The sequence below is a fragment of the Mustela nigripes genome, chromosome 5 (genome assembly GCF_022355385.1).
Source record: "Mustela nigripes isolate SB6536 chromosome 5, MUSNIG.SB6536, whole genome shotgun sequence".
Lineage (NCBI taxonomy): Eukaryota > Metazoa > Chordata > Mammalia > Carnivora > Mustelidae > Mustela > Mustela nigripes.
The window spans coordinates 83,411,909-83,483,997 of record NC_081561.1 but is presented as its reverse complement, the minus strand read 5'-3'; the positions used below and the strand labels follow the sequence as shown (position 1 = coordinate 83,483,997).

The following is a 72,089-nucleotide window of genomic DNA, read 5'->3' as shown; positions in this document are numbered from 1 at the left end:
ATTTCTAGCTGTCCTAAATATGTCCTCTTCTCATCTCCCATTGCTATTGACTTGGTCATCCGTTCAACTATTAGTAACCGAGCACCTACTCTGTGGTAGGCAAGGGATACAACCATGTCTGTGTTGAGATTTCAATTTATGGTAGCTCAGGCCCTTATCATTGCTCTCCTGTATTATAACTGCCTACTAGTTCTTTGTGTCTTCAGTCTTCAGTGCTTTCCAAATAATCCTTCACATTGCTAACTAAAATTAAGTCAATCATATCAGTCTGTGCTTCAAGCTCTGTCACTTCTAAAATAAGGTTAACCTTCACATTGTCAGAAACAACCTATTCCAAAACGTGTCGAAGTCTTTGCTCTACTTCGTATTACTCTCTCCACGTAGGACTTTTGCTCCAAAAACACTAAAAAATGTATAAGCCTCTCTCCCACACTATAACTGTGTCAAATGCACATATATTTAGCTTTTTCTCTTTCCAGATGTGTGTGCAGAATTTTTTGTGAGATATGAGAGCATTGCTCAGTCTTGCCCGGTAAGAGAATTTCCTGCTTCATGCCTCAGTGTCTGTCCTAGCATTGTTCTTTCTTGCAACTTCTACAATCCTCCTTTCCCTCTCACCCTAGCGCCCTTGTTATTAGCTTATCTTATTCATCCTTCAAGATTCATCCTTCCCAGTCAATCTCTACATCCTCATGCCTGGCCTAAGTTACCTTCCTGCGGTATTTAAAAGAATCCGAAGCATCGTGTTCACTGTGTTGGACTGTAATCTACTTGTGTGCTTGTCTTTCTAACCAGACTGATAACTCCTTGAGAGTATAAAGCCCGATCATCCTTGAATTCCTGGCAGCCCAGGGTCAAGGCAACCATAGAAACAGAGGCACCCTCCCAGCCTGAGCCTTTGCTCTTCTTACTCCTTAGTTCCCTCTTTCTTAATGAAAGCACATTCAAAATCTCTCCAAAATCCAGCCTCCTCTCTTTGGTCTGAAAACAGTTACTCCTTGGCTGTCCCTTGGACCTAAGAGCTGACATTCCAGACATGCTATCCAGACTTTGGAGAGTAGTAGAACTCAGAGAGTCTGCACCACCCCTAGAAGAAGGCTCAGGTCATCAGGACAGAGAATTCCAGGTCCCAAGTGACAGAAGCATGGTCTGGTTTGGGGATGGGACTTCAGTAGACATGTTCCCTTTACCTGATGGAGAGGGATGAGACTGAAGGAGAGGGATCTCCCCAAGCACAGGGTTCTGGGGAGCAACTCTGACGATATAGGTCTAAAGGCAGAACTGATCCTATGCTGAATATAGACCAATGGCTGGTGCACAACAGGTGCTCAACACATGTAGTCAAAAACAGAACCTTGAATCTGACATTCTTTTCCAACCCGCCAACCCCAATGTCATGACACACTTGCCTGTCGCCATCAATTATGAGTTAAAATGTACCAAGAAAATTTTGGATTTTGTTTTCATAAGCAAATTATCACAAATTCAGAGCTGTCACTCTATTGATATCACTCCTCACTGCAACTGGCATGGCTTTATGGTAGGAGAGAAAGTGGTGATGGTAGTGGTGGTTTGGGGAGGGTTGAGAGCTCCTGGGCCATATGCACAGCTATATAGCCTCAGCAGGAGGACTCAGGAGTGGATTTCAGTTTATATTTGTACAGATTATAAATTATACTTTTATTTTTCCATAATTTTATTTTGGTGGGAGGTTTATCCGAAATTTAGTTTTCACATAAACTAGATTGCCTGAAAAATAAAAGTGTATAAAAAATACCAATGTTTTAAAGTTGCAAATACTCCATGAAGAGAGATGAATTTCTCTTAATTGGAGAGGTACATAGTGAAATGTCATGGACACTGAAGTTTCAGTTGTGCATTCCAGTTCCAACTCTACCATGTGTAGGCTGTGTTTTGTCGAAAAAGTAGATTTGGTCTTTCTGAGATTTAGTCTTTCCATAAAACAGTGGACTACTTCTCAGGTCTATGGTGAGGTACAAAAGACCTAATATAGATGATTGCCTAGGTTCTGCCTAACATGGACTGTATATAAGAGGTGACATGTTACAGACTTTTGTTTTCATCTATCTGGTCAAGGGATGAAGAAGAAATAAAAGCAGAACACAGAACTAGTTGGAAAAATAGAAAGTTGACCTGCAACTATGTCCTGTTAGAGACATTCTTTTGGCATTCCAGATAGATAAACAAAAAAGGAAACCAAAACAAAAACTAAACTATTTTTCGATCTGCCTTTTCCAGAATTCTTTAGTGAATCAAAGATTAGAAAGAGACAGAGAACCTGCACTCTGGTGAAGGGGACAGCCACATGGGAAAGGAGCCACTCTCCGAGGACACAACCTCTGCATATACAGCCAGGCCGGACGGCTCAGGTAAGCAGGTGTCACAGCATAGTGACAGGCCCTTTGGAAGCCCAGTCACAAAGGCTGTTTAAGAACAGTACTGGGTCTCAGGGAGGGGGAGGGCTCACCTGGAACTTGGAAAGATTAACTCATAGTGGGCCCAATCCAGAGGTAGGAGATCTGCTGCAAAGGGGCCCAGGGTTAGAAGTGTCTGAGGTCCGGCCAGTCTGGCAGAAAGGAGAACTGAGGCTGCAGATAAGAGCTTAAATTCTCTTTCTAGGTCTCAAGGAGTCATTAAATACTAAGACCTAAGAGTGTAAGTGGAACTGAAGAGTTTCCTGGGAGCCTGGGGTGGTAGAGAAGCAAAGAAGTGAAGCAAAAGGCAGCTGGTAGCTGATGTGCATGAATACTGATGTATATCAGTTTGCTGAATCATTTACCCTTCTTAGCTGTTACTAAACTCAGCCTTCTCCATCTCTTATGAAGTTAGTTTTCCTAAATTCACTTTTCTGCTGTTCTCCCAGAATCTTTTGGACTATGACAAGTAAAAATATCTGTCATCTCCCAGACACTTTCTTCCTGCCCTTACAAAATGGCATCCAAACAGAAATGATTTTGATTCCAGGGGATAAATATCGGACCAGAAGAGAGGTTAAAGACCATCTTGTCCACTGATCTAGAAACTTCTTTTAGCCATGGGCAAACACAGTTTATACAGAGGCACCATATTTGAAAAGATACAAGGGGAGCTGCTTTGGGTACAGGAAGGGAATATTTGTCGGGCACAGGAGCAGAGACCGGGGAGCTCTGCCAGACTGCTTGTCTCCCTCATAGTACCCATGTCCTGCTCAGAGAGCAGAGTTTGAAAAATGCCAATCTAGTCCAGCTCCCAATTCCTTATCTTCTTCTTTAAAATCCATGTCACATAGTTGCCCACGTGCAGGGAAAAAAAATCCCTCACTCTCTAAAGCAGCATGTTCTATCTTTGGCTAGTTCTTCCTTTTTTTGTACCACCACGCTTTGTTTTTGTGAAATGTCCACACATCAGCACTCTTTGGTACCATACTAAGACATTTTATCCTGAGATCCCTTGACTTAAATCAAGGATTTCACAAAACTCCTAATTTATATCTTTGGAGTTTATCTGTGTTTCCTTTTTATTGCAAACATTATACTGAAAACAGAAAAAGGAATATTATTTTTGGAAAAGGGAGGGTCTGCTAGGAAGTAATCTCAACAGGGTGTGGGAAATAAGTAGCATATAAATTAACCCCATATATATAAACAAAAGCATAGTCCCTAAGATGAAATATCTAATCAATGTTGTAATGTCAAAATAAAAACAACTGAGTAACAAAATTCCTCAGTAGTAAAGTCTTCTCAATTAAAGGGGGAAAAAAGCAAAACAAATTTATGTCACAAAAATGTATCGAAAGTGTATTTATATAAAAGTAGGAATGCATTGTTGACCTACAAAGAAATAGTGTATATAGCAGGCATCGTTTTAACTTAAGAAGTTGAGATAGTATGTATCCCTTAACATCAAAAACAACTATTAAAGTGAAGAATCCTCTAAATATCATGACTTATATGTGCCACAGTTTCTCTTTGCAGTATCTGTCAATATTTAACAGGTTATATCAGGTGGCATTAAGCTACCATGAGTTTCATTGTCATAAGGATATGAACTCTGTGGTGGTGGGGGACCAGCATGCGAATGTAGCCACCAAAAAGGTTAATATGATTTTAAACTGTAAATAGAAACATTGCTCTGGGCAGCAAAATCTAAGTTTGATATTTAAGACAGAGTGTTGGAGTTGTAATCTGGCTCAGACAGCTAGGCTATCTCAAAGTGTTGTGCATTCTGTGTGGACAGAATGGAAACTCCATCATTCAAGGAACAAAGAAAAGTGGGCATAACTGAACTGGAGAAGAGAAGACTCCTGAGGAATTTGATGGTCATTTCCAGGATCTGGAAGGCTGTTTTAGAGATAGCAGAGACATAGACCTACCTCTACACACAGAAATGTTCAGAAATAAAATAGACTTTAACAGAAGAATTCAGACACCAGTCATAGGGGTCATAAAAAAAAAAAGCCAGGGGCCTTTTGCTGGAGATGTTTAAGTAAATATTTTTCAAATATGGTTCCAGACCTATGTGAAAGTCATAAAATGAAACAAACTTAGTGGATTATTACAGTTTTTTGTCCCTTAAAGAGAATAAAATAGGAAATATTCATATTCTGGGCCTGCGGAAAACGTGTATAAAGGCATATATTATTTTGCTATTATTTCATGAAACTTCTGTTATACACACATGAGTTGTGTTCAAGGTCTCAGTATGAAATAAGTCCCTTCTTTCAAGGAAGCTCTATGGCCAATGTGGGGCTTGAATTCTTAACTATGAGATCAAGAGTGGCATGTTCCATGGACAAAGTCAGTTAGGCGTCCCCTAAAATGCCTATCTTCTTGTGAACTGCAGTCAAGAAAAGTATAAAATTCACTGTTTTAGTTATCATCTTACTTCCCGGGAGAAAATCAGGAGCCAGACACATCTGGGCTAGCATCTCAGCTAGAAAACTTTTATTTAACCTGTGGTTAACTTCCCCATTTAAAAATGGAGGAAACAATCACAGTTACCTCTGAAATTTACACATATATATATATATTACATGTTAAAAAGAGATACATAAATGCTTTTTATAGGTTATGTAAATCATCATTTCTGCCTTTAACTTCTTTAGAATTACTTTACAGAAAGTAAGAGGGTTTTTTGTTTTCTTCATGCGCTGGCCCCAACATACACCAATACAGGTAGCCTTGAGAAGAGAAATCAATAGGCCAACGTTCTTGGGAGAAGGTTGTGGTGACAGGGAAGGTAGCAGAGTATGTGCCCAACTCCTTAATACAATAACGCGATTCATTCCCAGACACCCAGATGTAGCTCTTTTGCATTCCGCCATGGCTTTGGAGGGAAAGGAAGCCTTTCCATTTTTCTTCAATGGCTCTTTTGCAACTGTTAACTTTGGCTGTTGGTGTCTCCCCAGCTGGGACTGAACATTCATGTTATCAGAGAACTGAACATCTTGGCCCCTCGTGTGTGAGCCCCATTGTCTGACAAGGGCTGTGGTACAGGGTGCTGTACCAATGGTGTTTATTGCTGTTTGGGTAACAGGAAGAAACCTGGTACTTTTGTACTGTTCAAACACTCATCCTATTCATGGCCACTGTTTATGCCAGAGGAAAATGTTCTCACAGAGAGACCAATAATTTAGTAAATATTTGAGCGGGAGGTTGAATAGTTTCTATTGGTGTCTTTATTAATGATCTCTATTTCTGAATACAATGCAACTCTGTTGTAAAAGTGTTCTCTACTATGGATTTGGTTTATTGCAAGCCAACTCTTGTTCCCCATGTACAGAGTAAAATCTTCATCACCACAAGACAAAAAGCCTGTAATATGTGTGGAGTTCTTGCTCCTGACTTCTGGGATGATAGGATGAACTGCAATTATATCTATATGTCTGCATCTATATTTATATGTGCATGTAAACATACAGTACTCTTTTCAGGAGAGAACAAACTAAATAGAATAAAAATGAGATGTCATTGTAGGTATTTTCGAAAGTGTATAAAGGCTACCATTCATTACATTAAACATACAAAGTTTTCCAAATTGGAGCAGTGAATTGGGTAGATGGGAGGGATTTCTAGACTTGGAGAAATATCTGGAGGTTTACAAGCTACTGACACATCTTTCCAACTTTTGATTAGAATAAACCAGCACAACTGAAAAAACTCAATTTTCTGAAATGTTACTTGCGCACATAGTGGGTTAAAAGTCTTCAAAGGCAGGTTTGTAGAAATAAATTTATTTGTCTATAAATTGACTTAAGGTTTATTTCTAACCTGCATTCTTCTTGGTTGTGCATATCTGGAAGGGCATAGCCCTGGCCAACGCTTCAAGAGCACAGTGGCATCTGGTCCTCAGATCATCTTGTCACGCAGGTATCCCCTGAAATATCCTTGGTCCTGCTAACCATTCATCTTTGTTCCATGCAGATCCATGCTTGGTTGTCCTGTGTCCCCAAATGCAAAGCCACGGGGCAGTAGGTAATCACTTGGATCCTACCAAATCCCTCTAGGGGGCACAGGAGTCATTCGACTGCTGCTGGATCATGTTGAGCAATGGAGAGCCCCCTAAACCTGGCCAAGTTCAGCCCACCTCAATGCCCACCTTCATATGCAGAGGAGACCTTTTCAGTCACAGACTACTTGGGGATATTAAAGGACTATGAGTCTCCCTAAGGCCTGAACTCTTCTTAGTTTCTGTTGCTCCACCCACACTAGACCGAGGATGCCTGGAGGTCTATGGCTTTCTCTTCCTACGCACACCACACCCGTGGATCTGTATCTGTATCTTCTCTGTTTTTGCTTCTGCCCTGAGGGTAGGCCAAAGAAGAAAGCACAGGTCCCTCTAATCTCAGAAAGCACATCTTGGGCCTTGTTTTCATTCTTCCCAAAGTTTGACCTTTGGTAGGAGACAAGACATAGAATTCATCTTTCTCAGGAATGTATCTTCAGGGTCCTCCTCTTCTTCTCCTAGTCAGAGTTCTTGTCCAGAGCCCTAAGAATTGGGAAAACTTTGTTCTTATGCACTAAATATTCAAAATTATGCACTAAATATTCAAAAAATTAGACATTTTTGAAACCTCAAAGCCAAGAACTGACTCATTTGCTCTCTGCTTTCTGTTGTGTTATCAAGAGAGAAGGTCTAACTGACTAAAAGGGAAAAGGTCAGGGGTTACAGGAAATAGGGAGAAAAAAACCCCAAAACTTTCTCTTTTAAACAATTTCTTTTCACAGTAGTAACTGTCTTCATTGGTTTTGTTGGCTTAGCTGTCATTGTTTGAGGAACTGAAGGGCACTCAGAACTATGAGAATGATGTATGGATTGCAGTAGCCTTGTTTTTTTCTTCCATTGAAGAATACTTGGGCAAAGCATAGTGAAAAACTTGGATCATTAGACCAGATAGAGGTATTTTAAAAATATTGTCTTGGGCGAACAACCTATTTACCTTAGTAGTCACTTTTAACAGGGGTACCCAGGATCCTATTATAAATACAGTTTCTTTCCACGACCTCAAAAAATAAAATGAGAGGGTTTTTTCATCTCTAACATCCTTCATAATTTATCATTAAACTCATTCATGAATTTATTGTTTTCTTTTGAAACTAATTTTTATGTCTTATTTATCTATTATTCTATGCTAACATATTCCAAATTCTTATTGTAATACAAAGTTGAATTTTATTTCCATTTTTACAAGCTTCAAAAGTTACTTTTAGTATAAATGAATTAGGGAAATAATCCTCTCATTTCATATCTGTAGGAACTGATCATCTCCTTGTCTATTTTTGTGGTTTGGATCTTATAATGTTTTGTTAGGTTTTTCTTGAAGTATGGGGAGAAGAATTTTACATAGTAAAATTCTAGATGTGGATGAAATATGATTTCATAATGAGTAGACTTTTCAGTACCCTTTCAAATAAAGCCAAAGCCAAAATGGATAGACCATTTTGTTTCTAGGAGGGTAAAGGACTATATACACACACACATGGGTTGTGTTGATTCTAAAATACCTTCCTAGACATGGCCTGAATCTATGTGTCATGAGAACCACTTGGGCAATTTTTGTGACAATCTTGAGTTGGGAGTTTAAAGAACATCTGTGGCTTTTCTATTCATTCCCATAACTCTGAGATAAGGCAGGGCATTGTAGAAAGATGGTGGGATTTGGAGCCAGGGGCATGAGTTCTAATAAGCTCTCCATCCTTATTATCTGTGTAATCTGGGAAAGTATTTCACTTCTCTGAGTCCTAATTTCTGAGGTATAAAAAAACAATAATACTTAGCTCTCAGGTTTGGTGGTAAAGAATTCTGTGCTGAGTAAAATGTAAACATTAATTGGTGGTGTTATCTATATTAGATTGACATTTTGGGGTAGCCATGGAAAACCAATCCCTTCATCCCTGCTCTAAACAAAGAGTTTCTTTCCACCTAGGTAATATCAGATTGGGTTGGGTATAATGACATATGTTAGTGACACAGAACAGGATCCTCAATTGCAGAGATCAGGCCACATAGTTGGAAGATTTTCAAAAGAACCCCTGTATGGCTACTGGACTCAACAGGAGTTGCACTAATTCATCCACTCACTTATGCATTTATTGAGAACCAACTATGTATCAAGCATTGCACTAAGCACTGAGGAATAAATCTGAATAAGGTATGATCCTTGCCTTCACGGTCTAGTTGGAAGTGAAGGTGAAAGAAATATAAATAGATAATTATAATATAAAAATATAAGTTCCTCATTAGATGTATGGCTGAAGAACAAAGCATAGAGAAAGGAACTACGAATTCTGCCTGGGGCAGTGAGGGCAAGTTTCATAGTCATCGCTGCTCTTTCGACCAAAGAAGATTAAAAAATGGCATGGGTATGGGTGTATGTATGTATATGTGACAAGGCTTCAATGTATACTAATTTGTAAAAATAAAACTGACCACGTATGATCCCATTTCTATAAAATACAATGAGTGCCTCTGACCTCCTAAATCCTTTAGACCTTCCCTTTTCCAGAAGATGTGTTTTTTTTTTTTTTTAAATGGGCTATATACTCTTAGAAGGGATTCATCAAGTGTAATGGAAATATTATGGAAAGGCTATTTAATACGTTCAGAGGAATAATATGTCAGCAACTTCAATTCTGTTTTTGACATGAATTAACCATTTTCTCCCTTGGGGTCTTCTCCGACATAGTTCAGTTCTCTCTGCTCATTTTGGTAAAGGTTTTACACCAGTGGTTATCTGAGACTAGAGCAGATTATCTCTGAGGTAGTTTGTCTCTTCAAAATGTCTAAAGGGAACTCAAAAGTTCAGGAAGCAAGAAGCACATATTCTCATGTGAAAGATGTGAGAAGAAGAACAAACTGGGATGAGCTGATAACTTAAACGTCTCCTTGCTGAGCTGAACAATTAGTGGTTACCCAATGGCTTCTGGACCGGTCTTGAATTGGTTTCCCATCTCAATTTCCCAACATTCTCTGTAACAAAAACTACCAAAGCAGATTTCTTAGCAGTTAACTCTTTCGGGAATCTATATGAAACACCAAAAGATGGGTTCTAAGAAGTGTATCAGGAATCAAATAAAGACATCTAAATCCACAAATATATTTTTATAAGAATTTTAATTTAATACTCATCTTTCAAAACTGCAGGAGGATGTAGTAAGCTAAGAATTGCATCCATCCTGTATGCCACAGGCAAGTTTATTTTTTAAGAGTATAAAAAAAGAAGATACAGATATTCAGAAACAGATGAACAAAAAAAAAAAAAAAAAAAAAAAAGCCTAATGACTCAACATTAACTTAACAGTGGGTTGACTTGGTTTTAGTTCCAGGCACGGGCAAAGGTTCAAGTTGGATCTCGTTTTATTCAAACTGGTTTTCCCACCAACTTTAGTTACATCGTGACAGAACTCCCACTACTATGCCTCAAATACCAAACACTTTGCCAATACTTTTATTGGATTAAAGAAAAGAGATCTCAAGTAAACATGTTTTGATACCCCCAAAGAGCATGAATCTCTATTTTGCTAGTGCCCCTTGTTTCTTATTTTTTTTTCTAGATTCTTTCACCACACCTCTTTGCTGCCAGCTATTTTTGTAGAGAAGGAATCTGTAATGGAGAAATGTACTTTTTTCATTGCCCAGTCAACCTCCAGTGAGACCTAAACCTGTTTAGCTGCAAATACAGTATCATTATTTTGCACAAAACTTCACGCCACTGTCATTTAAAGTGGATTGCAGTTCTTGAAATTTGCATAACCCAAGGAATGCCTCAATGTATTTGTCATAAAAAGAAAGAAAAATGGCTTCATCTCATCTAAGAGCCCAAAGATATTTTATAAAGACTACTGGATTGAGCAGGCAGTATTGCTGATATATTAAAGCCATGAACTGCTCTCATCCCCACATTAATGCTATGTATGACATCTCACAAGGTTTAGCAAACTGCATAAAGCAAACTGCATTTGTTCCCATATTCTTAGGCCTATGGGCTCAGTTTCTGATTAGCAAAAGTCCACTTTGGGAGGAAAATGCAAAATGTGCCTATTACCAAAATACTTCAAAAATATTAATTTTTGCCTCAAGAATGCCTCAAAGCCACCTCCATTCCCACCTCTGTCAACTACTTCAGTGCTCAGTGTGAACCATTTCTTTAAAATGGAAGGACTTAGATCCTCTTTTCCATTCCATAACATCAATTGACCTGAACAAATCGTGTTTTTTTCCTCTCTCAAAGGTAGTTTACCTCCCCCAGAATGCCTTCAAACAGTTACTTAAAAGATTTTCATGGTCGGATTGGTCTCAGGCTAGAATAACTTAAGAGTCAATGGTAAAGGGCACAGAAATAAAGAGAACCCTGGGCACCTGGTACACTTGATTGAAAAGGAGTCCTACTTTGGGCCAGAAATTACTGTTTATGCTTGGGATACAATAGGCACTACAGTAAGTTATTAGAAATGTGTCTTATTTAAGACCAAAGACCAGATCATAATCACAAAAACGTGCAGAGATTTTTAAAAAGAACATGGAATACTTTAGATTTTTCTGATGGTTTATCACCAAGTACTCTACTGAATAAAGTGAATCCAGTAAAGAAAACATGAGACATCAGATTCAATCAATGGTTGGTTATAATTGTGTTCTGTGTGTGGCCTTGGAAGGCAAAGAGTAAGATTTTGCCAGTAGCATGTCATTTCCTGCCCATTTATGCCCAGAAGCCCAAATGGGTTTGTATGTTGGTGGAAGAATACAAAAGTTTAATCTAATAATAAGCTTTAGTTTAAGAATGGGGACCAATTACATAAAGCAGTTTCCTTCTAAATAAGCATTCTGAAGATAATTACATTACTTAAAAGTGAAGTACTGCAATGTGTTAGTTTCACATTGATGGATTCTGCCCGAAGCTGGAAGGTTGCACAGCGCTCCTTCAGGGCTGTCTATGACCTCTAGCTGGTCAATTTCAGTTCTTAGCTGTATCACAGCCACAATGACACATGGATATTAGTTGTCTCCATATACAATATATAGGGTTATACCTTTGTTAAATTAAAAAACCAGAAAGATATCATGGAAAGGTTATATGGTGGGTATGGGTAGGAGGCAGAGAGGTGGAAAGTAGGCAGTGTTCCCTAGTAAAGCCAATTTACACCTTAAGTACATAAGAAAACCATCTAAAAAATATTCTGACCATTGCTTTAACTAGTTGATTCAAGAGTTTTTGTCTTTAAGAAATGTGGATGTGCGTACATGACAATCAGAATGACAGAAACATCATTACGTCTACCAATCACATTACCTTACAATATGACCTTTGTTAATCAAATTGTTAAAAGTAGCATTCAGAGAGGTGATTCAGAAATTGTTCTTATCTATCTCATAAAGGCAACTATAACCAAAATGCTACAATGCCAGTGAATCTTCAAGGAAATATTGGAGCCTGTTCTATTGATGTTTTCATTAAGGAAACAAAAGCAGACTATATTGTAGTTGAATAGAAGAAAGGTATTCTAATAGGAATGCCAATGAATATAAAGAAATGACATTTCTAGTAAGAAATTAGAAAAGACATTTTTAATAAGAAATAAAATCAAGGAATACAATAAACAAAGAAGCAGTGTAATTTTTAAATGAGATAAATTCATAAAGTAATACAGAAAGCAATTATTTAAATAATTTAATAAATAAAATCTATTTGAAAGATTTGAAATTAATTTTATCATAGCACATAAGAATGTTGGAAAGGAAGGCACCTGGGTGGCTCAGTGGGTTAAAGCCTCTGCCTTCAGCTCAGGTCATGATCCCAGGGTCCTTGGTTGGAGCCCCAATCAGGCTGTCTGCTCAGCAGGGAGCCTGCTTCCACCTCTCTCTCTCTTTGCCTACCTCTCTGCCTACTTGTGATCTCTGTCTGTCAGATTAATAGATAAGATCTTTTTTTTAAAAAAAAAAAGGAATGTTGGAAAGGGAAGGAGTAAATATTAGTAGTCACAAAGAATATGTGAAGAGGTTAACATAGGCATATTGCATTTTCTTTCCCAGCATGAAAGAATCAAAATAAATGTAATTATTTACCGACAATACAGAGCTTTGAAATTCAAGTTGGTAACAGATCCAGAGAAATTCTTCTATGTTATCTATATTATGAAAGGTTGAAAACTGAGTTGGTCATTTGAAATGACTTAGATATTTAACGCCAAATATCTAGCACTGAATGGTTACATAGATAAGAACTACAGTTCTGCCATTGCTGTCATAGGAAAGGTGATTCTGAGTCTCCTTCACTTATTAACATGTATATTCAGGTTTTCTTATTTCTAGATAAGTTAATGTAAAAAGAGGATTCTACTTCATATTTTTCACATAGAATTAAAAAGGAACATAGGAGTATGGACGAATAATTAGTTTTATCCTTGCCAGTTATTACCTTTCTTTTCACTCAGCCAAGTAATTTTAAATATATGGAAATTATTCAACTAACATGATCTGAAATAAAAACACCACCACACACATGGCTAGAAACTAAAGGCACAGGTGAAAAATGTATCTGTCATAAAAACATTTCAATAAAATCAAGGGCAAAGGTTAAAATGGCTAAAGGTCAAACTAACCCTCTGGAAACATGGAGACTGCTTAACTGATTTGGGAGACTATAATTGTATTTACTTGTCTTTTGTTGGAACCATTCCAAAAAATTCCAAGCCATTCTAGAAGGGTAAATTTAGCATGGTTAAGGGAAGAAACCTCAGGACTTTTTTTAGGGACCTGCTCAGATATTACTTCCTATTCTCTATAGTGGCCTATTAGAGATATTGAGCCTTCTTTATCCAAAGAGCCGTAGTGATGGTTATTGCTTCTAAGGTACTGATTGTGATCCTAGAAATGTCAGAAAAAATACCCAAAACCTCTCACCTGCCACCAAAACCTCTCTACCTGCTTTCTGGGCACAATATCTTAGCTACTGTACAGTGGGGGTAATCTTTCTAGATGGACTCTTTTTTTTTAAATTTATTTATTGGGGTACCTGGGTGGCTCAGTCAGTTAGGCATCTGTATTAAGCTCAGGTCATGATCCCAGAGTCCTGGGATCGAGTCCCACACTGGGCTCCTGGTTCAGTGGAGAGTCTACTTCTCTCTCTGTCTCTGCCCCTCCCCCCTATTTATGCTCTCTCTGTCTCTCTCTCAAATATATAAAATCTTTTATTTAAGATTTTATTTATTTGAGAGAGAAAGAGAATGTGCATGAGTGGGGGAGTGGCAGAGGGAGAGAGAGAATCTCAAGCAGACTCCCTGCTGAGAACAGAGCCCAATATAGGGCCCCATCTCACGACCCCAAGATCACTTGACCTGAGCTGAAATCAAGAGTCAAAGGCATAACTGACTGAACCACTCAGGTGCCCTGAGAGGGACTCTTTAATGCTATATTCCAGAACATGAAGTCAGGAAGTTAAAAGCCAGGTATTTTTGTTCCTTCATGAAATGGAAGGGAACACAAGCTGCGGTTGATAGATTTTCTGATGTTCCCGGTTGATTGTGAGACAGGACCACCAAAAATGAATTGGACATTTTTTCTTTAGCTCTGTGCCTGTGGTGTCCAATATGGTAGGCACTAGATACATGTAGCTATTTAAATCTAAGTTACTTAAACTTGTAAAATTAAAAATTCAGTTCCTCAGTTGTACCAGCCATATTTTAAACATACTCACTAGTCACATATGGTAGTGCCCATCATATTGAATAACAAAGCTATAGAATATTTTTATCTACATAAATGTTCTACTGGACAGTGTTGCTTTACAGTATAAATGATGATTTTTAACATCTTACATCTTACATCTGTATTGAGCAATCTCATCACCATTTGTACTTATAGGCAAAAAAAGTTGTGATTCCAAGAGGTTAAATGACTTGTCAGGGTGACACAGTGAGTGGTGATTTGCAAAAATCTGAGACTCACCTAATTTTAAGCAAGGTCAACTGACGTCTATCAAATGTACTTTCACAGAAACTTCACACTCAAAACAGATGAGTTCCCCAATAATGAAAATTCCCTACTTAAGATTTTTTTTTTTAAGATTTTGTTTATTTGACAGAAAGAAAAAGAGAGAGAGAGACAAGCAGGGAGAGCAGTAGGCAGAGGGAAATGGAGAAGCAGGCTCCCTGCTGAGCAAGGAGTCCAATGCAAGACTCCATCCCAGGACCCTGAGATCATGACTTGAGCCAAAGGCCAGATGCTTAACCAACTAAGTCACCCAGGAACCCCCCACCTGCCTTAAGATTTCTTACACAAGATTGTCAAAGGTGAAGGGAGACTATCATGTGGTTATAGAAATCCATCACTTTTTCCTTTTCCTTGCTTCTAAATTACATTGAACTTTACACCTGTGTCTTATTTCATATTTTGGATCTTTCTGATTCATGGTCACCAATCCCAAATTTTTCACTTTAATTTATCTCATTGAATATTTTACCCTGATGTTCTAGTCACTTCTCTGGATCTAATTCATATGGAAAAACTTTGAGCCACAGATCTAGCAGATTTCTCTCACTCACAGACTCTAAAGGCGGACTATGACTGTGGCTAGGGAAAACAGATGCTAATGTCCAGGAGCACCTGGCTCAGATTCTGATCTTGCAAGTACTATAGGCAATGAGCAAACTGTAAAGTTGTAAACATAGACTATGTGATAGACCACTGCGGGCTCATTTGCAGTTTTGGATTTTTGACGACCAATATGGTCACAAAAATCAACAGTGTTTAAAAAAATGGGCAACAACAAATAGTATAAATGATTTGAATATATTATCTCTATTTTGCTAACTTCTCCATGGTCACAGTTAACACCTGTATATTTAATAAGGATATTACTCAGCCTAAAAATGTACAATTTTAGATATATTTCCTCAATGACCCAAACTTCTTTATGCTTCCTGATTTTCTATCTGTTTTTATCAATTATTGAGACATTGGTGTCTAAATCTCTGGCTATACCGTAGATTTGTCTATTTCCTTTTATAGTTTTATTGGTTTTGCTTTATGTATTTTGAAGTTCTGTTATTAGTTGCATAAATGTTTGCAACTCAGTTATCAGGTGTGTCCTGATTAATTGAAACCTTGATCATAATAAAATGAATTTAATTATTCCTGGTAATATTATTTGTTCTCAATATACTTTTTTGGTATTAATATAGTCACTCAAGCTTTTTTTTGGACTAGTTTAGCAGGGCATATCTCTTTCTATCCTTCAAATTTTGACATATTTGTTTCTTTATATTAAACCAATTACTTATAGGTAGCTCGGGTCTTGCTTTTTATCCAGTATGACACTCCCTGACTTCTGGCTGATGTGTTTAGATTGTTTAGACTCAATGCTATTATTGATATAGTAGAATTTAAATATACTATTTTGTTCTTATGTTATTATCTAAACTTTTTGTTATTTCTTGCATATACTTCTCTCCATGTATTTTTTTTTTTTTTTTATCCAAAGTAACTGCTATTAAAACTCCCCTGGAACATTTGTGTGTGTGTATTTTATTCTGTGCCACATTATTACATGTGTAGATTTGTGTAACCACCACTGCAATGAAGATAAGAGTTTTATCCCAAGGATGCCTCATGCTACTCTCCTATAGCTCCAGCCACCTCTCTAAACTCTGACAAGTATTAATCTCTTCTCCATCTTCATAGTTTTGTCACTTCAAAAAAGTCACCCTACATGAAATAATACAGTATGTAACCTTTTGAGATTGTTGTTTTCACTCAGCATAATTATCTTGAGATTATTTTATTTTATTTTTTACATATCAGTAGTTCATTCCTTTCAACACTGACTAGGACTTATGGCATATATGTATCACAGTTTGTTTATCTGTTCTCCCATTGAAGGATTATTTGGGTTGTGTCCAGAAGAACAAAATCAACAACAGATTTATCTCTGTTAAAGGTGCTGCGAAGGGAATGAAAAGACAAGCTACAGACTCAGAAAATGTTTGCAAACCACTTATCCAACAAAGGACTTGCATCTAAAATATATAAAGAACTCTCGTAAGCCAACTGTAAGAAACAAACAATTAGAAAATGGGCCAAAGACATGAAGAGACATTTCACTGAAGAAGTATTCATGTGACAAATGAATATATGAAAATATATTCAGTATCACTAGTCATTAGAGAAATACAAATTAAAACCATGGTGAAATATCACTACATGCCTATCCAAATGGCTAAAATTAAAAAATGGCAATAATACTAAATGCTGGTGAGGTTGTGGAGAAACTGGACCACCCATTCATCACTGGTGGGATTTCTAAATGGTACAGCTAGTCTGGAAAATGTTATGCCAGTTATTTACAAAGAAAGACATGTGCTTACCATATGACCTAGTAATAAAAGCTTGGGCTTTTATTCTGGGGAAATAAAATTTTAAGTTCACACAAAAACCTATATGTGAATATTTATAGCTGCTTTATTCATGATAGAGAAAAATAAAAGAATTTTTTAACAGTATAAATTCAAAGGATAAAAAGCACTGGGGGATTTACTGTGAAACTTTAGGGTTACTTAAGGACCTACTCTTTGCTTGCATGGTGCCTTCCAAGGCTCTAGGAGAAACTCTAACAATGTGTTCAAGTGGTCATTTATTTTTGTGTGATTTGTAAAGGTAAGTATTTTTTACTGTAATTAGTTAAGATTGATGTGTATTTCTACTCTTCTCCTTTATCACAATGCGTCTTGCATTGAATGGTGGCTATGGTCACTTTTGGGATCTAAGTAAGGAAGTTTATTTGGGTGTACATTGAGTTTTGGTTTAAAAGAATATATTTATGTTGCATGCAATCATTTTTGTGAATAGGTGTGTTATCACAAGCCATCCTAGATTCTAGGAATATTTTTGCTATTCACTTTACCAACACTCTAGACATCACAATGCAAATATTTAAGGTCAGAGATAGTTTTGTAGTATTATTGTTCCTATGATACTAATATATCCAAGTAGTGCCAAAGTAATAATTAAAATATACAAAGCCAGAAACTAATGTCTTAAAAATTGTTCCAAATATCAGATATATAAAATTTGGTGAATAATTTGGTGTCCTTTAGACCATATTTTTTTCTGTTTTGATGAGAATTTTATAAACTGTGATTTATAAGATTTTTTGTGTTTATAGAATATAGAACAATATCGTCATATACCAACTCTATGTGTAAAGTAACATGTTTTGTGTATCTCAGCTCTCAAAGAAAAAGAAAAAAAAGTTTAACCATGTTAGAGAAAAGGTCAGAATATTGTTCTATTTTCTCTAAAGAAAGTGTTGTTACAAAATTGTTTCCATGTAAAGAGACAATCAAAGTGTATGTCATCAGAAAAATTATGGGAGAAAAATATTATAGAATTGCATCAAGCTACTAATCAATAAAAATATACTATCTTTTAAAATTTTGTGATATCTATAGTATTTTTAAAAATTTGTCACTTTTAGGTCTTATTTTCTGATTCAAAACAAATATTCACTTTCAAATCAAATTTTGTATTCATAATTTCATCCTCATTTTCTTAAAAAGTATATTCAAAACTATACAAACATTTCTGGTAAAAATTTTTTGTACAAACTTTTTTTGGTACAATTTTATCTATTAGATCTTTCTGAAGAGAAGAGAGGAGAGATGAAGAGGGGAGAAGAGGAGAGAAGAGGTAGAAGAGAAGACAATAGAATCAGGAATGAAAGTTGGAAGCTAGAAAGCAGATGGGTGAGTAAGTAGTTGCTAACTTAGCCAACCAGAAAGTGCCTATGCAAACCATAAAGGTTCCTTAAGCTGAAGCTAAATCCTAAACTGGTGATAGTAGAAGCATAGAAGCATATAGAACCCCAGAAAGGCTCGGATAACCCAAACACAGAGGAGCATATCAAGCTGAAACCAGGAAGACCAAGTAAAATCTGCTTAAGAACTAAGTGTTCGTAACATTATATAACAATTGAATATTAATTTTATGAGCAATTGTTGCATTCCCTCAATTCATTGAGAGAAAGAGGAAATTATGTATGAGGAGTGAGATAGGGGTGTAAGCAAGTTAAGTTTTCATAATCCATAGTATGCACTTAATGAAGCTATCTAAATTGGGAAAATCAAGAAAGAAAAGCATAAACATGTTATTTAAAAATATGGAGGGAAATATCAAAAAACTTATTGAAAAGGGTTTTGTCTCAGGAACAGAGTAAGAGAGAAAGAGGGAAAGACACAGAGGTAGTATTTTTTTTTTATAAGCCGTGTCCAAACATTTAAAATTTGTGAATGCACTCAGATGGGATCTTACAAAGCCCTTGGTTCTCCAGCTTGCCTTTGTATTTCATTTTTGTGCCTTGGAGTTCTGCCTATAGCAGTACATATAGGTCTATTTTTTTCTTAAAGACCAGAGAATCATCTATTTTATTGCTATAATGTAGTTTACCTAACCAAGATTATATTGATGGACACTTAATTTGGAGTCAGATTTTTTAAATTACAAAGCCTTAGGGGCAAATCTCTCATGGCATATTTTTGTTTATATACATATAGGATAAATTCCTAGCAATGTATTTTTTAAAACTATTTCAAAGAGGGTTTTGTTTTATCTTTCTTTTTTACAAAGAAAACCTTTGTAAACAAAGGTTTACAAAGTAACCTTTTTGACTAGTTTTTTTAAAAAAATGTGGATATAGTACAGAGAGTTTTCATATACTTGTTATTAATATCTTACATTAGAATGGCACATTTTACATTAGTGAACCAATATTGGTACATTTTTATTAACTAAACTGCAAGCTTTATTCAGATTTTTTCCGTTTTTAACTCATTTCCTTTTCCTAGTCTAGGATCCCACCCAGGATACTACAATAAATTTAGTCCTCATGTCTTCTTAGGCTTCTCTTGTCTGCAATAGTGTTCCAGACTTTCCTTGTTTTTGGTAACAACCGCAATCTTGAGAAATAGTGGCTAGGTATTTTGTAAAATGGCCCTCAAATGGGATATTTCTGTTGGTTAGGATGTAGTCATGTCTTTTTCAAAGGAAGACCACAAAGGGAAAGTGTCATTTTCACCACCTCATAACCACGGTGCATACAATCAACATGACTTCTCACTGTTGATACTAACCTTGAGGCTCTATTTGTCATATTACTTCATTGTAAATTTATACTTATTTTTCCACCCCTTTTCTACCCTTTTAACATTTCATGCAAGGCAGATCTGCTATCAATGAATCCTCCCAGTTTTTGCTTGTAAAAAATATTTTATTTCTTCTTGACTTTTGAAAGGTAATTTCATTGGATATAGAATTCTAAGCAGGTTTTTTGTTGTTGTCATTGTTCAACATTTTAAATATTTCAGTCTATATTTCAATCTATCTCTTGTAGTTTGTATTGGTTCTGAGGAGAAGTCCACTGTAATACTTCTTGTTCCTCTATAGATAAGGTGATTCTTTTTTTGCTCTGACTTTTCTCAAGAATTTCTCTTTGTTTTTTATTTTTCTGCAGTTTGAATATGATATTCCCAAGTGTGTGGTTTCGGTATATGTACTGCTTGGTGTTTTTTGAGCTTCCTAGATCTGTGACTTAGTGCTGATTATTAATTTTGGAAAATTCTTGGCCATTATTACTTCAAATCTTTCTTCTGATCCATTCTTTCTTTCCCTTTTTAGTATTCTAATTACATGTATGTTATACTTTCTGAAATTATCCTACAGTTCTTGGATGTTATGTTTTGTTTTCTTCTTTTGTTTGTTTGATTTTTTTTTTTTTTTGCATTTCAGTTTGGGATATTGTCTTAATGTTAATCTCATTGGTTCTTCTCTCAGACATTTTCAGTCTATTGATAAGTCTCTCAAAGACAATCTTCATTTCTACTACCATGTTTTTTTGTTTTGTTTTATTTTTGGGGGATTTTGTTTTTTAGCACCTAATATTTATTTTTTCTTAGACTTTACAATTCTCCACTTAACTACCCATCTCCTCTTACATATTTTCCCATATTCCTTCAAATATTAATCACAGTTATTTTGAATTCCCTGTCATCTATGTTGCATTCGAGTTTGTTTGCCTTGTCTTTCCAGAATGTGTTTTTCCTACATTTGGCTTGTCCCATAATTTTTTGTTGGAAGTTATACATGTTATATTGGATAATAGGAACTGAGGTAAATGGGCCTCTAGAGTGAGGTTTATGTTAATTTCTGCAGGGGGTTGATCTCTGTTTAATGTTTGAAGTAGCAAGAGGAGCCAGTGGCCTTGAATTCCTTAAGTTTCTTTGCTTTTGACTCCCCTCTTGTGTTTTGTCACCCTTAACTATTCCCCTTGGAGAGAATTTACATCTTTCATCTCTAAGTCTGCAACTCCAAGGAGTATCTCTTTCTCACACTAGACCATACTCAACCTCTGGCAATTTGTCAAAGTTGCCATCCAAGTGTTCCAACTAGTTTGGCTCCATGGGCATCTGCTTCTGGTAAGCAGATCTCAGCTTCTGACTCTCTGGATCCCAGATTTGGGGGTGCCAATTTGTCCTGTGACTTTAATTCTCTGATGAGTCCAAGAAAAGTTATTGATTATCAGTTTATTTGACTTTATGTTGTTGTAAGAATAGGAGTGACCCAGAACTGAAATTGGAAGTGTTGTAGCAGAGGAGATATTTTGATAGATATTGGCAAGTTGCCCTCCAAAAATTTTTGACCAACTCACGTTCCCATCATAATATGTGCAATGATTTCAATATACACTTATTTTTAAATATCTTGACATCCACACTTGCTAATATTTGACCTTGAGACTGAGATAAACTTAAAAGAGAATAGATATTGAAGAAAATCTTGAAGATAACTTATTTTCAAAATGCATATGCATTTTTGTTATGTATTCACATGTGATTACATTCTATTATAATGGTGGTAGCTGTCTATTTTGATTTCCAAAGGGACTTATTAGCTTGACCTAAAGAAAGAGGAAGTGGGGTTGAGGTAGATTGGGTTCTAATAAGAATTCCTCCAGTTATGTTCATTTTTTTTTAAAGACTTTATTTATTTATTTGACAGACAGAGATCACAAGTAGGCAGAGAGGCAGAGAGAGAGAGAGGAAGCAGGCTCTCTGCTCAGCAGAGATCCAGATGTGGGGCTCGATTCCATGACCCTGGGATCACGACCTGAGCCAAAGGCAGAGGCTTAACCCACTAAGCCATGCAGGTGCCCGTTATGTTCATTTTTAATTAAAAGAAATTAATGGGTGCCTGCGTGGCTCAGTGGGTTGAGTGACTGCCGTCAGCTCAGGTCATGATCCCAGAGTCCTGGGATGGAGTCCTGCACTGGTCTCCCTGCTCAGCAGGGGGTCTGCTTCTCCTTCTGACCTTCCCCCTCCCATGTTTGCTTGCTCTCATTCTCTCTCTCTCTCAAATAAATAAATAAAATCTTAAAAAAAAAAGAAATTAATAGGCAGGAATTTTTGTAAGTTAGCAATCAAAATTGAAATTTATGACCTTGTTCTGGCTTCAGGAGGGAGTAAAGCTCAGCTATTATGTGCATGAACTGACTTCTACACTAGTCCTAGATAGTTTCAAGCTCTGTCTCTTCTTTCTTTTTTAAAACAAAAATATTCTGCTAGAATTTCTCTTAATGTCCTTGACTATTGCCAGGAATGTAATGAGTGCTTTCCTCCCTATCTCTCCTTCCATGTAGAGATGATGAAGCAGAATGAGTAGATTTTTTTTCTTTTTTCCACATGAATGTTATTTTTCCATAAATGCTTTTTCTGTAACTGAAAAATACACTTCGAAATCCAGTAAATGCTTTTTTAGTCAGCAAATAGTAGAATTTTAGCAAGCCAATGATTTTTCTGTTGGACTTAAATTTTCAAGCATTATTTGATCTCACTGAAAATTTTATCCTGAAAATAATTAATTGTTGGTGTTAAGTAGAATAGATGAAAAGAAAGGTCTGATATATCAGGGCCAAAATGCAGAAAAAGGAAAAAAGAGTCAAAGAATTTTGAATGATCAAGCCATTTTAACTCAAGTTTATTCTACTCTCAAAGTAAAAGAAGTGGAGACTATTTTAAATGGGCTATTTAATTAATTATCGTGAAGAATAACAGTGTTGTTTGTTCATTCACTGATACAAATGTCTACTCATAGTAAATAAATTCTATATTCTAAGGAATGTTAAAATGCTCTCCATTCCTGTAAACAATACGTTATGTAAAGGAAATGAAATATGAAACAAAGCCAAAACTCTTACTGCAGCTTTGTTTTGTTAAGTTCTGTGTTCGTAAGATACTGTCAGCCATGATGAAATGTAGGACGTTATTAAATGTTATCATTTAACGACATGGAGTATGAAAAAATAAAAGCAAGTCACACTTGATGGTGTGGTTGGGACAAACTGAAGAAGTTATCTTCACATTTATATGACAATATTGCTATAAGCTGTGTTGAAAACTGGCAAATATTCAAGTTTTTAAAAAAATAATTCAGGTTCTACCCCTTCTGACCATAGAAGTATATGTATCTTGTAGGAAATCATCACAAAACAAAAGTTAAAGATTTCATCTGCATCCTGATCTCATTTTTTTAGACACTATATTTTACTAAAAACAGTTTTTGGACCTAAGGAATTGAAGTAAATATGAATTTTTTTAAGAGATTATGCAGCCAATAAAAGTAAATTTAATTACCAAATGAAAACTTACTATATGAACATAAGGTCTTTCACTCCCAAATCCCTCTGCTTCTGTTTTAACAGAGTTGCTGAGTGGGAGAATGTTCTGAAATCGCCCACTTTACAGCTCACTTTCTAAACCAGAAGCCTAGGATTAGAGAGGTTTTATCCGTGTACAGATAAGTAACAGTAGTTAAAATATCTTCTACATTCAGGCATCAGGAATCACCTTTGTTCTCTTGTCTTTCCTTAAGTCAGAAAGAAGTTTCTCAAATATTCTCACATTACTAAATGTTATACTTAAATATTTGTTTATCCCATTAAAACTGGCACTTAGAATGTATGTGTCTTCTCTTTTTCTTGACTTGATTAGAAAATCATTCCAGAGAAAGCTCTCAATCCTAAAAACAATTTTTTGTATCATGAGAAAAACAATGCTTGGAATAATGGTGCCATTTGCAGGTACAGTCCTACCATGTGAACTCTAACCCTAAGCTTATTAAGAGGCATATTAATGAGAATCTAGTCAATTTCATGATGAGTGGGGGGTTAATATTTAGTTGGTCAATTTATTTACTAAAGATTAACTACTTTCAATAAGTGATATATCAACTCTTTATTTGTGGGCTAATTATTTTTATTGAGAGCAGACTAGGAACAAGAATATGGAATGAGAAGAAACAGGGAAAGAGAAGTGAGAAATAGAGTTGATTTTTTACTGTTGGGAAGATAGGCAATTTATATTGGCAATCCTTTTTCAGATGCAGTAGTGAGGAGGTATTTAAGTAACAACCAACCCATGTAGCAGAAAAGTTCTGCTGCCTTCTCAAGCGTATGTGTAGTAATTACCAACTCTTTCTGGAGACCCATTGCTGTCCCTCTTTTTTCTTGGTCAGTCTGACTGCATTTTAGCTCATCCAAGGATGGGTCATTGTTCAAAACCAGTTGTTTCTTTTGCACTCTTTTTACTGATTTTAGCTTTTTGAGCTCCTATAGTGGTATACTGCAACAGTCTGAATCTAGAGAAGCCTATGCAGTTCAGCAATCTCTGTGTTGAAAATGTATTATTCCTAGCCTGTTTGTTGGTATCAAATATAACATTTTCCTGTGTAATGAAGTAGGGTTCAATGTAGAATAATGAGCTCCAAAGTAAGAAAGTATGGGGTTATGTCCCATCTCTACCACTGTATAGGTGAATGTCCTTAGCAAAGTGCATTTATTCTCTGAGTCCATATTTTCTCATTGGCAAGTGAATGTAATAATAGCACTTGCTTCATGGATTTTAAGTTATTATTACATGAGCATCTGCCTGAACAGTGCTTAGCATAGAGCATGGGGTATAACAGACACTCGGTGAATGATACCGTAGAAAAGAGGTTGAATAAATAGCATGGCAAATCTACTCTAACTAGAAGGAAATTGAGTACAGTACTCATGCCTTGTTTAAAGCCATTCCTTGGAAATGTGGTGAAGTATTTAAAATTAGTTGCCATGAATCTTAGAACTCAGGTGTCAAGTGTGTAGCTTTCTGGATTCAAGCCACAAACTGGAGGGCACAGAATAGTGGCAGACTCTGATTCTCATAGCTGATAGAGCCTAACCATAATCCATCAGGCCTAAGGCATCAGATAAACTTGTGGTCTTCTTAACATCAGTCATTATTAATTAATTTAATTATTAAAGCAGGGTATATCTCAGGGCGAATTCCTGCCACTCAAAGACAAGTCTTATGGCTCTTATCAAACAAGGTCCCAAAACAGATGATCTATTTTGTGAAGCTGTTCCTTACAAGCTGACTTAATGAAACAGAAATTTAAGAAACTTCCCTTCTAGAATTATTGAGATTTGGCTTTTTAACTATACATTATGACTCAGAAAAAGAAAGAAAGGGGGAAAAAAAAAGTTAAAGAATCAATAACTATTTTCTAGCCAATTACTCCTTGCTAATTTCTAGTGGACTTATGTTTCTATGATAAAGTATGACTTGGAATTTAAAAGATGTGTGCTAAGTAATATAAATATTGCTCTAGTTATTTGATGTAGTCGTGGAGGGTTCAAAGTAGGTTAGTCATTTTTCATTGCAATAGTTCATGCATTTTTTTTTTTTATTTGCTTATGGCTACTCAACAATGCTCTTTCCCAGTGTTTGACATTTATTCCAGCAGGTCAGCAGATAACATAAAAAGAAATTAAATACTAAGTTGTAAATTGACTCTTTGTTAAGCAGTAGGGTGGAAATTTTGATAGAAAAGCTATCAACTGTATAAACAACTGTTTAAAATAAAGTTTGTGAATGATGTATGGTTTCCAATAATCTATTCTTTCCTTTTTCTCCTGTACCACTGATTATCAAGATTCCAATAACTATAAATAAACTCTCCAGATGCAGAGGCTGAAACTGCCAATCAACATTCTCTGCCGTCTTCTGTGAGTTCCTGGATGTGTGCCTTCCTATTTTTTCCTGGTAAGGAAATGTGTTCAGCATGCCTTATGCTGGGTACTTCAATATTAACTCTTTCCTGAGGACTTTCTACTTTAACATCTACAAAGTCATAAATGTAAGCTGACATATACAAAAACGCTATATTGATACTATTGCCAAGAAATTTCTTTAAAGCCAGTCACATTCCAAGGCAGTGTTTCTCAAATTGGTCCCATTGAAATTCAAAGGAAGCAAAAGAAACACTCTTTAAATATCTCTGTAATTCCCTCGAAAAGCCCTCCAGTGTCCTAGTGTCCTTTTGTTTGTTTAAGTAAGCTCCAAGCTCTGGGCTTGAATTCAAGATCCTGAGATCAAGACCCAAGATGAGATCAAGAGTCAGATGCTTAACTAACTGAACCACCCAAGTGCCCCCAACTGCTGAGTGTCTTTTACCCCACATTGAAGAATCCAAGGGTAACCTTTAACCTCTTCCTTCTTGCACTGTCCTTTCTGTCTTGTTCCCTTGTTGGCCAGGGAGCCCTTTGAGCTTGAACTTCCCTTACCCAAAATGCAAAGTAGACAATGGACTAGCTACATGGATCATCATTACCGGATCTTTAGTGAGTGAGGTTAAAATTCGTAATAGTCATTAGGATGTTAGCTCAAATCATTTCCATTTTCATTTTTAATATAATAAAAAGTCTTTGACTCAGGCAACTAAATGATTTCTACAGTTGTGGTTCCCTGCCATTGGTTACTCTTACTGCCTTAGTTTCTATGAGGTTGAGTTATAAATTGCACTGTTATTAGTCTTATTGCCTTGTTTCTATGAGGCTGAGTTATAAACTGGAGAAAGCTTTACTAATCCCAGAAGGCTTTCTGAAATAGTTTTGTAGTTAAAATAAGAAATAATTATTGGGAAGACGCATTTGCTTTAGACAATAGTTAGGAATATTAGTCCATTGCTGCGGGGGTGCTGGCTTCATGAGCAGGTAAGTCTATAGGGGCTCACAGGAGTGATGAGGGAGCACGGGGCTGGCTGAAGACAAAGCAAAAGCTGGCGCCTTGCACCCCCCTCTCCAAACCTCCCTTCCCCTCACCTTCCCTCAACCGCAGGGTACATAACCTACCATCCCCCATCCCTCACAACCCGGGGCGGCAGCTCTTCCTGCCCACGGGTCCTGTTCCCGTGCTTTAATAAACCATCATTTTGCACCAAAGATGTCTCAAGAATTCTTTCTTGGTCATCGGCTCTGGACCTCAGCTCACTGAACCTCACCTAGGTTCTAGAACTTCATCAGGAGGACCTCAGGCTTGGTTTAGACACAGCTACTGTTGATGAGGGGGAGCAGAAGGCTAGCTGAGGATAAAGCACAAGCTGACATCCTGCAACCCCTCCACCTCCCAGATGGGACATGTGTGACATTCTTCCTGGAAGCATCCGATGATCTTTATGTTAATGTCTTGCTAGAGGGAAAAACAACCTTAACTTGACAATGGCAAGGGCTTCAATATCCTGAGAGTCCTCTTTAACACATGAAAATCCTTTTAAAACCTCCCTTTTCCTTACCTCCCCAAACTCCTGAGGATATCATCAGTCATTCCTCACAACCCCAGGGTAACCTCTTTCTGTCCAGGGGTCCTGTTCCCATGCTTTAATAAAACCACCATTCTGCACTAAAGACGTCTCAAGAATTCCTTCTTGGTCATCGGCTCTGGATTTCACTTCATCAAACCTCACCTATATTCCAAAACCACATTACTGCCATCTTAAAAGTCTTAATAATTTTATCCTTGAACTCAGGCTTTTAAGTGACATTAAATAGGGCAATGAAACATGCGTTTGAAGAGATAAGATACATATCTTATTATGGCTGTGATTCCTTGTTGCCCCATTCTCATATAATGGTCACAGTGGCCCCTGAGCACAGGACTCAGGTGGACCCATGATGCACAGGAGTTCACTGTAAGGTGGGGCAGATCAAAGCAATATATTAGGTTTATGACTGAGTGGGGGAAGGGCAGTCTGACAACCCTGAGAGGTCCCTTTCTCTTTTTGAAAGGGAATTTGCTCCATATGCAGATAGCAGATAAAGGAGTTCTAAGAAACACAAATAACTAAGGAAGTCTAGCCTATCTTTCCTTACTCCTGTTACTTCCCTGTATTAGCCAATCACATATGCTAGAAATCGTGATCCAAAGGAAAGAGAGTGATCATGGCTACCTTTCCTGTTAGTCCTTCTTTACCCATTGAAGGTAGTGTTAGAATGTGCTTGCACTGAAGGTTGAAGTAAAAACAGCTGAGTTAGTATTCTGCAGCATTTTTGCCCTTCTGGGGTAAGAATAAAATACACAGGCAATGTATGAGCTATAAAGTGTAATGTATGAGCTATAAAGTGTAAATTGTGTGATTTTGATGATTCTACATGCAAGTTAAAGGCTTTTATATTTGTATTTAAGACTAGCTTTACAATATAAAAATGAATGGTAAAATTCATGCTAATAATTAAAATTTTTACTTTTTCTTTATTTATAATGATTTAAGTAAAAATTAAAAAGACACCATGACAAGTCAAGAGAAAAGACTGGAAGAAAGGGATAAGTGTCACATTTTAATACTTCTAGGAGCATGTTATTTTCTGCTTTTTGAAAAAGAGTTCTACATTTTCATTTTCTTCTGGCCCCTGCCAATGATATAGCTGGCCCTCATTGCTCCAAAGTTGTCTGGGTTTTGCCCTATCATTAAGGGATGGAGTTTGGGACAAAGGGAAGGGGAGGTGAGATGCTAAAGGAACAACTCAAACCCCTTCACTCCTGAGGCCGTGAGGACTTTTTTCTGACCTTAAAGTAAATCTTTTGATGTCACCATAAGCTCTGTTTTGCCTTTTCAGTTTCTCTGATATCCAACCTCACGATAATTCCTTGAGTCTTAGTATCAGAAAGTGCTAAGGTGTAAATTCTGTTCTGGTTTCTTTCATCTGTGTCCTAACAGAAGGTTTAAAGTTTCTGGACAGATGAACTTCATGCCTGGCCCCCACCAACATGCCCTGCCCTTACCTGCCTTACTCTGAACAGTTCAGAAATAAAAGCTACTTGTAGTTCTTCGAAGGTGCCCTATGTCTCAGGCCTCTTTACTTGCTTCATGTGAATCTTCCTGTCTAGAATCTTCTCCCTTATCTTCTTCACCTAGATAATTACTCTTCAAGCTCTAAGTATCATCTTTGGCACTACCCCATCTAGAAGCCCTTCCTGTTCCTTCACAAGGTGAATTAAGAGGGCACCTGGGTGGCTCAGTGGGTTAAGCCGCTGCCTTCGGCTCAGGTCATGATCTCAGGGTCCTGGGATCGAGTCCCGCATCGAGCACTCTGCTCAGCAGGGAGCCTGATTCCTCCTCTCTCTCTCTCTCTCTCTGCCTGCCTCTATGCCTACTTGTGATCTCTTTCTGTCAAATAAAAAAATAAAATCTTTAAAAAAAAAAAGAGCCACAGGGTCTCTTGGCTGTCACTCTACTCCATAAATACTATATGACAGTGAAATCATCTGTTTGTGATAGTCTTCAGACCACATTGCAATATGTTTTTCATTTGCTGCAAGTTCTGTAGTCTTGGGCACACACCAGGTATTTATATATATATAATATATACATATATATATTATATATATAACTGAATTAGATGTATTATAATCTAATATGTGATATCTTTCTTTTCTGGATATTATTTATGTGGCTTTCACCCAGAGATCACCAATATATATATAGAAATTATATGCATCTGTTGGGGTACCTTGGTAGCTCCATCAGTTAAACATCTGACTCTTGATTTTAACTCAGGTCATCATCTCAGGGTTGTGAGATTGAGCCCCAAAACATGTGGCAGTCTCAGTGTGGACTCTGCTTAAGATTCTCTCTCTCCCCCTCCCTTTGCCCCTTCTTCCCTCTCCCTTATCACTGTCTCTCTTTAAAAAAAAAAAAAAAATTAATCAATCTAAATAAATAAAGAAATAGAACAACTTATATGCATTAGCATTATATTTCTAGAGTTTTTAAAGTCATAGATTCTTAAAATTAGAAGGACCCCCAGAATCTCCTACGGATGCTGGGATCCCATTTACAAAGCCTCGATCCATTTTATTTTATCATTTAATTTAATTTTACTTTTTTAACTGTAGTTGGGGGAAGAGGATGATTGAGGAAGAGAGTTTCATGGATCCTTTCTATCCAAAGCCAATCCCTAATATAAATTCTCTTTTCCAGAAGCCTATCCCAATCATAGATGAGCTACTCGTGTAAGAGGTAGGGGAAAGTCACCAGAAACTTAGGCAAATCCTTTCATAAAAATATCCAACAGAAGACACAAAATTTGCAGGTATTTGAGAGTTCTATTATTTGCTCAGCTAAGAAAATCCAATCAGAAAACACTTTTGGATCCTCTTCGTGGGGTTTAGCCAGAATTTTAATTTCTTAGGACTTTTTCAAATCTTTCCTTCCAGAGAAAAGTTAATTGCCTTCAGTTGTCATTTTCGTCCATATCCTGCATCACTTACAAGATTGACGTCTGTTCTTCTCAGACTAGAACAAGTACACTGAATTGATTCCAAGAAACAGCTTCCATGTTTTTCAAGTTCTTCAGTGTCATTATCTCCTTATACATCTGTCATACCTACCTTCACACAAACACACCGACATATATGACTTTAGGCTTCTGGGGATGAGAAAAGCCAGCCTTGCTGCTCAGATTGGAGACTGATCATCAGTCCACGTGTCTAGGGACCCAGCCTAATGAAGAGGGCTTGGGCCAGGAACTTCACAGATCTCTTCTCCTTCATGTCCTGTTGCCAGGTCTTTATGAGGTTCCAGGGTTTCCTACCTTGTAGTGTCTCTCTGCTGACACCCTCCACTGCCGAGATAGACAATGCCTTCCTAACTTTGCCAGCAGCTAATTTTGAGAGTTGAAAGAAAAAAGTATATGCAGAGTCCAAGGTGCCATATGTATTGAGAGCTCATTCTTTTATATTCCTTTGCATGGATGGTTAGTCCAGATGGGGTGGAGCAGAGAAGGAAGGGCCATGAGAGATGAAGAAAAGTTAGCCTAACGCTGGTTTACCTGTTTGACCATGTACTGATTTAGACCTCTTAATAATCGGAAGAATGTTTTTCTCTGAAAAGAAAGTGAATTGCTAAATTATAAAACAATGAGATGGAGAGACTTCTTACCCATGATTTGACTGTGGATTATTTCTTCCTCTCCATGTTTGTCCATTGAGAGTCAGAATTGCTTTGAAATTTAATAGATACAATAGATAACAGAGCCTGGCTTGCTTCTGGGCAGCTCTGGAGGGCCCCTAGCACTCAGAGCCATAGGTAAGTACCACCGTTTATGGCCTGTAGCATTGTGACCACTGGGATAAGAAAAACAATACTTCCTGCTTCTAAAGACAGCTGCACGTGCAGCAAGGGTCATCTGGGCGCCACTGTGTCCCTCCCCTAATGTAGCTGGTGCTTCATCAGTGAGTCAGGACTGGGGGAGACGCGAATTGTTTTTTATTTTATTTTTAATGTTCCCTCTAGGCCCCAGACTCACTGGAGACATCCTGACACAGAATGCTTTGCCCGGCACAATATGATGCCCTTTACCTAGTAAAAGAGGGAGTCTCATAAAGGTGCTGCCTTCCCCTCAGAACAAACAACGGAAATGCATCAGGAGAGCTCAGCTGCAGACAGAATGCCCATCGTGGAGCAGGAGCCACTCTGGGATTCCTCAGATGAAAGCCGATTTCAATGAACATTGTGCTTCCCAGGCTGCTTCCTCTTGCTCAGTAAGAGCTACAGAAGGAACATCCCACTTGCGTCTGCTGACACAAAAGAATGCTGTGGCTGGGAGATCTTATCAAGCCTTCCTGTGACACAGTAACAGAGCTCCAGTGTGTCTTATAAGAATTGCTCATTGTTTCACAGGACGACTGGCTCCTTGGGGTGGGATCTGATGGCATGTCAGGGAGTGGAGGTAGGTGGTGTGGCGGAGGGTGGGGGGGTTGGAGAGGGTGGTCAGCCAGCCACATGACCCAGATTGCTGGCTGTGGGGAAGTCAGCTGGAGGATGGAGCTGCACCCAGGTTGGCTAGGGAGCTAAATCTATAAAGTTAAAATACGCACATGCCATCTACTTACTAGTATCTTCCACAGTGTGAACTAGAAGTGATGGTCAGGGTTTCTCTGTTGTTACACATTCTTCCTTCTTTATTCATCGATTCGCTTAAGCTGTTTGATTATGGTAAAATAGAAGAGAATAAAGGAGAATTGTTCTGAAAACAGAAATGTATTCACTTAAAATCATCTCTGGACAACTTGGATGTGAAGTAAATGTTTTAGTGTGTATGCTACGAACCTCAGAAATACGTACTTGTTTTATGAGGATGAACCTCAGGTTTAACATCCTCATATTTATATTTAAGAGTACAAGTTAATAAATTGAATGAACTAAGTTTGGCCAATTTGAGATGTTTCCTTTCCTTAGAAAGTTCATGGCTTCCTAGTTTAGGTCTTTTCTTTCTTTCTGTTTTTTAAAGGTTTATTTATTTATTTATTTTACAGAGAAAGAGAGTGGGCAGTGGGCAGAGGGAGGAGAGAGGGAAATCATCTCTAGCAGATTCTCCACCGTATGTGGAGCCCAACAAGGGGCTCAATCCCAGGACCTGAGATCATGACCTGAGTTGAAACCAAGTCTGATGCCCAACTGACTGAGCCACCCAGATGCCCCTGGGTCTTTTCTAATAGAAAAAATGGATGGTTACTTGTCTAGCTATATGGAGAGTAGAATTGGGTTTAGTTCTCTTTCCTCTTTCTCTTTCTAAAGGTTTGTTACAGTAATCAGTACATACAAGATATATATAGCTGGCAGTAAGACATGCCGAGCAAAAAGGGTGACTGTGAGTTTCCCAAAGGGAGAGTGCTTGAGGTGAACGTTTATAATTTTTCCTTTTATATCTTCATGGAGTACATTCTGAAATGGCCTTTGCCCTAAATGTCCTCATAATCAATTACTTCAACAAAAAACCCCAACTATTCTCCTCTTATTCTGTGCAAGATCCTGAGGATCAAGGGAAAACCAAAACACCATCTCTGCTCTTAATATATTCATTATTAAAATTACCAAATGTTGTGGTTATGTATAGATTTGTTTTCTCTGAGTGAACTGTGAGCATCTTGAAGACAGGAGCTAGGTCATATCCCTCTTCTTGTCTCCTTTGCTAAGCACAATGTCTTAAACATATTAGTGTTCACTAGACACTTGTTGGATAGATAGATGATGGATGGATGTACTGACAGACAATAGGTGGCTGGCTGCTTAGGCTGTGGTGCCTACATTTACAAATGGGGGTTTCATTCAAGTTGTCTACGTGGTTCTCGTCATGACCACACCTGTTAATCCTCTAGGACTTCATTATTCCACTCTGAGATGCATCAAATAAAGAGATTTTTCAAGATCACATAGTCTAGCTCCTTCCATTGACAGCTAAGGAAACAAGACTCCGAGAATCTAATTTATTCACAGTCCCATCCTAATAAGTAAGTGCCAGATCTGGGTTAAAATCCAGATCTCTTGCTTTTCAGTCAAATGCCTGCTACATTATGTTGTTTTCCATGACTCATATTTGGAGACTTTAAGGGACCCTGTGGAGCAATCTGTCACTCTTGGCTTATCTGTGAGAAAAAGTGGGGCTAGAGCAAAACTAGGTGAGAGGAGCCTAAGGACTGCTGAATTCATTTGTTGATGGTACTGAAGAAAGGTAAGAACAAGAATGACTCATCTTTATTCAGGGGGATGTCATTCATGTTTTTCTCCAAAGATGCAACACTCAAAACTCAGTGGGCATTCTATTCCCTCCCTAGTCTCCTGGACAACATTTGGAGATGGTGCTGTCCAGCCCTACTCCACTGGCCAAGATTTCTGTTTGATGCAGGGTCCAGCCTTTGAAAGCCCTTTCCAAAGAAGCTCATGCTGTCTACCTAGCAGCAAGGCTGGCATGATGACACTATCTCTCCATCCTCTAGCTACTGGGACAGGCTCCCAGCATATAATCTCTGATTGCCTGGATTTCTGTTTCTCTGAATCACACTGCATCTAAATGCCAGTGATTGACCTGTTCTAACAATCCCTTCATTAAGAATTTAACTTTTTAGATTAAACTATTTTAGAACGAACATAACAACGTAGATGAATCTCGAAATAATTGTGCTGAGTACAATAGGCCAGACAAAAAAGAGCATATACTGTCTGATTCCATTTACATAAAACTCTAGAAAATGAGAACTAATCTTAAGTAAGAGAAAGCACATCAGTGGTTAGCTGGGGAGTTGGGAAAGGAGAGGTAGGAAGGGAGAGTTAGAAAGAGAAGTGAATTTTGAAGGTTATGAGTATTTTATTTACTTGAGTGTAGTAATGGTGTCATGGGTATATGTATATATTACCATTTATCAAAATGTACAATTTAAATATGTGCACTTTATTATATGTCAATTACAATCTGAATAAAAAACATCTTTTTTAAAAGAATGTAACCTTTTAAAATTTAACCTAAATATGATATTAATCAGGGTTCGATGACAGAAGCAGAAACACTAGGGTGTGTGTGTGAGTGAGTATCTGTGTGTGTGTTCATCTGTACCTGATGCACCTATCCCAGGTCCAACCAAAAATACATCACTTTTCCTCAGAAGAGGATATAAAGTTCTTTTCTGACTTGAGGTGATGTTTATTCTTAGTGTGATTCTAACAGATTCACATTTTTCCTTTGCTATCCTATAACTTATATACTGAGATTATTAAGTTAACTACTTTTAACACATGTTAGATAGTCAGGGGATGAGAAAAGACAAACATAAAAAATAACTGGTTAAATATATATGCAAAATATGTTTATATATATATACATATATATAGTCATATCACAATGAAGAAAAAACACTCAAAACTTATAATACTTATATCTGCAAATCGTCATGTGGTCATAGATGGTATTTATAACTGCTTCCTTCCAGTACTCATTCCATATTCCCTTTGTCTTTAGCAAAGACCTCAGCTAGTTGTGGATTCTTGCCTGGTGGGGTGAACCAAATCTTTATTCCTGAAGGGTCTGGGTCATTAACCGTCCTTTTTAGCTTAATACAGGATATGGGAGTACGGGGAGATAACCCAGAAGATTTTTAACATCAGAGACACACTCTCCCTTACCTCTGTGCAAGGAAGCCTGAGTGAGTTCAATCACTCCCTTCTTTGTCTGTTGATTCAGTGGCATGTGTCAAAGTGTCCAGGGACATACCAGTTCACTAGAATCATCTTTGGGTCCCCTGGTGGGAATATTCCTCCTTTTGGAACTAAGACTTCTAGACTAGCAGAGTCTAATATCTTAAGGATGGGAAACAAAAATTTAGTGGGTCACTAGTGATAACAGTGAGAGGACCCTTTCCTATAACACCCTTTGGTCCCAGACCCATGAATCTTGGACACAGGAGAAAAAGAAATATATATCAGATGATGATTTAGAGCATACTTTGCATCCTAGACATCCTAGGCCGTTCTGCCAAGCTATCAAGCCAGCATCTTTTGACTGATGGGAGTCCTGGTAAGACCAGTAAACTGCATGAGCCAATTGCTGCATTTCATTTAATATAAAGTAAGTTCCTCAGGCAGATGCACTGTGCACAAGCAAGGCGTAACTGTGTCCAGAGTAAGAACAAAGCATGTCTGTTCTGTGATGGAAGTGATCTGATCTAATGTTATCAACCTGCCAATAGATGGCTAGCTGATAGCTGGGAATGGTGCCATGTCAGGGGCTCAATATTGATTTCTGCAATTTGCAGATGGAGCACTGCATGGTGGCCGTAGCCAGGTGGACCTTGGTAAGCAGAAAAGTATGTTGCTGAGCCCATGTATAACTTCCATCTTTGCCACCATTGTCACTTTATTCATGGACCAATTGGGCAATGACAAGAGTTGCTGGAGAAGGAGGCTGACTGATGTCCAATGAATGGTGCATCCTATCCAAATATTCCTCTGCTGAGTTTAGTCTTTGGTGAACAATCACATAGAACACAAATATTATCACAGGCCATGCCCATTTAGAGAGGTCTGTCAATCTCTCTTTCCTTTAGATCTCTTTGTTACCAATTTTTCAGTGTGTTCCTTCCAAATCTCTGACCTTCTAACTAAGTATTAGCTATGACCCATGAATTAGTGTGACTTGTACTTCTGGAAACATCTCCTTCCCAGCAAAATGGACAATCAGGTGTCAGCTAAAAGTTCCATACACTGAAATACACTAGGAGTTTTGTCCTTCACCGCTGTCCTACAGGGCCATCTCAGAGTGGGGCTGTCATGCTTCACCTGAACATTTTCTTTTCAGCTGTCCACTGTTAAGTGACTTCTGGCCTCTTTTGCTGAATCATGTGCAGACTAGGCCTGAGTTTTTTCTTCCTTCATCACCTGGTCGCAGGAGCTCCCCAAGAGGTCATAAATGCAGGTTAAAAGAGAGAAGACAATCAAGAGTAGGAGTCATGGGTGGTGGGACCACTTACTCATGTAACATGCTTGTGCCTTCAGGTTCGTTCAAGCCTGATTTCGTATTTATCACCCCCCTTTGAGAATGAAGTACTTCTGCACATGCTTAACTTTATGGCTTGGTCAGTCAGAAAATACCTAGTAATAGGCAGCTTAGGTCACACACTTGGTAACTTGGTGAGCCGTCGCTAAGCACTGAATTTCTACTACGGCCCAGTAGAAAAAGAAGAGCTATTTCATAAAAAAAGAATAGTTGTCCACAGAAGATGCAGAGCTTTATTCCAAAATCCTAAGAATCTATATTGTGATCTCCCTATAGGAGTCTGAAAAAGGCTCTAAAATGCATCCCTATCTTGACATTTCAAGTACCATTGAATCTTCTGGATGATATGGTCCAAGTGGCAGAGCTGTTTGTAGAGTGGTCTGGACTTCTCATAGAGCTTTCTCTTATTCTGCACCACACTCATGATTAATAGCTTTTGGGTCGCTCAGTAAATGGGTCAGAAAGGGTACCTCAACATAACTGCAATTGGAACCTTAGACCTTTCACTGAGGTTGCAGGTCCCTGGTTTATATGGGATTTATTTCCCTTATCTCAGCCACACTATGTCTTATCATTGTGTCTAGAGCTGTTGCTACTGCCTGCTACCTGAGTGCAGGAATCTGAGAAGCTGATGGAGGATCCAGGGGAAGAAGGCTACTGCCTTACACTTGTGTGGTGAGATAAGCAACAGTGTAGGTGAGCTAAGGCATGGCTGCTGCCCCATTCTGCCCTCCCCATCTTCCATAACAATCCTTCCTACAGTCCACCTTAACCAGAAACATACTGGACCAGGAATTCTGGGAAAGGTAGTTCATCCTAGCCAAGGTGACACACTACAAAACCACCACAAATACAACGTATAGTAGATTGTTATAGTAGATCATTATAGGGTAGAGAATCCAATTAAAAAAAAAAAAAAGTTCATGGCATGATCTTCTTTTCTGAAGAATTAATCTAACAAAATAGTTCTTTTCACCTACAAGGCCTTGATTCCATGGAATATCTGTGTGCTCTCTGGTCTTGGGAGATTATCAAAAGACAGCTCTTTTCAGAAACATATATTATTTTTTAATAAATAAATGCTTAACAGTGTGAAAATATATTCACAGTTAGAAGGTATTTTTTTTTTTTTTTTATCAATTGCTTTTCCAGAGAGACTAAAGTTTGTTTTGGTTTGAGGGTTTTGTTTTTTTTTTAATGTTTCAACTTCAAAGAATTAGAATTTGCTTTTAAGTTAAAAAGTGTGCTTCAGGCCAGCGCAGTGTAATATGCTTTCACATTTTAATGAAAAGAAAGTCCCAGAATTTGCTCTCTTGGATGCCTGGAATGCTGGTCAAACTGGTGCTGGTGAATGACCATTGTGGTTCCAGAATGGGCTCTTCCTGGAGAGGAGAGAATTGACCATCTCAATTTGCGCATGTGTTTTGTACAGATAGCTTTCTTCTTCTTTTGTTTTGGAAGTCTATGGACTAAAAGACAGCTGACATCAACTTTTGTCTCTGACCATAGGAATCTATGATTTTCTCTCAGAAAATGGTAAGACAATTGCTCTATGCAAGGAAGGAATGTGTATGTGTGAGTGTGTGTGACATGGCTGGTTTGCAGGGACTTAGAGGACATAATTCATGACAGATGAGAGCTGAAGGAAGAGAAAATACAAATGAGACAAAGGGAAAGGAGGTTTTCAAATTGCCCTTCCTTATCTCAAGCCAATTCATGACTTCTTGATGAGGATATTGTTGGTGTTTTAGAAACACCAACAGCGCTGGTGTTTCTAAAAATTCCCATCACACAATAACTGTCAACACCTGTCTCTGACACAGAAGCCAGGAAAAACCAGAAGTGGGAAAGATATTTAAGTGCACAGGGGCGCCTGGGTGGCTCAGTGGGTTAAGCCGCTGCCTTCGGCTCAGGTCATGATCTCAGGGTCCTGAGATCGAGTCCCGCATCGGGCTCTCTGCTCAGCAGGAGCCTGCTTCCTTCTCTCTCTCTGCCTGCCTCTCTGCCTACTTGTGATCTGTCTCTGTAAAATAAATAAATAAAATCTTTAAAAAAAAAAAAAAAGATATTTAAGTGCACAATGTTACTGTTGTAGTGGCGGTCAAAATTGGTCATCCCAGCTAATTTGCTGAGTTGAAGGATTAAAAAAATAGCTATGTGGTGTCTTTGACATAGTATTGGCTGAAGAATTATTTAACAAATACAGTTGGGTGTTTGATGAAACGGGGAAAGAGTTGCATTTGCTGTTTATATAGACATTTAGCAAATATTTGGTCCTATCCCAAAAGAGTTCTGACTTTTTTCCCCCCCCACCATTTTGGTCTTTGAGGCTTTAAAATCTCAAGTAAAGTTGACCCTTACAATGAAAGCATGTTTAGGATCAGAATGGACAGAGACCCCAAACAACTGGACAAAGGAGGGAGGGACAGAGTACAGAATGGAAAGAATTATGGAAATTCTCCACCCATGGACTGGACATATCCGTGCACAAACAAAGCTTCTGGATTAGGGCTGTATTTTAGAAAAATGTGATAAAACTTTTGATAAGCCCTAGGGGGCCCTGAGAGCATAAGCAATAAATTCTTCTTCCTTTTTTAATCCTTCAAAATTCAGTACCACATCCTGAGCAGTTGAAGGGGAAAAACCTTTTGTCAAATCTGTTCCCAAATGTCTCTCTCCCTTCTGGAGGCCCTGAAGTCTGAGCTGCTGTCCAAAGGGAGAGGCTGTGTATCAGCAATTCTGCTTCTGGGTCCATCAGTTCTTGTCCTAACCATGCGAATCCACCATTACTAACTATATGACTCTGAGAGGACTACTTGGCCCGGTATCACAGGAGGAGCGGTCAGGCACGTTTCTCTCTGGATTGATGCTGTTTCTCCAGCTCTGTGGTTTGCTCTGTGTCACTCAGGACAAGGCAGAGAAGACAGATGCAGGTCCCTCTGGAGTTTTGCTCCCTGCAGGCATCTCCCAGTGCTTTGTAATGGGGAGCCAAATATCCGAGGTCCCTTGAAAGTGTTTCCTTCCCCTAACACATCTTTGTTGAACCACTTTGTCAGAAAAAAGTCTGTCGATTTTTAGGGTTTTGAGACTACAATAAAATTGCTTACGCCCTGTTGGTTAATATTAAGCACTCAGATAATCTCAGAGGTGGTTGTAAACATCTGGCTCTAAGCTGCATTTTTCTTAAAAATAGTATGACCCATCTCCTCCATTTCCTTTTGTGTTTGACTTGGGACTGCCAGGCCCAAGAAGGGCATGCAGTTTACTTGTGGTCAAATGTTATATGTTACTTTGGTGCTTTACAGCTTTCAAAAAGCTTTTACACAAAAATGATCTCATTGAGTTTTCAGAGAACCCAATGAGGTGGGTAGGGTGGATGGATACTCATCACCATTTCTCAGAGGAGGAAAGAAGAGTAAACGAGTTATGCAACATGGCCAAGGTCACACTGCACTTTAGTGGTGGAAGTAGTTTCCAACAGAGGCATCTATCCTTTTTCTTTTTTTCAGTCTATTTCATCACACTGAGCCACCTCTGAAGGACAGGTCCATGTATCATCCTGATTCAACAGTCAGGTTACATACCTACAAATCTGTAGCCACATTGTGGTATCTCAGTAGCTACGCTTAAGAGGTGACAACTGGTTCCATATTTCCATATCCTTTTTCCTCCGCAACTATTTTCATTTTCTTCCCTTGCCTGTATCCCCTGTTTCCCATTCACTAAAAGCAAAAACATCCTCTTCTATTTCTTTTGGTCCTTTTCTTTCTCCCTCTTTTTCTCTCTTTTTGTCTTCCTCTCTCCTTTTGCTTTCTCCATTTCATTCTCTTTCTCTCTTCTTTAAGTTTAATTTTGTTTGTTTGCTCATATATTGGGTACTGAAAATAACACATTACTAGTATATGAAAAGTAGGTTTGAGAGTTTCAATTTCATATCACTTTTTAAAAAAAGATTTGTTTACTTATCAGAGAGAGAGAGCACATGGGGGGAGAGGCAGAAGGAGAGAGAGAATCTCAAGCTGACTGTGTCAAGTATGGAGCTCAAGGTGGGACTTGATCTCATGACCCATGAGATCATGACTCAAGCTGAAATCACGAGTTGGATACTTTATTGACTGAGCCACCCAGGAGACCCCAATGTCATATAACATTTATTGATCACTGTAGTTTGTTTTATTTATAAAATTGTGTTTCCTAAAATAATGATTTTTCTGCAGCAGTGAAGAACAGAAAAGGGAAAAATGTGATTTTTGTGTTAATCAAAAAAAAAGTATATAGTTAGAAATGTCTTTTTAAAAAACCCAATTTGTAGATTTCCTTATTCTAAGGTTACAGATGAAGTGACCAAACCTGACTCACTGGTCTATACGTTAAATATTTAATGGTTTTATTCTACAGTTGACTTCCATTAGGCTAATCAATAAACCATTTTTCATAGAAAATACCAGATTATCCAAGATTTAGGCAAGAGAGAAGTCAGAGTTTGAACAAGATGATCCTTGTTCAAGGATAATACCTGATACTTTCTCACATTGATGGCATTATTTTAAGCTCAGATCTAATAGTTAACAAAAACGCAGCAACAAGAGAAAGAAGAGCCAAGATGGTCATCCCAGCACTCTATTTTTCTGGTGCTCTTTATCAAGCTCAGCCATAGGAGGAGGTGGGGGTGTTTAAGTACTGACTAGAAATGAGCTGCATTTAGATACTGTCTACAGAGGTTTCTCCTAGGATGAAGCCCTTATTTAGTGTTAAACCATGGTTCTGTAGACTTATATGCTCTGAACACAGCTGCGTAATTAGTAATCATCATTAATCATTTCTACTTCTGTACTTCTATCACCAACAAAATTACAGCAACCTATATTTTTAGTAAACTTTAATTGCAAGTTTAATTTGATACTTATTTATCATTTTAAGGAGCAGTTTTCCGAACTGATTATACAAATCTAAAATGATGTTTCTGAAGATAGAAATAAAGCTTCTTATCAGGAATAAGTACGATTTTCAAAAGAAGAGTATTTTCCTCTAGGCAAGAAAAAAAAAGGACTTAAAAAGAGTGGGGGGAAAACCCCTAGAAGATCAGGCTCTCAGGCTTCTTCTACTTTTAATGTGAAAATGAGTGTTCATGTGGGGCTGCTTCAGACTACCTATTGGAAAATACATATCAACTAACAGATGTATAATTTATGGAACTGATCGCTTTAAGCAGAGAAACTTAAAAATGAGTTTTTGCAACTCAGGTGGTTCTCATGAGATACTAACAGATACTAATTATTCAAAATAGTTACTAATTATTCAGAATTGAAACCTGTCCATGAAACATACAACAAAAAGGAAATGAAACTTATAGGAATGTTTGAGAAGTAAGATGTCCCTCCTCTTAGGGGCACCTAGGTGGCTCAGTGGGTTAAGTGTCTGCCTTCAGCTCAGGTCATGATGTCAGGGTCCTGGGATCGAGCCCCGCATTGGGCTTCCTGTTCCGTGGAAAGCCTGTTTCTCCTTCTGCCCCCTCCTTGTTCTTTCTCTCTCTCTCTCAAATAAAGAAATAAAATCTTTTAAAAAAAAGTTCTACCTTTTAAAGAAATATTTTTGTGTCTCTTTTTGTAGGAAAAGATCAGATAGAGGGTTGTTTATACTCTGTTTATTTGTTTTGTTTACACTCTTGAAAACTCATTAGAGAGTGAGACGGAACAGCTAAGTTTCTCTCTCTAAACTGAGTGTAGCTGTTCCTGCCATGCTGTCGTGGGTAGATAGAGGAATGCATGTACCAACTGAAACATAGAAACACTCTCTCAGCGGGACCCAAGACATGAAGGGGACAATGGCTTATTTCATTTATGAAATTGCATCATTATAAACTCAAGAATGAAAGTCCAGTGAAGATGATTAACATAGAATTGTCACGATCGGCTTATATTATGTCCAGAAGAACTGGATTAAAAACCAAGCTCCATGTGCGAGGAAATTCTCTCAAGAAGGTGTGTGTGAAAAATGTCCCGAAATGTAATCTGACACCTGTTAGTAAAAAAGGGCTGAATGTTCTTCACTGGTAAGAGGGGGGCAAGGGAAAAAGGGCAGTCTTTAAGGTAGCTAGAAACCTTCAGTCACATGCAAAAACTGGTTGTTTGAAAAAAACAAACCACCCAAAAGAGTACAGTTTAAATATCACAGCAAATCAAGTTGAACCTGATAAGTCAAATCCCACAGAACAAGGAGTTCCAAGGAGAGATGCACTGAAGTTCCCAAATGTTCTACAAAGAGAAAGGTAGCCTTCACTTCCCTCTTATTTCTTGTTTTTGTTACGTTTTGTTTTGTGTTCATTTTAATGTCTTCCCTGGAAGACACAAAATTTTAAATTTTCTCCCATTTAAAATGGTGCAAAAGTTTAAATTTTCTCCAATTTATAAAGAAAGAGGAGGGCCCTTAAGAATAGAATGGATAACAGAGAGTAGGTAGTTTATAAATAAATTAGCTACTAGCTACAAGTGGCAGTTACTTATAAGAATCTCAAAGAACATAATATTGAGCAAGAACAAGTCATAGGAGAATATGATTCCATATTCAAAAGTAGGTAAAATTAAACAATATAAGAATTCATACATAGGTGGTGAAACTATAAAGAATAGGAAGGAACAACTAACAGAAAATTCAGGATTATTGTTTTTTGGAAGAAAGAACTGAGAAAGAGATATGTGATCAAGGGGGAACCTGTCATCTATAGGGGGAATATGTCATCCACATTGGCCATGTGCTCTTATTACTTATGCTGATGATGGGTGCTTGGGTGTTTTTTATTATTGTTCTTTTAACTGAGTATACATGTTCTCATGTACCCTTGTAAATGGATGATATACAAATTCGAGTTTTTTTTTTTTTTTTTCAGAAGAAATGGGTCATTGTTATCATTTCCCTTCACCTCTTGAAATTCTAACATTCCTATCTTCTGAAGATAGCCTTTGCCCAGAGACAACAATGAAAAAAACCTCAAGATCTGGAGGTTCCAGACTCAGACAAGGCAACCATAGAGCACAAAATGAACAAACAACTAAAATAAAAATCAGGAAAAAAAAAATCCATGGTCAAATGATTTCTAAAATTGGCCTCCACGCATTTGGCCTGCCACGGCCTGACCACTCAAGGCCTTTTCCTAGCTGAATCCAGTCTTTCTAAGAATATTCTTCAGAACTTCCCCATGGGCCTCTTTCTGTGTTAAATATCCCAAGCCTATACTTTCCACCCTTGTGCTTTTGGTAATCTCCTTTCAGTTACCTGCATTTTCCACCCACTTGACAATTGACCATCCCAGTTTGACCTCTTCTGGGAAACCACAGTGATAACCTCATAGCCTCAGTCTGAGGCGTTCTGGCCTTTTCCTGAACTCTTAACAATGGGCTATTTAATTTTTCTAGCAATTCACCTTGTGTGTCTTCTGACACCTGTCTTTTCACTAACCAGATTCCTTTTCCTCCTAGGCATGGAGCTAGGCTGCATTTTGACCCTTCCTTGCAGGTGGCTGCAGCCACATGATTGTGTCTGGCCCAAAGGAATGCAGACAGTAGCAGCATCTACCTTGTCTGGCCTGGCTCTAACACGTCCCACAGAATCCTCCATGTCTGGCCCACTTTCTTCTCCCATTGATGGCTGCTTAACGTGGTCCAAGGGAAGCCCTTTAGTGCTCTGAGGAAATGTGGACCCATATCAGAAATCAGCAAGCTTTTTCTGGAAAGGGTGAGATAAATATCTTAGGGCATCTCAGGTACCTAAGGTCTCTGTTGCTGCTGCTGCTGCTTCTGCAACCCTTTAAAAATAAAAAATCTTTCTTAGCTGGATTTGACCTGTGAACTGTAGTTTCCTGATCCTTCCTCAAGGTGGAAAGAGCCTGAATTTTAGAATGTCTATGTAGAGCAGAGTCTTCTCCCCCACTGCCTCCCAGCCCCCAGGCTCCGCAACTGACTCACTCATATTATGGTGGGAATATTTGTTACCAGGCTTAGCTTTCTCTGAACTACAATTATGGGATCTCTCAGGGTCAAATGCCCTGAAGAGATAATATCTGCTTGGTTAATTTGAACCAAGTAGAGTTCCATATTCAAGAAGTTGGGGCCCATTCACTCCAGTAGTCTTCTTCATTACAAATTTGCTTACACTGGAAATACCTTAATTGCTACTCCACTTGGTGTAGTCCTTGCCTAGGAAGCCATCATGACCAAACCAATCTGCCTAGGGCAGAGCAGCCTCCTTTAAAATCACAGCTTTGAAATCAGGCAGAAGAAATTGCCAAGTGGGAGGGAGAATCAAGAGGAGAATCTGAAAGAATAAACAAAGAAAGATGTATGCTTTACCACACATAAATTGAATCTGCAACATGTATGAAAACTTCAGGTGTATGTGACTCGTACATAGTATTAATGTTTTCTCCAAGACTTATAACCTTCCTCCTCTTTTCTGTTTTTCTGAAATAACCCACATCTATGAATTTTCTTTCTTTTCTGTACTCTCAGTTCTTATTGATTCATAGAACTCACTAGAATTGACATGCCCAGGCAGCCTTGGGGAGCAAGTCAGAACGGTGTAATGAAAGTTCCAGAAGGAAAACACCTCGCCTCAGCCTGGTTCCCTGAAACATGCTGCCAAGATGGTGTAGTTTTCATGTGAGAAAGCCCTCCTTCACCTGTATCAACATGTTGTTCCCCCTAAAACAGTGGCTTGCCTTTGTTTTGACCCTGAGTAAATAGCTATTTCCTTTCCTTTGCTGACATTATTTTTTCTTTGTTCCTTGAAGCTACAAATTACCTCAAGGGTAATTTTTTTTTCTACATACACTCAGTCGTCACTTAATTGTTCACGTATAAAACTTGAGTGGCACAAGAGGAAAAACCACCAAGGAAGAGCCAATAGACTCTTGTATCTGTTTCTGTAATGCATTTCTAGAACAAAAGAAACAAGGTGTCTTTTTTGATTGTGATATAAAAAGCAGAAAAGAAAAGTGATAGCTTTCCTACAGTTGTCTTAGTAAAAGAGTCCTCTATGTTTTGGACTCCCATCTTCCTATCTCTGGAAGCATATTCATACCCATATCTTTTCCCTGGAGTAGGCTATAAAGTAGACCATAATTCTCAGCAACCACAAACAATGGACTCTGAACAACTTATTTATATGTGAACTTTGACCCTACCAGTCTCCTTTAATTATCTGGTCAGTTAGTAATATTTTATAATATTCATAACTTATTTGTTAACTTTTGTAGAGAAATAACATTTTACTCAGACCTCTGAAAATTATCACTGTGGAACTTCCATAAGCAACAGAAAACCCAACTGAAAACAAACCAACTTCCTTTCTAGAGGTAGATCACACTATATCACACTGTCCTGGTAGTATCACACTTAGTAACTGCAGACTTCATGGTGCCTGGTCTTCTGGCTTGAGTCAGATGCCTCCAGACTGGGGCTGGTGAAGGGTGCGGAGACCTTGAGGACTAGCCTTTGCCATCCCATGAATGAATGAATGCTGGTCCGGTGTGTGTAGGCTAGTCTAGAATGAGCCAAAGGGATAGAGTAGATTTTATTTTCTGTTCAATCTTCTAAGGTCTTTTTTCTAATGCAATTATTTAAAATATAACTCAATGGAAAAGAGTCAGATTGCTCTAAGTTTCTTGAAATGTTTATTTCATAGGAAAGCTTTTCCTTATTTAAATAATTTTGGGGGGATTTGTAGCATGATATTCTCCTTCTCCACCACCCCTCCAAAAAAATTTGAAGAAAAGATGAGCAGTTTAAAATTTTGAGTATCTGAAGAAAGGCCTTGGCCCTTGTGAAATTTTGTTTGGAAATTCAGAGAAAGTCAGGGGAAGCAACCATGTTCTTAGAAAGTGCCTTTTTTGAGACTCAGTTGGGTCAGTTCTGAGGTTATTCTGGGAGCTGGGTGCATTTGTTCTCCCCTTGAATCACAGATTCTGACATGCGATTTTACAAGTTCTTGGCTGTTTCTAAAAATTGACAGGCATACGGAAAAGTTAATAATTCAGCGAGTAAAATATGCTTATGTCTGCAAACAACAAAGATGAAAAAAGATGCCCTACTTTTACTCTGACTCTTCTTAGGAGTATTAAAAATGCAAACCCAAAATTGACATAGAAAAACTGCAAAAAATTTTGGCCCTTAAATCTTCTTGGCAGTTTCTCATTGTCATATAGTGTGTTCATTCTCCTTGAGAGGAAACAACTTGAAGACCAACTTTTGATCACTCTGCCCTATACTACAGAGCCTCTAGAATTTAAAAAGGGGTAGAGGTTTTTTAGAAAAACATGGCTTTTGTTTGTGAAATACAGCCATATTTCACAAAAATGGTGATTTCTACACTACTGTCTAATTTAAAGATAAATTTAAGGGTGATTAAAAAATGATAGCAATGTCTTTTACAAATGCATGGATACAAATCAGATCTTTTAAGAACACACGAATAGGACTTACCTAACCACTAATATTTACCTTCCATTGTAACTCTTCACAATGATATTCCAGTTATATTTGGACAGTAACTGTCAACCTATACAAATAGCGTCATAGCCCATAAAAATTATGCCATCTTCAAATTAAAGATGAACACTATTTTCCAGAGCATGAAAAGTCCCATAGTTAAGGTTGCTATTCTATCTGTCCATAACTGAGTAGAAAACTACCTACCAGAAACCCAAACTTAGGTAGATCATTTTTGAAGGAATACATAAACTCATTGAGAGAAAGAAAACCATTTATGATGACAGATCTTGCTGTGAAGCAGTGGGACAGGAACAGGTTCTTTTCTCCTTGGGAACATGGATTTCCTTTGCCTAGAATCCTTGTTTCTCCATCTTTGTATGGCTGCTTCCTTCCTGTGGGGAGCTCAGGTTAAAGATCGCCCTGGAGTCATCTTTCTTACCAATCAATCTAAATAGGGGCCCTATTATATAATTATCTACATAGCACTTATCACCAACTGAAATTCTTGGGTTTTGTTTAATGTCAACCTCCTTACATTCAAAGGGCATGAACTTTATTTTATCCATGCAGTAATCCCAGTATTAAAAGTACCTGCTGGGGCGCCTGGGTGGCTTAGTGGGTTAAGCCGCTGCCTTCAGCTCAGGTCATGATCTCAGGGTCCTGGGATCCAGTCCCGCATTGGGCTCTCTGCTCAGCAGGGAGCCTGCTTCCCTCTCTCTCTCTCTGCCTGCCTCTCCATCTACTTGTGATTTCTCTCTGTCAAATAAATAAATAAAATCTTTAAAAAAAAAAAAAAAAAAGTACCTGCTAAAGCAGGTGTTCTAGGTTGAATTGTATTCCTCTTCCAAAGATGGGTTGACATCCAAACCCCAACACTTCAGAGTGACATTATTTGGAATAAAAGTTGTTATAGATGCAATTAGTTAAGATGTGGTCATATGGAGTTGGATGGGCCTTTGATCCCCAAAAACCACTGTCTTACAAGAACAGAGAGACAAAGACACAGAGAACACGATATGAAGAGACAGACACATGGAGAAGAGGGTTGTATAAACTCAGAGGTGGAGATTGGAGTTTTGTTCCTACAAGTCAGCGAATGCCTGGGGATACCAGAAGCTGGGAGAGACAAAGAAGGATCCCCCACTAGAGACTTGGGAAGTAGTATAGCCCTGCCAACACCTCCATTCTCTTTCAAATGTTGGGGGCCAACTTTCCACCCTCTTAACCAGTGGCCAAATATGTCCCTTAAAAAACGAAACTAAAGAAGATGGGATTTTTGCAATTAAAACCATCTGTATAGCAAATGGGCCAAAACATACCATTCTATTGCAGTTTTCTGGTTTGGCTTGAAACAATATTGCTATAATTTCATCAGAAATATTTTGAGAAAAAAAAGAAATATTTTGAAGAAGAGTTTTACCATGAGCAATTCTGTGCTCATATTACTATAAATTTGCAAGTTTCAGCTAACATCTTTTAGTAATATAAAAATGCATTACAGATGTATATATACATACACATATATTTGTTTTTTCCCTTTTTTTGTAGTGACAGGAGCCAGGAGCATATCTTTGGGGTACTAGATGGAATCTGATAGCTAAACTAAAGCCAATTCCAGTTTCTAAGAAGAAATTTTCATGGTACTTCCAGATAAGCAAATTAAAAAACAAGATGAATCAGTGTCAAAATGATGAAGAAAGATTATTAATTTACATTATTATTTGGGTTATAATTTATATTATAATTTGGATTTTTCTTTAAAGATTTTATTTATTTATTTGACAGATAGAGATCACAAGCAGGCAGAGGCAGGCAGAGAGAGTGAGAGGGAAGCAGGCTCCCTGCTGAGCAGAGAGCCTGATGTGGGACTCAATCCCAGGTCCCTGAGATCATGACCTGAGCCGAAGGCAGCGGCTTAACCCACTGAGCCACCCAGGTGCCCCTATAATTTGAACTATTAATTTACAAGCTCTACATGGTCAAAATGAGTAATAACTCAGAAACACAAATTCAAAATTTACTCATTACTACTACTGACTTTTAGTGATTGCTTTTTAAAAAAATCTGTAATCACTTGAAAATCAGTCACACATATGTATATACGTATAGATAAGTGTGTGTGTGTGTGTGTGTGTGTGTGTGTGTGTGTGTGTGTGAAATCATTATTACCATATGGAAACTAAAAAGATTATATTAAGCATTCCTTTGTGAAACTACAATAACCTTACTATTTATACTGACTATCTCCTTATGACCCCATGGTAAGAGTCTTTCTTGATCCCTTGGTGCTGTAAGAGCAATTTCCTTTGGAGGCATATTGTTCTATTGCAGTTTGCTCTCTGTCTCATCTGGACACAATGCATAGACTTATGCACAAAGAAGCATGGGGAGATATTGAAAGCAAAGAGTCGTGTGCAGGGTCTGAGCACGTTTCCTGTCTCACAGGAAGTGTGCACATCATGACTTGTCATCTATACTGTTTAGCTTAGTGTCTCCTCACTTCCTGGAATAAAACCAAACTAAGCAAAACGATAAAAATGACAACTTTTCTGTGTTTGGGAATTCCAAACTCTTATTACTGGAATGCTAAATCTTTCAGCTCTACTGGCCATTGTGCTCCCCAACATTCATAGTGGTTTTTATGGTAAGCTTTTTCAAATGTAGTGCTTCTTGATACACCCCATATTTTACAACTTATTTTAAATGTTATAACAAAACTCTGCTTGTCCCGTGTCAAGGGAAAATACTGACTTATTATTCAAATTACTTCAGTTGCTATTTCTGTAAGTTTCTTGGACAAAATTCATTCTCCTTTAAATATTAATTGAGTTTTAGATGTAGGCAAATGCAGGGAAATAAATGATATGAAAGCAATCCTTAGTTTATCCTGTGAATTTACCATTTCTGCCCCCTACTTGTTGGTTCAATGTTTTCCAAAGCTGATGTGTAAGTTTCAACTTGGCTTCTCTAAGAAACCATCCCATATAGAAATGAGGTTCTATTTCATCAGCACTATCCCTGCCAACTACATGACCATCACTGATTTTCAATTTGTAGGAAATCCAGCATTATCTGCCAAGTTGGGAAGATGTCAAAAGTGCGCTGAATGTTTTAGTGAGAATCACTTGTTCAGTAATAGATGCATTTTAGGGACTCGGATCTGGGAAGAGCTTCTGTGTCAGAAGCTGCCACATTGCATAGGTCAGTAAAATGGTACAGATACTAGAGGCCTGAAAATCAACAAAAACCTCTGCTTTTCAAACCAAGCTAAGGTGCCCCTTCTAGCGTGCCCTTGTAGAATATGCAACCATGGGTGAAGTGTGTCCCAAGTAAAGGGACAAACAGGAGCTGGATCATGGGGTGAGGTGACTGTAGGTGTCTGTGTGTGTGATGGAAAGAGGTTTTGCTAGTAAATCATTTAGCAGCTATTTTTAAAATATCCAAACAAATTCAGATTCTGGAAGCAAATGCAAAATTATCATAACATTTAGGATGAAAACATTTTAAAGTCATTTTCTGTTTGGAGCAAACATTCATAGAGTACAAATTTCATTCAGCCTGCAAGAAACATCTCAGGATTACCTAATCCAATGTCTTCATTATACTGGTAAGGAAATAAAAGTGATTTACCAAGCGGCTAGAATCCAGATGTTCTGACTGCTAGGCTTCAGCTCTCATTCATAGCTCTTTGAGGAAAGAGGAAAGTCGGAATTAACACTTATGAAATTGCATCCATGGACCAGATACAGTGATAGCTGCCAGGCATTGTCACTGTGGTTAAAGGTGAGGTTCCCAGTCAGAATTCCTTAGCGGGAAATTTGTTCTGTCTCTTATTACCTGTGTGACTTTGGACAGGTCACTTACGTTCTCTAATTCCTAGTTTTTTCATGTATAAAATAAGATCATAAATGAAGTTTCCTCACCGACAAGGATTAAGTGAGATAATCCTTGCAAAAGTCTTAATAGTGCTTGGCACACAAATGTTGGCTCAATGAATACTGAATTTAAAAAAAAAGGAAAAAAACCTTTGCCTGTCACAGGGGTGGAGAGAATAATTTGATGTATCTTTTACAAATGAGAAAAATTAGGATCGAGTAAAATTCAGTAATTCTCCACTGAGTTGTAAAACCAGAATGTGAGGTTGTATCTGTTTGAACCCAAACTTCAGGCCGTGTCTGCTCTACAGCGATGCGCTTCGAAGAACCACATGGAGCTGAAAAGAACACAGAGACCATCCACCTTGAAAGCTGGCTGCTGTTCTCATGCTGAGTTCTGAAAACCTTCTGACACTTTCCCAGCAATTCTGCCAATCTGCGAAGCTCTGAACTGGGTGTTGCCTATTGGCAGAAGCCAATGAGAATATTGAGGTGATCGTGCAAATATCACTCAGCATTGAGTCTGGAAGGTAAGCCTGGCTTCCTTTAGCTAATGACCAGTCCGTTCTCAAGAATAGGGGCTGTGTCTGCTCTTTCTGCAGAAAGGACTCACCCCATACCCAAGACTGTAAGCTCCCTCTGTATCAGCTCTGCCCATAAAGGAACCTTGTCCAAGTCAATTACCTCTTCAAGGCTGGATTAGGACAGATCCTCAGGCCACACCCCCACCCAACTATCCCAGACTCCCTACACTGAGACCTTGAAAGATCCACTTTTATGTAAACTTTTCACTGAATTAAAGGTTATATCAGAAAAAAAGGTACAAATCCTGTAAGCACAAAATTCAATTAATTTTCACAAAGGGAACACAGTCTCAAAGTCAGTAGTAGAGCATTCCAGTCCAGAAGACAATCCATCTAGGTCACCATGCATCCTAGGCACAATCTGGTAAGAGAATCACCATATTCTGCCTTCTCCCATCATAGCTTGCTTTTACCTATTTTTGAAATTTATATAAAAAGAATCACAATGTGTGTTCTTTTGTATCTGGCTTCTGTTACAATATGTTTGTGAAATTCATCTATGTTATCACATATAGTTTGTTTTCATTGTTATTTGGTGGGGACGGGGTCCAACATCTTGTTTTGTAAATAAAGTTTTATTGAAGCACCGCCAGGCCAATTCATTGCTGTATTGTCTACAGCTGCTTTCACACCATAATGGCGGAGTCTGGTTGCGACAGAGACTGTGTGGTCGTCAAAGCTGAAATATTTGCTATCTAGCAGTTTACAGAAAAGAAAGTTTGCTGATCCCTGCTCTGTTGTATCCCATCACAACATTTCTTTATTCATTCTATGTTTGAGGGATATTTGAATCTTTCTAGTTTTGAGTTACTGTCAACAGCGTCACTATGAACATTCTGTAAGTGTCTTTTGGTGACATTATGTACTTGTTCTACTGAGTATACGGATGGCATCTGTATTTCTTAAAAAGTCTCTGACTTACTCTAATGTACCGACAGTTTGGAAACTGTCTGTTTAAACTTCTTTAGAGAAGTTTAAGGAGTTTAAACCCAAAGTGTTCAAACTGCTTTGCCCTCAAGGTCATGCGGAAAAGAATTGGCAGGACAGAGACTGATAGTCAAAGCCTTGCTTCTTAGAACAGGTCTGGTTTTCCACTATGGGTCCTGTAGTCCTTATCTCCAGAACATTAACTTAAATGCTTCTTGTCTTATCCCAAATCCTTCACAAAGATGACTCTTTTCTACCACATCTCTTGTGCATTTTCAAGAACAGGACACTCACTATCTTTGAGAATCCTAGAGAAGGAAGGAATGATATAAATCACTAATTCAATCCCCTCATCTTATAAATTAGTTAATTGAGGCACAGACATACTGATAATTTGCCCCAAATAATCATTTTCAGTGTTTTTATTATTTACTACAAAATGATTTTGAACTTTGTTTTTTTCTTAGCATTTGATGTTATTTCAGTCAATTCATTACAAAAATAATATTTTTTAATTTTAACTATTTAGACATTACAGAATTATCTACAGTAAAACTAGTATTTTCTCCTCCCTCTAGCTGTATAGTCTCTTGCCCCTAGGTCATCACTCTTGACAGTTTATATTTATCTATATATAAATGTATAATTATGCCTATAAGTGATGTGAGTCCCAACTTTGATAAAGAAGGCATATAACAATTTTCCTTAACTCAAGTTAATTTTTAGTTCGAAGGTCCGTTGTGTCGGTTAGATGGCCACTCAGTCTCAGTTAGTGTGGAATACGCTCTTTTTTCCTGAAGTTGTGTCTACATTTCGGGAAGTTTTATGTAGTACCAAAAAAGTGAGTGGGAATTTGAGCATCAGCACCATCTGCTCCTTGGTAACCATAGTGATAGTGAGACATCTTTCACTCTAACTGGGCCTTGGCCACCAGTCCCCACAGGTGTGTTGGCCCCTGTTGTCAGACCGTGTCAGGTGTGGTGGTTCAGTGCCTGAGCCTTGGCAGTTTCCGCCAGGCTGCCTGCAGCCCTACCAGCTCTAGCCATTTCCTCTGTGGACTCTTGCCAGCTTCCTTGGCCTCTACCAGGAAACTGAGGCCCAATTTTCCTCTGGTCTTAGGTCTCACCAGACTCACTGGAATTTTCCATTTGTCCAGGGTCTATCTGTAGCTTCTGGCATCAACCCTGCTCTGCTGGGCTCACCTCCAACACTCATCACTCTCCTTTCAATACAATCTTGTCTCTCTCCAAGCTGGGCACATCTACTCTCCAACCTTCTGTGAGCATCCTTGTACAGGGTTTTATATGCTAGTATTTTTATCTCAGTCAGGCAGTAGGGAGAGTACCCTCTCCCTACTGCCTTAAATGTTTGCAAATTTGACTTTTTGGAAACTGGTTGCTGAGATGATTCTTTTGCTTACCCATACCTCATTGGGTACAACAAGCCCAGAGCAGCCCAAGGGCTTGAATGAGAGAGAGAGTAGAAGGAGGTAAAAAGTGAACTATTAGAAAGAAAAAATTATTGTCAATATCTCAAATTATTATTGTATTACAAAAATAGGCACCTATTTAGGGGAATTATTTAATTTTGCCTTTTTCCCCAAACTGGGGTTATGCAATATATCAAACTATAATTTGCACTTTTTAACTTCCTACTACTTGGACAAATACATGCATACATACACTTATGTTTCATTATTTGTAATGGTTTCATAGTAGCATTTGTTCAGTTATATTCCTTGTTGATGGATGGCCAGGTTGTTTCTGTTATTACAGATAATAATAATCGTTATTTATGGTTTTAAAATGACCAACGTTAATTATGGTTTTAAAATGACCAGATAATGTTCTAAACACTATCTCATTTAATGTTAAACAACATCCAGGAGATAGATATTACTGTTGCTTCATTTTTACAGATGAGAAAATTGAGACATATAAGGATTACATAATTTACTTAAGGTCACAGCACATTAGGATTTGAATCCAAATGAGTATGCTCTTCCCCACTATGTGGTTCTGCCTTCCCTCCCCTAATTAGCATACTTGTACATGTGTTTATATACTTCATTTTTATTTCTGTCCAGTAACTACCAGAACTGAGAACATGGGCAAGTTTCCTTGCATTTTATATCTTAAGATAAGTTGGCAGATTACTTTTGGACTAAAGCAATTTACAGAACCACCCCTAGTATTCAGGAGTAATGATTACCCCCAAGCCTTACCAACACTGGACGTCAGGACTTGTCTGAAGTTAAATCATGCTGGCAGGAGCACTGATCCTTCACCCCTAAATGATTACCAGGTGTTTCAATCTTCATTCCCTCATTACTAATGTGAATGTCAAACATCTTAGGCTTATTGGCCCTTTGTGTTTTCTCTGCTGTGAATTGCCTGTTTGCTACTATAATTTTCTAATTAATTTCAAGAGCTCTTTGTGTACTTGGGATATTAAGCCATTGTTTTATATGTGTTGTAAATATTTTCTCTTAGGAGATCATCTGTTCTGTGCTTTCTACTACATGAAAGTTACGCAAATTTATTTAATTGACCCTTCCCATTCTTTCCTTTATAAACAAGCTACAGAACAATCTATAGTATAGTTTTTAAAAACATGTATTTGGTTATTTACCTTCAGTTTCCCATCTTGCCAAAGAAATATTTCCTCATTCCACAGTTTTATACAAATATTTTCCTAATTTTCTCTAATATCTTTATGGTGTTCCTTCTTTTATATTTAGTTTCTTAATATGTCTGGAACTTACTTCTGGATATATTATAAGGCAGGAGTTGACATTATTTTCTTTATGTATAGCTAATTATCCCAACTCCACTTATATTTACTTTGAATTATATATATAATTAATATTATAGGTCCTTCCCCAAAGATACCTCCTCCCAGATATACTTGGCCCCAAACCCTATTCTTTTTCATTGATCTGTCTGTTTTGATTCTGCTTTGATTCTCATCGCTTTATAGTGGGTTTTGATAGCTGTTAAATGAAATACTTCCCTCACTTCTGAAACAGAACTTTAAAGTTCATTAGATATTTCTCTTCTCCAGATATTTAATAATATCACAGGAGGCCATGATGCTACTTCTTATAAAAATTTTTTAAAAAGATTTTATTTATTTATTTGAGAGAGAGAGAGTGAAAGAAAGAGAGAAAGAGAGAGCAAGTGAGCATGAGCCAGGGGAGGGGCAGAGAAGCAGACTCCCCTCTGAGCTGGGAGGCTGACCTGGGACTCAATCGCAGGACCCTGGGGTCATGACCTGAGCCTAAAGCAGACACTTAACTGACTTAACCATCCAGGCATCCTAAATTGGTTTTTTCGTGAATGTAGAAATGCAACCTTTTTAGGCAAATGAAGTTCTTCATGTCTGACATCATTCAAATTTCATCAAATAATATTATCAATGTATAGACATTGAATTTGTATTAAAATTAGCATTTTTTTCCAGCTTTAGATACTGTCCCAACTCCAGACAATAGGAAAATCAGCCAGTTAGGGAAAGAAAGCTAGTAGATTTATGACTGATAAAGATCATTATTTTATTTAAATAGAAACAATTGAGTTTAACAATAATTTAACTGAAAAGTTATATATTTACTATTCTTATAGTGCAACATTTATCATTGGTATCTCTTCCCCCATCACCCTAAACTTTACTAATTTGCATCCAGCTTTAATTCGAAAATGTATAAAGATATAGAAAACATCACATGGTTTTTATTTCAAGCTTCATTAAGGAGAAGGGAAGTTGAAGTTTATTTTTCTTTTTAATGCCAAGATCTTAACTAATTCTATATTGAACTTCATGGGTGAATCAGTACTTATGATTTTTGACAAGGTCATTTTTGTCTGTAAATGCAGCTACATCTGCGTATTTCTCTAGATTATATATATATATATACATATATATATATATATATATATATTCAAGCAATCAAATTAGAACTACTCTGAACATAGCATATTACTAATCTATAATCTGGAATGGGCACAACAGTGATTCATGTGCTGTAATACCCGTTACTGCTTATAACAAGCTTTGAAAAACTTTATTTTGGGAAGAATTCTGTCTCAATATCCCCCACAGTTAGATTTTTGCCCTCATTTCCTTTGTATTTATTCTGGTTGGTGTTTGCAAGACTATGAGGATCTATTTTGGTTGGGGACACTGTTCTCTTCCTAGAGGAGGAAGTGAGAGCGCTGTGCTTTGTCTCCAGCTCCAAAGCTGTTAGACAGATCAGACAGGGAGCTCTGTCAGCCAGGCTCCAGGAAGGGTTCTCTCTTCTGATGGAACAACTAAACAATTGTTACTATTTACAATGGGCCAAATGGAGAAATATTCTTAGAACAATAAGAAAAGGGAAAGTCGGCCACTAGGCAGGAAAGAAGGCTTTCAAGCAACATCAAACTTAAAGAATGTGGATATCTTTTAAATGTAAACAGTTTACCATATCACTTCTCCAAATAACAATACCAAGAGTGCTTGCCATGCGTAGGGCACTTGACGGACACTATTATCTCTAATCCCATATCAACCATACCAGACAAGTATTATCCCAATCTAACACATGAAGAAACCAAGGTCAGAGAGGTTGTAAGTACTTATCCATGGCTGGTAAATGTGGAATTCTAACACAAACGTATACAACTTTTATATTAGAATCTACTTCTTCTTCTTCTTCTTCTTCTTCTTCTTTTTTTTTTTTTTTTAAATTAAAAAGTAGATGAGGCCTCCTAGGTGGCTCAGTGGGTTAAGCCTCTGCCTTTGGCTCAGGTCATGATCTCAGGGTCCTGGGATCAAGCCCCGCATAGGCTCTCTGCTCAGCAGGGAGCCTGCTTCCTCCTCTCTCTCGGACTCCCTCTCTGTCTGCTTGTGATCTCTCCCTCTCTGTCAATGATTAAATTTAAAAAAAAATCTTAAAAAAAGTAGTTGAAAAGTTTGTAATTCTTGATAAGAGACTCTATAATGTCCTTACAAAAGCACAAAGTTTTGAGGAGTTCATTAATAGTTTATGTTCTTTTCCTTTTGCATTTCCTATGAAGGTGATGGGAACCTGAGGAAAATTTGGCAAAGCTGTATGTGATGGAAAAACTGCCCCTTCCTTTGTTACACGCATAATTATTCTCCCTTGATCCCTCTCAAATTCTTCAAAAGACACAGAGGATAAGCTCTTATTTGTTTACAGTAACTTCAAATCTTACAGACAAGTATGTAAAGATCTAAATTATTAATAACTATCATACTAATTTTCAACACCACTATTGGGTTACCTACTGTACACATATAATATACGCATCTGAAAGATAATGGTCTGTTGTCAAATAATTGTCAAATAATCTTTTTTCCGTTAGAGTTTTAGTATTTCATTGAATGTTTCCTTTAGGTGCCAGATCAATGAAACAATTCTTTACCTTAATTTCACATAATTTATAGTATGTGAGAAGGCAAAATAATGAGTCTAAAAGTGAGGTATGCTTTGGATTGCTTTTGGATATGTAGTAATACACTAGAATAAGTCAATAACTCAATGAATGACATAATGAAGTTATGACATAATGAATGACATAATTAAAGTTACTAGTTGACTGGTTACTCAAGAATAAGAACACAAATGATTTTATAGTTCTTTACTAACTTTTTAGCTTCCACTGTGCCCAACCTGGGCATAATCAACATATAGGTGGAGCAAGGGGCTATTTATATGGTATTATGGTTAACTATATTTCTTGTTGCCCAGTACTACACATGCATTGGAGATTTCCTGGGCTTCAACTCTTGCATTGGCCTGCCCCAGTTTTAGTAGTATCTACCTCATGCTCTCATTAGCTCTAGTTGGTAACATTTTCATAGATCAGTTAGCCATTCATTGATTAGCATCACAGAAAGCCGGATTCTTGGTTAAAAATGAGATGGAAGACAAAAGGTGTGCTGTGAAGTTAGGATGGCAATGGTGTCTGGAACTCTGCTCAGGGCACTGAACATAAGGAGAAGGACAGAGTAGAATGGAGGAGAGAAATAGAGCATGAAAAGAGAAACGTTTCCCCAAAAAGGAGGTAAAAGGTTTCCTTACCCTTTTGCCTAAGGGTCCCTGAAGTTGACTACATCTATTAAAATGCTCAATTTACAAAACACACCAAGACCTTGACATGGCTGCCATGCATGCCCATAGTCTCTTCAGAGGGAAACCACTAAATCCACAGCACCTGTTGAGGAAGTTACTCTAGGAAGTTCCTCAGGCATAAGCAGCCAGGTTTTGCTCCACATCAGCCTGCTCCCCACAGACAATTGGACCAGAGTGGGGTGCCTAGGTGGCTCAGTTAGGTAAGTGCAGGACTCTTGTTTTAGGCTCAGGTCATGATCTCAGTGTTGTGAGATGGAGCCCCACACTAGGCTCCATGCTCAGCACAGAGTCTACTTGAGATTCTCTCTCTCCCTCTTTCTCTGTCCCTCCCCCTGCTCTCTCTAAATAAATAAATAAAATCTTAAAAAAAAAAAAATCAGAACAGGGTATATGCCTAACCCAAAGGCAGTTAATCTAGTCAGACAAACAGCCTCTGCTGTGGTCTGACAGCAAAAACTCTGCCCTCTAGGAATGGCGGTAATTAATTGGACAACCTGTTGCTCTCTCTTGAGATGGTGAGCACAGGTTATTTTGTGAAAATAAGCTAGATGGTAGTAGAATATAGCTACACAGAGAGAATACTTGAGAGAAGGCAAGGAAATAATCAAGTCATTAGAACCACATAGAATCCTGACTCATTTTTCAGAAAATAAACTATGTTCTGGTCTTCATGGGAAACTTCTGTTCTTGTGATTCTTGGTTGTGAGACTTCTTTTGGACGCTGGTTTAGATTCTAAATGCTTGAAGAAGAAGACTGGTCAAGATTCCTGTTTTCCTTTTTTCCATAGGTGTCATTCCACAAAGCATGATATTTCCTCCTTGTCTCTTGAGGTAGAAGCAGTAAGTCTCTTCTTTGTAACCAAAGAGGCCACAAAAACTGTTATCTAAAATAATTCATTGGCATCTTTTTTTTCTACGTAAGATGTCAGATTATATAAAGGTTTAATAAATAGATTTTTTTTTTTTATTTGACAGAGAAATCACAAGTAGGCAGAGAGGCAGACAGAGAGAGGGGGAAAGCCGGCTCCTTGCTGAGCAGAGAGCCCGATGTGGGGCTTGATCCCAGGACCCTGAGATCATGGCCGAGCCAAAGGCAGAGGCTTAATCCACTGAGACACCCAGGTGCCCCTAACAAAATTGTTTTAGTTCATCTTAAAATCCAGTGATGAGAAAAATAGGGGATAAGTACACTCACATTCTAAGGAGACATGCAGAGTAAACTCATGTTAGAAATACTAAAAGAAAGCTGAATTAATTGAACAGCCACATTTGGACTAAGTTTGCTGGGCTTATAGGAGGTACTGTAGTTTCATCAAGGAAGCTATGCCAAGTACAGGGAACCCCTAAGATAATAGTCATATTAACTTATGTTCTGTAGTGGTGGGCTAGCAAGCTAGAGACTCAGAAAAGCTGATGGTGCACAAGTTTGGAGTTTGGAGGCAATCTTCTGGAGAATTCCCTCTTGCTCAGGGAGATTGGCACTTCTGTTCCATTCAGGCTTTCAGCTGGTTACATGCAGCCTACCCACATTACGAAGAACAATTGGCTTACTCAAAATTCAACAATTTAAATGTTAATCTCATCGAAAACACCGTCCAAATTGACACTTAAAATTTACCACCAGAATACCTGGCAAGGATCAAAGTGGGGAGGGGACCTTCGGTAAGGAAGTACAAGCAACTCCATCACTGGTTGGTCTTTGCTGAGCCCCAGAAGCTCCACCACCATGGTGGAGCAGGGCAGGAGAGTCCTTAGGAGAACCTGAAACGTGTCTCCTGTGTTTGAGGTCATTGCAAGCATGGAGTTTAGTATTGGTTTCTGCCTGAAGAGTTTTGCAGGAAAACCTGCTGAAGGACAGCAGGCTTGGGCCATTCTAGACTTGCATCATGAGAAGGGCAGCAATTGTCTTGCAAGAGACCCTTGTCTTTTTTTCTGGTACATCGTTTGTGTTTCAAGTAATTTTTCCAAACCTCTACTCTTATCTCATTATTCCTCTGTTTGTGGCTCGTGGGTGTTCACAGAATAGGGTGCTAATTCCTGCAAATGGCGCATGAGCTCTCCATGACCTGTAGCTTCTACCACTCCAGCCTCACTGCCTTTTCTTCTCAGCTTCCCCACTCCCCCCACAGCCCGCTGTGCATGTGATGCTTCTCCCTTGCCAGTCAGCTGAATGCCTACACCTAGGAAACTCACACTGCCGCATTTCTACAAAACTTACACTCATCACTCTCAGGTTGAGTTGTCCACTCCCTTTCTGATGTTATATTTTCACTGTAAAACCAATTACACCCTGTAATTTTCTTCTAGTCAGAGAACTCTGCTTTGTCTCTGTGCTCCCAAAACATAGCTCAGTGCCTGAACACAGAAAGCCCTCAATTAATGTCTGTTGCATCAATGAATTAACAAAATATCTGGAAATAAAGAAATTTCAGGTGTTTGAAGAAATATCTGGAAAGAACAGAATTTCAAGTGTTCTCAGTATTTTAATATTTCCTACTTTTTATTTCTTCTTCTTCCTAATTTGTAATTTTTATTTCCCCTTGGTAGAAAGCAGCAGTTCTCCAAGGATGGTCTACAGACGCCTAGAAGTGGCCAAGCTCCTACTAGAAGGTCTATGACATCAAAAGTATTTTCATTCACTAGGATCTGCTTTTCTCACTGTTGGACATTTGCACTGATGCTGGTACAAGGGCAGTGGTGGGTACCTTTGCCCCATGCAGAATGGCGGCAACAAACTATACAAGCAGTCATTGCCGCATCCATACCCTGAACTCCTCTCATAATTAAAACAGAAAAAAAAGAAAAGTCTTACTTAAGGAAGTCCTGGGTGATGCAATAAACATTATTCATTTTATTTAATCTCAACCTTTGAGACCATGTTCTGTTTGATACCATAGGAGTATGGGAATGCACTAATGCTGCCCACCTCAGTGCGAGTTGTCTCAAGGAAAGGCACCTGGAAGATGTCTTGCAGGCTGAACTAGCCAGTTTTTAAATGGAACACTATTTGTACTTGAAAGAACAACTGACAGACAAACTGTGGTTCTTCAGACTTCGGCATCTGGCAGACATTTTCTTGAAAATGAACAAAGTATGTCTGTCATTTCAAAAAAAGACTTGGCAGTAATTGTTGTGAATGATAAAATTTGAACTTTCAAGTGAAAATTAGAATTTTGCAAAATTTGTAGCTGCCATTTTGAGCTTGACAGCTTTCCAAAACTCACATATTTTTTATTCTGATGAGATTGGTGATGATGTTAACAGATGTCATTTTCTTGGTACTGAATAAAGACATACATAATCATTTATAAGATCTGTGTATTTCTTGAACCAAATTTTCCAGATGACCAATACTTAATATTACAAAAACCATGTGTAAAATGTTTGTTTAAGGGGCAAGATATATGAATGGATGTTTTTGATGAATGAATTTTAATGTAACTATGCAAATTTCATTAATATAATTTCTGACTTCCTGTTGCAACTAATCTCTAAGAAATTTCTTGTTGAGTTTTGATATAGTATCAAATTACTTCTTGTTGAGTTTTGATATAGTATCATACTCTAGTATGGATACTATAGTATCCATAGTATGGATATAGTAAGAATATGCATAATTATCTGGAAAAGATTTTAAAATAATCTTCCCTTTTCCAAGCATGTCTGTATAAGGTCAGATTTTCTTCATATACTTTAATATAATACATAATGCAATGAATCGAATGCAGAAGCAGGTATGAAAATTCAGCTATTTTCTTTTAAGCCAGACATTAAAAAGATCTACCAAAAAATGTACAATAAAGTTGTGCTTCTCCTTCATTGTTTCCATTTCAGAAAAAATAATTATTTTTCCAGAAATCTATTACCTATGTTAATAGGTAAAAAGTTAGCATTATTTTAAGTGCATTAATTAATATTTTTTAAATTGCTCAGTTTTAATTTCTGAGATGGTAAACAGCAATTGACATAATCTACATAAACAAAACTTCTTTGAGTTCCTCAATAATTTTAAAATATAAAGGCTGTTTGAGATCAAAAAGCATGAATTACTGCCTTTATCTCTGTCTCTTCTTAAAAAAGGTAGGTAATTAAAGAGGGACCATATTTTTGTCCTCAATGCAAAAAAAAAAAAAAAAAACCAACAACAACAACAACAACAACAACAAAAACAGCCAAAAAACCCCCAAACAGATACAAAAAGTTCATAATACCCTAAGGAAATTTCTGTTTTAAAGTTGAAATTAAAGTTGCAGCTTACATGTCTGAAAAGTAAATTAGAGATCCACATATCCAAAAATCTTTCTGGTTTATAGATATTTTAGCTAGAAGTCCTGTATAGCATATGAATGCAGAGTCATCTATTAGGTTGTATTTAAACTAAGACAATCGTTGCATAAATAAGTGCAACCATTAAAAATACAAAATAAGTCATCTAATTTGAATCAGTGAGCGACTTTCATATTTTGAAAATATATGTATTCTTTAATGCTCCCAGATTCAGTTATAAAAGAACTAGGAATTAAACAAACATCTTGTTTGCACGGATATAGTCATATCCCTTATTCCAATAACAAAAACGAAGCCAAATTGTGAAAATTCATGAAACAAGCAAGTGCTCACCGTTTCTTCAGAACATTTGCTAGTATGAGGAAGATTATATTTGGATGAGAGTAGTAGCTTAAGTTTCAACCAAATTCTATTAATTATAGTAAATTTCAACAATGATTGATCTAAATTACTGAGCTTCCAAGATTTTTCCATCAAATATTACCCAAAATAGGCTATTATCTCTGACTTAAAATAACTTCATTTTTAAGATTTCTCTCTCTCTATATGATATATGATATATAAGATTTTGTGTATATATACTATTTATAGTATGTATATACACATACACATACTATATTATACATACATATATATACTATTTATGTTGTACAACATAAATATATATGTGTGGGTATATATATATCCCCATACACATTAAAAGAAATATCTGACCTGTAGTTTTGGGTTTTGATGCAATATTAATGAATGCTTTTCACTAAGAAGTAAGTGTCTTCTCACAGACCTGAGGTGCTGACTTGTTTTTATTACTACAGTTATATTTCTTATACAAGGGAAAAACTAAGCTAGTTTCACACGATCAGTGACGTAGCTTTGCAGAAGCTAAGCCATTGCCAGCTGCCAGCCAGTAGCTCCCACTACTACAGCAGAGCTCTTTGGCTTGATATGCAGATTGTACTACTATTAAGTTGCCTGATGGCCATTCTCACCTGTGACTTCTTGTTTTAAGCAAACTGCAGCAAAACTGTCCTATATACAGGATGCTATGATATCCCTGTTCTTCACTCACATTCCTATTAGCCAGAACACTTAGATTCAGTGGGTACTGGATTCCTGGGACCATTCTCATTTTGGCAGTGACCGCCCAAATGATCAATTATTTTTATCAGCTTTAGGAATGAAAACACAAAAACTTAAAATATTTTATAAAGGACTTGAGTGACCTCTAAAGTGTGCCCTCAGAGTCCAGTTTAGGAAACCAATGCTTCAGATTAGAAAGCTTTGTTCAAAGTTGCAGGAAGTACCTTGACTGCAAAGGAGGTGCCTAGGGGTGATTTTACTGGAAATACACAAGCTTTTTAAAGCCTTCAGAGCTGGCCCATTGAAAGGTCACAAGATGGAAAGCCACTCCTTGAAAGATCATTTTTTGGGGGGAAAGTGAAATTTTACACATTGATTTCCACTTTCTAAGAAGGAAGTTTATACCTTTCTCTATTAAAAACAGAAAGTCTCCATGTCAAGAATGCTTTTATTTGCCAATTTTCTATGAAATCACTACTTACTATGTTTTATAAAATATTATTGTTTTATTTTTTATATTATTAGATTATTTATTTTATGATTTTTTTAAATTTTACATAAGATTCTGGCCAACATTTGTCCTACTCTGAAATCTGGAGCAGGAGTCAGCAAACTATACCAACTGTGAGTCAAATTTAGCCACTGTCTGTTCTTGTATAAGTATGAGTGAAGAATGTTTTAAACATTTCAAAGGGTTGTTTAAAAAAAGAAAGAGAGAAAGAAAGAAGAAAAGAAAGAGAAAGAAAGACACCCCAATATGAAACAGAGAATGTTAGTAGTAACACAAAATAGTTACTACCTGGCCCTTTACAGAAAAACTTTGCCAACTCTTGTGCAAAGCATTGCTTATTTTTAAAAAAGAAATCATATCTTAAGGAAGCATTGACAACATTCATATTCTGTTCTTCTTCCCCTTCATCCTCTTTTATTTTTTGTTTACCTTTTCCTCACTATCATATTGAAGACTTTTAAGACATTGTTATGGTTTTTAAATGAATTCTGCCCTTCAGTCTTTTATTTTAAAAACAGGTGAGAAGATGGGTTTCCTGGGTGGCTTAGTCGATTAAGTGACCAACTCTTGGTTTCTCAGTTCATGATCTCAGGGTCCTGGGATTAAGCCTTTGTCTGTCTTTTCACTCAGTGAAGAGTCTGCTTCTCTCCCTTTCTCTGCCCCTTCCACCAGCTCACATTCTCTCTCTCTCTAAAATAAATAAATAAATCTTAAGGGGGAAAAAGAAATTGTATCTTTTGTGAGATACAAAAATCAAAACTGTAGAGGCTCCTGTGTTGTGCAGTTGTTTGAGTCTGACTCTAGGTTTTGGCTCAGGTTGTGATCTCATAGGTTTGTGGGACTGAGTCCCGAGTTGGGCCCTGCACTCAGTGGGGAGTCTGCTTGAGATGCTCTTTGTCTCCCTTCCCCTCTGCCTCTCCTGTTGGTTGTCTCTCTCTCTAAAATACATAAATCTCAAAAAAAAAAAAAAATTCAACACTCTATTTCTATAAACTAGCAATAAATTGGAAACTGAAATTTTATAAAACTACCATTTGCAGTTACACTAAAAAAATGAAATATGTAGGTATAAATCTAACAAAATAAATGCAAAGATCTGTACACTGAAAAATACAAAACATTGATGAAAAATATCAAGAAGTTCTAAATAAAGGATTATACTACCCAGCACAGACAAGGATATAGATGAACTGGAACTCTCATACATTGCTGGTGGTAATGTAAAATAGTAAAGCCACTTAAGATAACAGTTTGGCAATTTCTGATACATGTAAGTTTCCATATGACGTAGCAATCGTATTCCTAGGTATTTACTCAATAGAAATGAAAACTTATGTTTATACAAGAACTAATACATGATTGTTTGTAGTGACTTTATTCATAATTGCTCCAAACTGGAAACAACCCAAATATCCTTCAGCTGCTGAATGTATATTTTATTCTAAAACAGATTCAAATGGCTACATAGGGTGAATCGATTCATAAGGCATTCAAGGAAGGGAAAACTACAAGCACAGAAAACTAATGGCTGCCAGGTGGTGGGGAGGAGGACTTGACTACAAAAGGGCACAGGAGAATTTTTTGAGGACATGAAACCAATTTAAATCTGGATTTGGTGGTGTTAGCACATCTTTGTTAAAATTCCTGGAACAAGACACCAAAATGGTGAATTTTATTGTACACGAATTTTACCTTAATTAAAAAAAATTTCCAGTAAAAAAAGTACAGGATGTTAAAAAAAAAAAAAGTGAGAAAGTAATTTATTTTAATCCTCCTATTTAAAAATAAAATTCCCCTAAAATGAAATAGTTTGTTTTTTGATCCATTTTCCTATGGGTCAGTAATTCTTGAAAAAAAGAAAACACTACCTATTTGCCTTGAACGCCAACATTCATTCTTTAGTGTCTTCGATTTAAGTTCTCATTCTTTTCTTCAATAATTAAAAAGGGGTCACTAATGCTCACGAAGTTTGGCAATGACTTGAGGAATGTTTAACCTGACCTCCCCGCTTCCCAAATGGAGTAAGTAATTGCTAAACTCAGCCAAAGACGAGCGAGCATTAACCTCATTTTCTGAATCCCTTTTCTCAGGAGTTAAAGCATGAATAACATTTGTGTGGTAAAATCTAAATGGCTTGATAATCTCTAAGCCTACAGAGAAACTCCTTTTCAGAGCTGCAAATGGTTTATAAGGTTCATTAATAGTCCATTTTAAGTATGATTAAGTGCTTAGGATATTGTTAAGTACCCATGAATTACTTGTTGGTTACCTATGACGATCTCCTTCACCTGACTCAGAGAACACATTTAAATAGCCCAAGAAATGTCATAATTGCTCACTAAGGAAATAAAATGTGGTGGCTACGTATCTGGATCCTCCGTCATCTCCAACAGCTTCTGTAGCAAAGAACATCTGAAACTAAGTCCTCGGGAAAATGCCGTTGCTGAGGAAGGCGTGGAGACACAGATTGCTGGTGGCAGGATTTGGTCATGAACATTGCATTTGTAAGACTCATGTGAATTATGTTTTGTTCCCCGAAGGCAGATGGGTCCTTGTTGAGCGCTTCCTCAAGCAAAAAGTTAGGATCCCTGCCACATTCTCCACCCCCTCAGTGTCTCAGTTTCTTCCATTCCAGAGCTCTCAGCAGGAAGCAGGGGAGGGTCACCAGGAGGGGGAGGCTGTGGGACACCCTTGGCGGTCTGAGAACTGGATCTGCGTGCATGTGCGTGCACCCGCTGGCCCGGGGATGAGCCCATTGTCACCAGAGAGGCCTTGCCCCTTAAGGAGTGCCGATCCAGAACTTAGCTCCAGAAGCCCTGGCAGTCAGTGGGTCCACACCCCGCACTCCCCTGGCATGTCACGTGCCACCCCTCTTTTGGCACGGTTTCCAGCTAATAGCTCTGTAAAGGACTTTGGGGACAGTTGTGCCCTCCTGGCCTCTGGTAAAATGAGTGAAGCTCTCCGGGGACATAGAGGGTATTGCCGTCCCCAGCACTAGCAGAATCCCGTTGCCTACCTACTAATACTTCTCTGCAAATTCAAGGCATGATGCCCGTGGTTCCCTGTGCCAGTGCCCAGGCGCCCTCATGGGCGTCAGCGCAAGGCCTGCAGAGGCTGGCTCTGAGCTCCTGTTCTTGCCCTGACTCTTCAGGCCAGCTTGGACCTGAGTTCTGACAGGCCCAGCCCCTCAGATTTTCTTTTTCCAAGTGTGCATGAGTCAGGGCAGCTGAGATCTCTGGGTCTGAAAGCACCCTCTGCTGTGTCACCCCACCCCCACCCCATGACCACACACCCCCCCACCTTTGTCCTTGGTGGATCTTGACCTCTGACTTTCTCCAAGCAACCAAGCAACTTGAAGTCTGAACTTTGGCTTGCACCCCAGAATCTTGTCTCCCCGCAGGCTTAATGTTCCTACATGTTTTATAAATTTCCCCTCCTGCTCTGAGCTCTCAATCCGTCCTGGCCTGCCTTACCTTGGCCACCCAGCCAGACTGGCAGAGTCCCCAAAGTCAGCGTCTTCATGTCTCTTCACCAAGTTTGTTCCAGCCATTTGAATGCTCCCACATGAGTAAGGTGAGTAAGCTGAGTAAGACAAGGCTTGGTGATAGAGTGAAGTAGATACTCACTGGAAGTGAGACAGGACTGAAAAAAGATCATCTCTTCTACCTGGCTCCTTTCATAGGTGAGAAAAAGGAGGACCAAAAATAGTAACTGACTTGGCCAGCATCATTCTGGTTAATATAGAGCAAAGTTGCTTCCTTGATGGGCACAGTGTTCTCCATTTTCATTCATTCAAAGAGACTTCATTGAGTGTCTACCTTAGGATATGTTATTATGATTTAAAAATTCTTGGGCATATAATAGCATTAAAAAGATACAAAATAAATATAATAAAGAGATGTTTTAAGGAACATTGTTCTGATAAAGAAAATAATAAGAAAATACATACTAAGCATTTTTAAATAATCCAAGATTATTTAGGTTCATGTGGTAATAAAAGTGGGGAAATTTTTGTGAAATTCAGAAATAAGAACTATCAATTTGGGTTGTGTTCGCAGGGAAGACTTGGGTTGGATGGTGCAGAAATTAACTGGAGGACAAGCTGGTTTTTAGATAGGTTGAGAGTTGTGAGAAGGGTTTTCAAGTAGGAGAAATTGAAGTTTTTTTTGTTGGAGATCTAGAAGAGAAAGTTGTATAGTTTGTGCAGGAACAAATTATAGAAAGCTTTCGGGGTGGGAAACAATTATCAAAAGTGTTCAGCCGGCACTGGGGAGTCACTTAAGTGTTTAGCAGGAGACCATCCATGAGGAAAGAGATTCAAGAAGATGGATCCAGTAACACTACTTTGGGAGGCAATAGAAATGAAGACAGTGAGAGCCCAGAATTGGTAAGGCAAGTTACCAAGCTATCAAAATAACCCTCAGTTATAGAAGAGTCTTAAAGAAAATCAAGTATATCGTTTTCAAGTACTTAGAATAATGTGATCTCATGATTAAAACATAACTGTCTCCTTCCGTCCTGAGAAATCTGCTGAAGCAAAGAATTTAGATTGTGTGTTCCTACCATGAGGCTTTTATAGAAATGGATGAAGGTAATGCTCAAAAATAAATTGTTCTCAGATTAAGCTAACCACCTACTCCCCAAACACAACTTCTTTTTTATCTATCATTTGTGTTAACATTTCTTTCACAGCTGGTACAAAATTAAACAAGACTAGTTTATGCTCCCATCATGAAAAATTCTCCATGAGTATATTCTAGGTTAATAAGCACTTGCTCCTCTATCAGGGGGTTAAAGATACCAAACAACAACAACAACAACAAAAAAACCCCATTAAAAACAACTACAAAAAGTAGCAAAATGAAATTCACTCTCATCCCCATTACTGCAATACCATCAGTTTTTCCTCAGCCATGTTCTTTTCTCCAGGTCTTGTTCATGTGCTGCTTTGTCTCCTTTCATGATGGTGAAACTAAGTTTTCCCATAACAAGAAATGTAGTAAAACTGACTATCTTTGTCCCTAACAAAGCCATCATTATCTTACTATTATTAAATGGGAAATGCTGATCTTGGTAGATGGCAAGATGAAGTAGATGGACAGTTGATTTCATTGCCTTTGAGTTCTTCAACGTAAAGATCAGGACTGTGGTATTTACTGCAAAAAGCTGGATTCAAGCCAGCAGAATGGTGTGCAGTTAACTGTCTTCTGCTCCAACTAGCTAAGTGACAAAGGGCAGCAGCTGCGCTACTTTCTTTGTGTGTGTGCTTGTGCATCTGCATTTTAATTGCCAAGTTAAACGCTAATCTCTCTAGCAAGTTGAACATGGAGTTGGTTGCTGTGTCTTATGAAAAACATAACCTACATCTCTACATTTGGATTCCAAAGAAGTGAAACCCTGGCTATCTATTTCTAAGATGTTTCTGAGAAGCAGTCATCATTTTTGAAAGAATGTTTTAATATTAACTCCATTAATATTTGAATACGATTATGTTCAGAATCTTGTTATATGGACTGTAATTATTCACTTATCATTGATCAAGTCATTATCCCCAGTGAACCAGATTTGCCTGCCTGGAGGCCATGTTCTAGGATGGACTGCATTTATTCAGGGGTTTTGGGTTTATTTTAATAGCCCTTATTAGAGCTGAAACTTGAAAGTTGTCCAAATTCACTACCAGAAAGTAGCTAGAGCTCCAATTTGGTGATGAAAGCATAAAGAGGTCTTGATTCCCAATGACCTTTTATATCTTGATTTACATAAATTTGCATATGCATCATGATTTTTGCTTCAGAGTCACAGAAGCTGAAATGAAGTAATATTGTCTTCAGCAATTGAATACACGCTATGAAAACAAATATGAATTCCCCCCAAAAGTTAAAATTTTAAAATGCTTGATGTAATTCCATTACAGTGAAAGTCTACTACCATCATTTCTGCCAAGAATTTCATTCCACTGCCAAAATGACTTTTGTGATATTAAAAAAAAAAAAAAAAAACTAAGATCTATTTTTATAGTTCCAGCTTTTATTCCATTAACTGACACTCCATGTGATGATTACTTCACAAAAACCAAACCAAAAATTATGTGTGCAGGAAGATTTTGTAGAAATGGTCTCCACCGAGTACAAAATGCTCTCTGTCTTATGTCAGATTTTAGGAGATCAGCATTTTGTACAGAAGAATTTATTTGCCACAAATTAATTTTTCTTGTGCCTTGCTTTTCTAAAATTAAATACTATCTGTCCAAAAATTGTTTGTCAGGAATAATGGTAATAATAAAGTAATTTATGGAATTTTCCACAAGGTAGATCTCAGTATATTCTCATAAAATCTTGTGAGATAGTAAGTATTGTTTTACTTTTTGGTGGGTCAGGACATTGAAGGTCAGGTGAATTAAAAGCTCTTTTTAATTCTTATAACAAGTTGATGGAAAACCCTTAATTTGAGTTCATGGACAGCTTCCCAGTACATTGTTCTTTTCATCAACCTTGTATATCATGTGTTGACTGCAATGGAGCAATGATTGAAAGTCCCCACAAAGGTTACCTTAAAATCATTTTATTGCTTCAGCCAAAGTGTTTTGTCAAAGTTAAATGCAGTGATTTGTGCTCATATGCTGACTCTATGTTGGTCCACCAGCAGCCTTGTTTGGCACAGTTTTAAAGCTGTGAATTGTAAGTGGAAACATGTACCTTCTCTCATCTCCCATAGTCACTCTCCCCTCGTCCAGTATCCTCCCTCTTACTCAGATCCTGCCATCTCTATTGAGCTTACCATTATTTTTAAACTTCTTTCCATGAGGTGGTATCTGCATACCAGCTGGGGGAGAGAATGTAATCCATCCTACATAAGTTAAACTGGGGTCATGTGAAGAGCAGGAGGTAATAAGAAGGGGATATTTGATGTAACTCCCCATGGAAATGTCAAACTCAGTATCACATGTCTATCTGACTCTAGATTTTAGATTTCATAATGTTTGTACTAAAACTAATCAATGGAAAGAGTTCCAGTTTGGAGAAATTTTTCTCCCAGATTAACAGAGAAAGAGAGGGGGTTAGAAGGAGAAATGGAGGGGTGTAGGAAGGAAAAGGAAGAAAAGAGATGAAGACCAAAAAAGGAAAAGGAAAAGGAGGACACCAGGGTAGGTCAGTCAGTTAAGCATCTGCCTTCGGTTCGGGTCATGACCCCAGGGTCCTGGAATCAAGCCTTACATTGGGCTCCCTGCTCAGTGGGGAGGTGCTTCTCCCTCTGTCTGCCACTCCCCATATTTGTGCTCTCTGTCTCTGAGAAATAAATAAATTAAATCTTAAAAAAAAAAAAAAGTAAAGAAAAGAAAAGGATGCCTGGGTGGCTCAGTTGCTTAATCTTCTGTCTTGGCCTCACATCATGATCTCCAATTCCTAGGATGGAGGCCCATGTCTGCTTCTCCCTCTGCCCCTTCCCATTGCTCCAGCTCTCTCTCTCTCTCTCCTTCTCACTCAAGTAGATAAATAAAATCTTAAAAAAAAAAAAAAGAAAAGAAGAGAAAGAAAAAAAAAGAAGAAAGGGGCAAAGGTTTTGGTGCATGCATATTTTCTTTCTCTTAAAAATACATGGTTTAATGTGCTATGGTGAGTACTGTGAGGTGTGTAAACCTGGCGATTCACAGACCTGTACTCCTGGCTAATAATACGTTATATGTTTATAAAAAAATTAAAAAATTTTTAAAAAATTACATGGCTGGGTGGCTCAGTTGGTTAAGTGACTGCCTTCAGCTCAGGTCATGATCCCGGAGTACCAGGATCGAGTCCCACATCGGGCTCCCTGTTCAGCAGGGAGTCTGCTTCTCCCTCTAATCCTTTCCCCTCTCATGCTCTCTCTCTCTCTCAAATAAATAAATAAATAAATAAATAAATAAATAAACGCTTTAAAAAAAATACATGGCTTAAATAATTTAATTCATTTGGCCATTGAAGATGGTTTTGGCTAGAGAATTGATCAATTTCATCTGGCCACTGACCTTAATTTGCAAATTCATATCA

General features: G+C 37.8%; 1 long non-coding RNA gene across 1 annotated transcript; it reads left to right on the top strand.

The window, feature by feature from the left end:
* The first annotated feature begins 31,164 nt into the window (after positions 1–31,164).
* LOC132017377 (uncharacterized) lies at positions 31,165–61,472 on the top strand. The gene is made up of 3 exons (XR_009404251.1): positions 31,165–31,585; positions 50,834–51,070; positions 60,735–61,472. It is a non-coding gene; the product is annotated as an uncharacterized LOC132017377 (long non-coding RNA).
* Positions 61,473–72,089: the final 10,617 nt, after the last annotated feature.